Source organism: Petromyzon marinus, chromosome 4, assembly GCF_048934315.1.
Source record: "Petromyzon marinus isolate PM22_M1 ecotype Great Lakes invasive population chromosome 4, UKy_Petmar_22M1.pri1.0, whole genome shotgun sequence".
Taxonomy (NCBI): Eukaryota; Metazoa; Chordata; class Hyperoartia; order Petromyzontiformes; family Petromyzontidae; genus Petromyzon; species Petromyzon marinus.
The window spans coordinates 23,727,669-23,799,757 of record NC_133670.1 but is presented as its reverse complement, the minus strand read 5'-3'; the positions used below and the strand labels follow the sequence as shown (position 1 = coordinate 23,799,757).

General features: G+C 46.0%; 1 protein-coding gene across 3 annotated transcripts; it reads right to left on the bottom strand.

Annotated features, from left to right (window-relative positions):
- Nucleotides 1-13,576: 13,576 nt before the first annotated feature.
- On the bottom strand, nt 13,577-69,307 carry LOC116937863 (corticotropin-releasing factor receptor 2). 3 transcript variants are annotated; one of them, XM_032944989.2, is made up of 12 exons: nt 67,712-69,307; nt 59,915-60,002; nt 41,946-42,065; nt 40,662-40,747; nt 36,162-36,265; nt 35,197-35,314; nt 30,159-30,312; nt 29,143-29,203; nt 28,468-28,540; nt 27,363-27,448; nt 16,966-17,101; nt 13,577-15,859 (listed from the first exon to the last, which is right to left on the bottom strand). In XM_032944989.2, the coding sequence occupies exons 1-12, from the start codon at nt 67,739-67,741 to the stop codon at nt 15,677-15,679; spliced, it is 1,239 nt and encodes a 412-aa protein (XP_032800880.1). In that variant the 5' UTR covers nt 67,742-69,307; the 3' UTR covers nt 13,577-15,676. The 3 variants fall into 3 exon arrangements, with proteins under 3 accessions (XP_032800880.1, XP_032800873.1, XP_032800888.1); XM_032944982.2 differs by having other exon boundaries at nt 35,197-35,317; nt 67,712-69,306; XM_032944997.2 differs by lacking the exons at nt 59,915-60,002; nt 67,712-69,307 and having other exon boundaries at nt 35,197-35,317; nt 42,010-42,065.
- Nucleotides 69,308-72,089: the final 2,782 nt, after the last annotated feature.

Sequence of the window (72,089 nt, the reverse complement as noted above, 5' to 3'; positions counted from 1 at the left end):
GAATAAAAGCACCATTTAAAATATGAACGTGATCATTGATTATCTTCGTAGTGACAACGAGGAATGCCTTTCAAAAACGAACGCTCTATGACATACCTTGGCGACACTCACAATTTAAAATAAATAATTATCGCCGAAATAAATGTCACAATAACATGACACCGCATCGCCCTGTCTCTGAAAACCAAGAACACAGTGGTAGCTAAATAAGATTATTCCTTCCACTGATTGGCACCGTTTGCGATTTGTGAAAAATGGCTGCAGGCCACCCAGGAGTTGTCGGGTTATAAAGAGTGAGGGGATGAATTATCTAGGAGTCGGTGTGGGTTGTTAGGGAGACGAATAACAACAGCAACAAAAATCCCTGCTTCCACCATTCTGCCGTAGCCATAATGAGGAGGCTGTCAGGGCTGCCAAGGACAATTCATTGTAAAAAAAAAGTTAAAAAAATACCCTCCGCTATTTTCACTCTTGCCAGTGTGCATTGTTCAAATTCTGGCGATGGACGCGCACACATCATTAAACGGGAGAGTTTCACTCGAGTTGTGTTTTACAGTCGGAGTTACAAATGATTTCCACCAACACCTATTTAGTAAAGTTTTGCCCCTTGATGCGGGAAAGTATGGACGTGGCAGTGTCCTATTTGCTTAATGCTTTCCTTCACCTCCAACATCCTTTGCGCCGCGTCAACGTGTATCCGCATCTCTCGATGCTGAACAAGACAGCACGGACACGTGCGTCGTGGAGAAAATGCAGGCGGTGGTCTAGTGCGCTGCTCTCTTAAACCCGGCGCCGTGAGCTCGATCCCTGGACATGGTGGCGGTGAACATCAGCGGCGGAGTGATGCAAAATGTTGCCTGGTCCTGCCCTGCTACCCCTGCCCACTCCCTTCGTCCGGCAGTGGATTGACAAATGGCTGTGATGTATTCAGATTTTTTTTTACGTTGTACAAAAAAAATGCAGCCATAGACGTTGGGGGGGAAAAAATGCCTTAAGCCTCAAAGAAATGTGGCTGAGTTGATTGACAACAAAAAATATAACTTCTTCATTGCAGTACTGAAGAAATCCGTTTTACAGATATTGTTCGTTTAAAGAAGACACAGTCAATTTCTTATTAGACCCACAAAACTGGCTCTTGTCTTTGAGCCAGATGTTTTATCCGGGATCATTATTTTCCAAAGTTACGTTTTAAACGCGAGCACACAGATTTTTGGAGTCCAGGTAAAATGAAGATGTATGTCATGTAGTCCCACCACCAATCGGTACGCCACACGGTAAACATTCCCACACCACGCAAGGTGTTGTGTGTTCTCTGTACTTAAATAATAATCATAATACGTATACACGGTATTACGCGCGCCAACATTCTCCCTCACTCGAGAGGGAATGTAAATTATGTTATACCACACGACACAGTGGTGTGCAGTAAAGTCGGCGGCCTCACCGGAGACTAGGCCATGCAACTGAATAACATGGAACTAGCAGAGTGGCGGTGATGGAATCCGCCCACCATATTTTGTTGGTTGACGGTGGCCCGCGTCCCATCAGGTGTCAGCAAAGCACAGAAATATAAATCAACATGTGAAACAGAAATATAAATCAACATGTGAAACGGGATATATCTGAGCTCAGAAAAGGGACAGACACAGTGGGGATGAGACAGAGAGAGAAGTAACGGCGTGGAACAGAAGATGATGGAGGGTGATGTGAGTTGGGTAAAAGTCTAAATAGTAACAGGAATGTACTTTTTCTCAATAGATATATTTTACGTGCACATTTTTGCGAGTTGATAAATTATTACATTATCTATTTATGACGGTGGCTGGATCAGCTACGAAAATTGAAAATTGTGAAATATCTTGGATAAAGAATGTGAAATGTGGCAGTTGTATTCCACAACAATGCAGGGGGCCCACTGCCTAAAAAGTTTCCAAGTTCAAAGTCTCCACGACGTGGTTTAACGACCCATGCAAAACCTCACTGAGTCTCAGCTGTCTTATTCAGGATTCCCGCTACGTTGGCATGGAAAGAGTGTTTGGCTTCATGCGGAAGAATACAGGGGAACCCCGATAAAATCTCACACACAGCGAGACTCAAAGCTTCACACAAATAGATTCAAGAATCTATTATTCTGCTTGATTCAGAGGTGTCCAGGTATAAACTCTGCTTGTTGTCCAGAAGGTTAATGTTGCTTGTTGGTGTAAAATAGTTTTTTTTATTGAGTGGGGAACATGAGGTCTACACGTACAATGGATGTAGGATTTAAGCTCACCCCTTACGAACAAGGCCAGCTGTTTCGATTTAAAGCTTTCGTGACTGCAAGGATTCATCTTCTTGGTTCTTTCGGTGAAGTGACGTTGAATGAGAATAAAATAATAAAATAAAAATACAATAAGACGATAAAAAATTATCACGACGTTTCGGCCACAACACAAGTAGCCTTCTTCAGGTGAAAGAACAGATCTGTCGGGACGATAGTGCTTCAATGAGCGCTGCTAAGATTCGCAGCGTCTTTTAAGCTCGGTGAGAGGCGTGAAGACGCCTTGACAAAGGAGTTTACATATCAAAGCCGGAGAATTTAGCATTGAAATAGTTGAGGGATTAGCTTGTGACAGAAATAGATATGTTAAAGTCAAAGTTTACATATCAACAGAGGCATTTAGCACAAGGATGCTAAATGACTCCAAATACCCAACCATCATACAGTAAACCGATGTGAGAGGACCAATTAAACACTACATCAATATAATACATTTACTCAACATATTCCTCAATAAGCTGAGCCATTAATCACAAAGCAACTGGGTATACACTACACTATATAATGAAAACCATATAGTAAACCAATAAAAAACTAAAAAACGAAAAAATATAAACTACCTCAATGTTTTAAATTTTGAATTAAAGCTTTCGTGACTGCAGTAATTCATATTCTTAGTTTTTTCGGTAAAGTCACGTTGAAGGGAAACAACAAAATAATAATATATATATAAAACAATAAAAAATTCTCACGACGTTTCGACCATAACTCTATACACTCTCCAATCAGCTGAGCAACACAACAATACGTCGTTATATATCACAATGCCATATGGCGACAAATGGCGGTTTTCTTCCCCTCAGCACCAGCACCACGGACAGCGAACGAGCCCCGTTCAGACGGACGAGTCAATCCCTGCTCGGAACGGAGGAGGAAGGAGAGAAACAGCCCCAATGCGCTGTTATACTCCATGTTATAAACCATACCATTAACCGTGGTGTGAGAGGTATTAAGAGGCAATGTCAGCGAAAGAGCTGCGGTCTGATGGTCAACGTAAAATACAATTAATTAGGAACCGAAATGGTTTAAAACATCTTTCCAATGGTTACTAAGCCAGAATCCATCTTCTCGGTTGAAATTGTCTCTGTGGTTGTATATGTGGATGGCCTCATGAACGAATCTCTCATGGTAGCCGGTTGACTTGCAAAGAACCTCCGTCTTGGAGAAGTCGATGTCATGTGAACCCACTGAATTATAACAGTGATCTGCCACGGCAGAAGAGTTCGTCCTACCGTATTTTAAGTCTGCTTTATGTTCGCGGATGCGGTCCGAGATATGTCGTTTGGTTTCTCCAATGTAGTTGCTACCACAGAGGCACTTTAGTTTGTAAACGCCCGGGTACTGTATGTCTGGAACAGCATCTTTAACAGATGGAACCAGATCACGGATTTTATGTACTGTGTTGAATCGGACCTGGATCTTGTGTTTATTCAGGATTTTGGAGATCTTTTTAGTGACCCCTGCAATGTAGGGTAAGGTGATGGTTTTGAGTGGCTCCTCAAGGGGATCCTTCTTCATGACTGGAGTGATGGCTTTGCGGATTGTGTAGTCGGAGTAACCATTAGCCCTGAGAGCCTGGTGTACGTGTTTGAGTTCACTGGTAATGTGTTCCTGGTCGGAAATGCATTGGGCTCTATGGTATAGAGTCTTGATGAGGGAGTTATTCTGGGATGGATGGTGGTGGGAATCCGGTTTCAAGTAAGCATCTGTATGGGTAGCTTTTCTGCAGACAGAGTGGCTCATTGAACCATCAGGTCTCCTTTCAATTAAGACATCAAAAAAGGGTAGCTTGCCATTTTTTCGACCTCCATGGTAAATCTGATGGATGGGTGTATGGAATTAATGTGGTCGAGAAATTGGTCTAGAGCAGGCTGGCCATGTGGCCAGATGACAAAAGTGTCATCCACGTACCTCTTCCATAAGGTCGGGCATAGAGTGGCAGTCTGGATGGCGTCAGTTTCAAAATTTTCCATGAATACGTTGGCTACAACCGGAGAAAGGGGGGAGCGCATTGGGGTGCCCTCAGTCTGTTTGTAGAAAGTTACATTCCAGGTGAAGTAAGTGTTGGTTAAGCAATGTCTCACCATGGGGGGTACATCAGTATGTAGTCCTTGATGAACCAAGTCTTCAATGATTGCGATGGTGTCAGGTACCGGAACTTTGGTGAATAAGGACACCACATCAAAACTGACAAGCAGGTCGCCTGGGGACAGGGAAATGCCTTTGATTGTCGATACTAGGTGAGTAGAATTCAGTACTACAGAGGTGCTTTTTCCAGTGAAAGGTCGCAGTATATCAGCCAGAAAACGTGCCAGTTTATAGGTGGGGGAGTTGATAGTAGAGACGATGGGACGAAGGGGTGTATCTTCTTTGTGTATCTTTGGAAGGCCATATAATATTGGTGGTCTGGCAGCAGAGAGTTTCAAAGAGAACTGTTTGGTCTGATCAATTAATGCTGTTGAATCAGAGATTATTTTGTTCGTTTTGGTAACCAGGCTGTTGGTTCTTGAATTTTGTTGTTATATTCTGTTTTGTCCATGATGACAGTGGCATTGCCCTTGTCGGCTGAGAGGACGACAATATCATCTAGCTAGATCTAGCTTAGCTTATCTCGGAAAAAATCAGACTAACACACACCTAACTAGATCAGTTATACAAGATACTCTACAAATCACACTTAACATTGACAGCAACAATGTCTACATCGGATTGGGAATATGTAGACAATATTACTACCTCTTCGGCTGCCACTATGGCGACCAAATGTAAGGATAATTTGATTTGCAAATTTAATCGCCTCTCCAACAAAAAATCGGATCCACACACCAAAAAAATAGACATTAACAAAGTCGTAATTAATCGCAGTAACAGTTCCATTTCTGATGGCCTGAAATCCGTTTTAGCCAAGGGGCTAAACTTTGTTGTCACACCGAGACACATACAAGTTAATGATATCATTGCCCATGTCGACGTTGCACTCAAGGGCCTGGGTCACATCGCTGCAGACGTAGCAAGATCTGAAATCGCTGTAACCCTCAAAAACGCTAAGATGACACCTAGCAACATCAGCAAAGATGAACGCTTTGAATTATCTCAATTAAAAAAAGAGAGATGATATTGTCGTCCTCTCAGCTGACGAGGGCAATGCCACTGTCATCATGGACAAAACAGAATATAACAATAAAATTCAAGAACTACTCAACGATGGCAGCAATTCAAAAATAAAAAGAGATCCCACCAACAGCCTGGTTACCAAAACGAACAAAATCATCTCTGATTCAACAGCATTAATTGATCAGACCAAACAGTTCTCTTTGAAACCCTCTGCTGACAGACCACCAAGATTTTATGGCCTTCCAAAGATACACAAAGAAGATACACCCCTTCGTCCCATCGTCTCTACTATCAACTCCCCCACCTATAAACTGGCACGTTTTCTGGCTGATATACTGCGACCTTTCACTGGAAAAAACACCTCTGCGGTACTGAATTCTACTCACCTGGTATCGACAATCAAAGGCATTTCCCTGTCCCCAGGCGACCTGCTTGTCAGTTTTGATGTGGTGTCCTTATTCACCAAAGTTCCGGTACCTGACACCATCGCAATCATTGAAGACTTGGTTCATCAAGGACTGCATACTGATGTACCCCCCCCCCCCTGGTGAGACATTGCTTAACCAACACTTACTTCACCTGGAATGGAACTTTCTACAAACAGACTGAGGGCACCCCAATGCGCTCCTCCCTTTCTCCGGTTGTAGCCAACGTATTCATGGAAAATTTTGAAACTGACGCCATCCAGACTGCCACTCTATGCCCGACCTTATGGAAGAGGTACGTGGATGACACTTTTGTCATCTGGCCACATGGCCAGCCTGCTCTAGACCAATTTCTCGACCACATTAATTCCATACACCCATCCATCACATTTACCATGGAGGTCGAAAAAGATGGCAAGCTACCCTTTTTGGATGTCTATATTAAAAGGAGACCTGATGGTTCAATGAGCCACTCTGTCTACAGAAAAGCTACCCATACAGATGCTTACTTGAAACCGGATTCTCACCACCATCCATCCCAGAAGAACTCCCTCATCAAGACTCTATACCATAGAGCCCAATGCATTTCCGACCAGGAACACATTACCAGTGAACTCAAATACGTACACCAGGCTCTCAGGGCTAATGGTTACTCCGACTACACAATCTGTAAAGCCATCACTCCAGTCATGAAGAAGGATCCTCTTGAGGAGACACTCAAAACCATCACCTTACCCTACATTGCAGGGGTCACTAAAAAGATATCCAAAATCCTGAATAAACACAGGATCCAGGTCCAATTCAACACAGTACATAAAATCCGTGATCTGGTTCCATCTGTTAAAGATGCTATTCCAGACATACAGTACCCGGGCGTTTACAAACTAAAGTGCCTCTGTGGTAGCAACTACATTGGAGAAACCAAACGACATATCTCGGACCGCATCCGCGAACATAAAGCAGACTTAAAACACCGTAGCACGAACTCTTCTGCCATGGCAGATCACTTTTATAATTCAGTGGGTTCACATGACATCGACTTCTCCAAGACGGAGGTTCTTTGCAAGTCAACCGGCTACCATGAGAGATTCGTTCATGAGGCCATCCACATATACAAGCACAGAGACAATTTCAACCGAGAAGATGGATTCTGGCTTAGTAACCATTGGAAAGATGTTTTAAACCATTTCGGTTCCTAATTAATTGTATTTTACGGTGACCGTCAGACCGCAGCTCTTTCGCTGGCATTACCTCTTAGTACCTCTCACACCACGGTTAATGGTATGGTTTATAACATGGAGTATAACAGCGCATTTGGGCTGTCTCTCTCCTTCCTCCTCCGTTCCGAGCAGGGATTGACTCGTCCGTCTGAACGGGGCTCGTTCGCTGTCCATGGTGCTGCGCTGAGGGGAAGAAAACCGCCATTTGTCGCCATATGGCATTGTGATATATAACGACGTATTGTTGCGTTGCTCACCTGATTGAAGAATATATAGAGTTTATTGATAACATTGAGGTAGTTTATATATTTTTAGTTTTTTTGTTTTTTATTGGTTTATTATATGGTTTTCATTATATAGTGTAGTGTATACCCAGTTGCTTTGTGATTAATGGCTCAGCTTATTGAGGAATATATTGAGTACATTTATTATATTGATGTAGTGTTGACTTGGTCCTCTCACATCGGTTTACTGTATGATGGTTGGGTATTTGGAGTCCTTTAGCGTCCTTGTGCTAAATGCCTCTGTTGATATGTAAACTTTGACTTTAACATATCCATTTCTGTCACAAGCTAATCCCTAAACTATTTAAATGCTAAATTCTCCGGCTTTGATATGTAAACTCCTTTGTCAAGGCGTCTTCACGCCTCTCACCGAGCTTAAAAGACGCTGCGCATCTTAGCAGCGCTCATTGAAGCACTGTCGTCCCGACAGATCTGTTCTTTCACCTGAAGAAGACTACTTGTGTTGTGGCCGAAAGGTCGTGAGAATTTTTTATAGTCTTATTTTATTTTTATTATATTATTTTATTCTCATTCTACGTGACTTTACCGAAAGAACCAAGAAGAAGGCCAGCTGTGTTCATATCCCAAGTGTGCTTATATCAGAAGTATTCCTTTGCCTTCACCCAACCAGTTCAGTGTAAGGGTTGTGTTGCTTATATCAGAATTGTGATGATATGGTGTGCTCATGTTCAGCTGCCACTGTTTAGGATATAACTGTTGTTGCGATAACTATTTTAGTTGTCTGTGCATTTAGTTTTGGTGCAATTCCTTAACTTGTTTATTAATTTTAGATTTTGCTTGGTAGTGGCTTTATATGAGATTTGGTCCTTGTTGCGTATATGTTATTAATGTACGGCGTTACGGGATGCTGTTGCCACGGATGACGCTATATAAAATGAAAGTATTATTATTATTCTTTGGGTATTTCGGTGAAGTCACGTAGATAGGTTCAAAGAAAATAACAAAAAATAACCCAGAACTACGACGTTTCGATCGCAACACAAGCGTTCCTTATTTTATTTGAAGCTATCTACGTGACTTCACCGAAAGACCCAAAGAATATGAATTCCTGCAGTCACGAAAGCTTTAAGTCAAGAAAGTATTATTATTATTGATATAGTCCTGGCTTAGAGCCCACAATGACTTTCATCGAAAGGTGCATGCATCAGGAAAAACAGGTGATCGTGTTACGTAGTTGGTGGACAATGGAGAGGATGACTACTACGACCACTCCGTAGGTTTTTACAGTTGTGCTGTGGAACTTTGCCACGTGCTTTCGAGTTGTACCACGTGTGTTGTCTGGCACGATGTCAGACGTTTCGCTCCACGCACACAACAGACACCTGCAGGCAGCGAGAGGTGTGTTTGTGGACGACTGCGCGGGTGCTTGTGGGAGGGAGGTCAGGCTCGAGGAGCTGGAGAGAAATTGAGGGAGGAAAGTATCGCCGAACATTGAAACTGGACGGTTTCCAAGCGGAGATTATGGAGAAGCTTCCCCGTTGGAAACCATGCCTACAACACGCAATCAGTTATGTGGCGGATAAATGAACATTGTCTTGAGAGCTCGGGTTAAAAAAAAACTAATCCTATTTAAACATCAGTCATTGTCATTGCGAAGGCATAACAAGGGTGATTTTGTTTGGACATGAAATATAACCACCTACTTACCTGCAGATTATAGAGTGAGAAAGTTACGTGTAACAAGGTCATGACGATATTTAGAAAACGAGTAGGTGTCAGAAAGTGTTAGTTTGTCTACCATCAACTTAACCATGTTACCATTAGCAATATTAGTGAAATACCCTAAAATAACACCACACTGTTTTGACACAGACAAGATTCTAACAACCTTTAAAAAAGTGAAAGGTTGTTAGATTTTACCTTTTTTTCTCCCCAGAAAAATATTACCACGTCTCTTGCCTCTTTTTCAGCAAGGGGCAATGATTGGCATGTACATTCCAATTGAGTAATTTTTCAGCATTTCTTTTCACTTTTCCGCATTTGGACCGCGATGCCGGCACACGATGGCCTACTCTTGCGAATGACATCACGGGATCTTTAACATCCACTGTGAAGGAAACGAATTTTAACGGTTAGCACACCCGCAGTATTAATCAGGGCTGCCGCTGGAGAGGAACCGCGTCACAGCCGTATTTGTTGACCGTCGAATTTACTTAACATCGTAGAAACGTTTCGAAGGAAACACTTCTGAAAGGTTTTACAGTGGGGCCCATTGTATGTATGTTTAACTTCTTTCGCACCATACGTAGCCAACCTTGCTAACCTGAGGTGCTGATAAAGGACAACAAACTAAACACAACAAGCAGTTCTAAAGAAATGTGTGTTTCAATGTACACTTAAAAGTGCATAGCTCCAGTGGCTTCGTGATATCGGAAGGAAGAGCGTTCCAGACGGCCACAGAATCGCATCTGAAAGCGCAGTGACCGTCTTTGTTCGATGGCTGACCATTGGACAATTATAGACCACGGCAAATGCTCTCACCAGGCAATCGATGGTCTCGCACATTGCTCCACACAAGCCTGCGATGGGGAGTTCCTGATCGATCCTGTTGAAAGGCGTTTCGTGCCAGACTGAGCAAATAACGCAGACTGCGCCCCGAGATTGTCAGACATCAGAAGCTAAGCAGGTTCGAACCTGCACAGCGCTTCGAGGAGGCGGTGTCCGCCAAGCACAACAACGGGCGTTGTAGCCATTGTGGGCAGTAGAAGAGCGGTGCAGATATTTGAATTGTTATGTTGTGCTTTCCTCGCTGAAACAGTGTGGTGAAGTATGGTCAAATAGCTCTAATATTCCACAACCACCACGGTGTGGAGAGGCTCTCATCTAGCAGTCGATGTGCATGCTTATGCCAGCAGTCACTCAATATCAGTGCATTTAAATTCAAATGAATTACACAGAAGTTAGGTAGGATGCTAAAATATGTTCTTCTTAAGTCACAGTGTCTCTCGCGTTCATTGGCAGGCCCGAAGCAGTGGTATAAATTCCACATTTCGATGACAGAGGTCAGATTTTTTTGAACGGGCAACCACAGCACGTCCTTGTCATTTCAATGGTCTCAGAAAGATGATAGGCTGATTTGACACTTCACCGGGATGTGTGTTTAATGTTACAATGTTAATCGTTGCCGTGAAGTGAAATTCAATGTTCATTTATGTACCGCTCTGAGTGCGTTGAAAGTATGCTGATTTCAGAAACAAAGGTAGATGGAACTTGCCTTCAGCATTGTTGTTTTGAATAAGACTATCATGCTCAACTTTCTATGGACTTCCCATCATCTATAGCAGAGCTACTGATAATGATATGAACTCCCTGAATTGGTCGTGTGTTTATGGCCTCCCCATCTTGATTGCTGAATTATACATACTTTACATAACTATAACTCTTGTTTCTCTCACGCTCTCTCTCTCTCCCGCATGCCCTTTGTATTTCTTGTCAATCTCGCTGCTCCCCTGCCTCTGCCCGTCTCGCCACGCATGGTGAGCCGACTCGTCCGCCCTTCGCCCGGTGTCCTTAACTGTAAATATTGCGTGATAACGCCAACCGTCAATCTCCTGCTCATCAGCCCACACCGCCTGCCCTGCAAGCCTCAGCACTCCGGACAGGACCACAGAATCGCACGGTTTCGTTGTCCATTCATACGGCGGCAGAGTTCTACTGTGATGCATATGCGAAGCAGCACAGCGTTAACTGCGATACGTGCGAAGGGCACAGTTGTGATACATGAAGATCCACGGAAGCCTACCGACACACATACACTACTGCACATGTTAAAAAAAAATGTCAGTTCTGCACATAATACTCAAACATGAAGATTTAAAGGACCTTCCACGTCCAATTTACTGTGTATTCTATATATGTGCACAACGTATGACACGTGTGAAATGATACACACAGTTCCGCCACAAGAGACACGATGGGATTGTCGGTGTGCGCAATTGAAATCGATGCCTTCATACACCCACGCGCCCTGCTTTAGTTCCCCAGTGGCAACGAAGATATATATTTTTTTCTGGTGGCAACCCCTATCCCTGGGCTACAGCACGGAGCTCGCCCGACGCTCCGGGAGGGTCGGGGTTGTCGGATTCCAGCTGCTTAGGCAGATAACGAAGTGGTAGCGGACTCTGGCAAAGGCACGGCGCGCACGCAATTACAGGAGACATACGAGCGTGAGAAAGCCCGGGGTAATGAGGCCTCGTGTGAAATCTCCGTGGGGAGATGGCCTTGGAGACAGGTGCCAGTTGTGGTTGTGCCACCCGGCATTACAGGCAATCGGCCCAGATCACTCTATCTCGGTTGAAGCTAAAGCATTTTGACGTGGAATGGCTCGAGGCTGAGCAGTGTCAGCTTGGGGTGAGCAACAATGAGATTCGCGGGTACGGATCCCAGCCTCGCACTCAAGACAGGTATTTTCGATTTTAACAAGATTTGTGACATCAGCCCAATCATAATAACAGGCGCAACATATCAACTAGATGGTTAAATACATTTGGCTTTGGCCAGGCTCTGAGAGATAATCTTGCATTTATTAGTTTGTTTTTTGCACCACAGATGATGAAAGCTACCTTTACACAGTGGCCATGGTGTGAGTTGTTGTCGTTTGCAACACGATGCTGTATGTAGTTCTGTGGTGAATTTGCCAGGGTGGTTTCCTAATGTGAGGAGAATTGCCCATCACATGAATATTATTACGCCTCATTCCTTGACTGTAAAAACATGACTGAGACGTTCTGCAAGTGGTGATATTAAAAAAAACTGACATTTCTGTAAAGTATCAGATATAAAAATTAAATAACGATAACCATTCACCCCCTTATCGATTCGCTGAATTTGCCACAGGTGGCTATCCGATTCAAAAATATATTCTCTTCAACACTGGTGCATTGCAGCAACTCCAGTGGCTACAGGGTGTCATACAATCCAGTTACATATTCATTAACTTAACACGTAGCACCTTAAATTTTGATTTAAAGCTTTCGTGACTGCAGTAATTCATATTCTTAGTTTTTTCGGTAAAGTCACGTTGAAGAGAAACAACATTTTTTATTGTTTTATATATATTTTGTTATTTTGTTGTTTCTCTTCAACGTGACTTTACCGAAAAAACTAAGAATACGTAGCACCTTCTTTGGTTCTTTCGGTAAAGTCACGTAGAATGAGAATAAAATAATAAATTGATAAAATAAAATAACACAATAATATTCTCACGACGTAGCACCTGTCTCTTCGATCGATTTCCACAACCAACATTGTGAATCACCATTCCTTTTCTTTGGTTAGGTCACGTAATGATCTGACCACAGTTATGTCATCGAGACCCTCCACCACCTGACAGGAGCCCAACGAATGGGTGATCACGTGTGCAAGCGTGATGTGGCCTAACCCACAAATTAATAATGAACCATACACTTTTTTTACTATTTAATTCTAACACATTCCATTGTGTTTTCAGTCTCACTACATTTGCTTAAATGTATAAATTGCATATCATTTGCTTACAATGTAAATTATTCATTCTTATGGATGAGCAAAACAATCGCTTTTACTTGCTGAATCAATGAATAGTTCACACGTTCTAAAAAGTACCTACAGCCCATCCATGCATTATAATACAATAATTTTATGAGATTACTATTTATCTACAGAATAATAATGTACCATTTGTGATATACATGGGTAACATGTGTTTCACGATGGTCTATTGAGTATGTGCACATTAGCCATACCTACTTGCTTTTCGATCGTGTAACTCCTAACACGCACTTGTTCTTAACTGGTGCAAGTTATCTAGTTTCAGACATAACAGCAAATCGTAGTCTCTTTGCTCAGTAACCACAATGTGTTAAAATGGAGCAATATTGCTTGCTAACAACATTCAATGGTGTTAACAAGCCAGAAAAACTGGCTTACACCGTAACGAGATTCACTTCAACGCCGACTCAGAATTGCAATTAAATGGCAACTTTACCCCTCCTCCCCTCTCTCTCTCGCTCTCCCCCGAACCCGGTGTGGATGATTTTATTATTCATATCATTCGGTGACATTTAGATTTAACGCCAAAAAAAACAAAAGCGCGTGCTCCGTCTGCCAATGGCGAGGGTGGAGGTGGCGAGTGGGCGTGCATGAGAATCAGCGTGGAGGACAGTGACAGCAGTCTGCCGCTCGTTGGCGAAGGTGAGAATATTTGCACGAATGTTTGAGACGTAAAATAAACATTTATTTTTATTATTCCCGCGTTGGCTTTGACTGTCACGCGCATTGCTCAAACTACATTTCTGTCATGTAAACGAACCTTTATTCGTAAAAAGATAACATTGATGTGGGCACATCACGACACAGAGCCAATGACACTGAGACAACGTTACTCCTTGCGCCTATTTAATACACTCTAAACAACTTACAATAATATACTGCGGAATATCAACTACAGGTTTTGCTTTTCTCGTCATGAACGACCTCAGTAAAGCCCCCTCCCCTCCCCCGCTCCCGACATGGTTTGCCTTACATTGGCATGCGTGTCTATGCGTTGGACAGTTTACGATTGGTGGGTGAAAGTCAACGTGTTAAGATGGTCACTCGAATGCGGGTTTATATATTTGTTTTACTTACCACTGAAGCGGGTACCTGAATGCACAACGTTCACCTTCACCACACCGTGGATGAGCCTCTTTAAACCAATGCTCCGCTCGTTGGGTTGCAGCCAACGCCAACAATATCAAAGCTCCCATGTTTTTTTTTATTCATATCATAATAATGGTACATGTACAAGACATTACAACACTATACAATGAACATGACTGTACATCTCTTGTATAGCCACCTAACAATATAAATCATCTTAAGCTCGAGTTGAATAATAAATAAGCTGTTACAGTTACAATAGTTACACAAATTGTGGCAATACTATCTGGACCTTGTGTACGCCGTTTTTGTACGCTCTATCAATACGTGCGCTGCCGTGGAAAGAAAAGGAACGTGGGTTGACTCACGGCGTGTGTGTGTGTGTCTTTTTTTCCTCTTCCCATGGAATTATTTATGTATAGATAAGTTACAAATAACAACCAAGGAAATCAAAACAATATTGCGTTTAAAAAAGTACTAACCGAAAACATGTCAACACCTTCGTCACGAGACCTCCAGGCCTCTTGTCTCAGCTCTCTTTTCTTGTTTTGTTTTCCACGTGAAAAAAAATCAAGCGGCTTGAAACACGGCCAGCTACTCAAAGAGTCAACTTTGTTTGAACACCTCCATTTCTTCCTCCTCCTCCTCTCACCCTCGCGGATTCCTCGTGCCTCCTGCTCCGAACGCCGTGTGGAGCTTGGGTCCGTGCGCCTCTCTCTTCTCTTTTTTCAAGTAAACCAACGGGGCTCGACGATCCGCGCCCTTCCAAATCACCCCCCCCCCCTCCCCCCCCCCCCCCGGCGTCTTGAGTGGACTGTACACTCCACGGGGAAACAATTATTCTCCCCATCGCCGGCGCTCCTCCAGCCTCCATCCTCAATCCTCCACCAAATGCGGCGAGGCGGCACCGCAGCGGTAGTGTGTGCGTTTGGCGTGCGTGCCTACCGAGTGCGCGAGGTGGGTGTCAACCTTGCGTGAGCGTGCGGCGAGCTTGCGCCCCCGTAAGATTACTCAAATTTGTGCAACTGTTTTGTGATTGTGTGCGGGAGTTCTAGTGGTTGGCGCGTTACGGCGTCACGAACCCAGTGACCTGAGTTCGGTTCCCGCTCACGGCGAACACCGGTGATTGCGATTATCTGAACTGGTCCATGCCTCCCCTGATTCGACTCAATCTCAGATGAGTACCTGGTGCGGTGTATAAACATCGCCACTGGGGAGACAAAGGCGGTCGGGCACGGTGCTGGCCGCCCACCCCCTCGTGTGCCGTGCCACCCTTCATAGATGCTCACTAACAGCACTTGCCCTAACAGTCTATTATTGACTATATGCGGGATCTTTGTCTTTATATATAACTAGCCACTGACCAGGCATTCAAAACGACCAGATAGGGCATTCCCTGTCTTGGTATTGTTGTGTACCGTATCAGGGGTGGGTGTGTTGTTATATGTTTCGATGGTACAATGATGCTTGTCCGCCCGGGCGCGGACAAGGGTACACGCTCGTGTGTCCGGGCGTGCACAAGGCTACACGCGCGTGTCCATCCAGCTGCTCAAGTGGCTAATTTACAGTCATTACATTTTGGTGGTGGTAAAAAAAAAATACAATATGAAGTGTTTTGGCAGAGGTGGGGAGATGAATGGGAAGGGGCCAGGGCATATGTTGGCTGCGTTTCTCTCACACGGAGGTGGTGCGCTTGAAACTGTGGAAGCTGATACGGGTGGGCGACGTGGGGATGGACATGGCCCTCGTCACCCGCGCCCGGATCGCGTGGTTGTCCAGCCAGCGGTGCCACCGCTTGCGGATTGCAGAGCGCACCTCGCCGTTCAAGAAGCAGTAGAACACCGACACGAAGAAGCCCTGGGGACAGACAACAGCAAGCGCATGAGACGGACGTCGAGTCGCAGCGCCGCGTCCGCTCAACCGCCCCACGAGGGGAAACCACTGCACCACCGCAATCCAAAACCACATGGATGCGCCCGATCTCGTCGCATCTCAGAAGCTGAGAGGGGTTGAGCCTGGCTAATAAGTGGGTGGGAAGACTGCCTAGAAATGTTGCGTTTTTGTAGGTTTGGGCTACGATGTGGACAAGAGATGGCAGTGCAACTGTAGATTCCTGAGTGCATATGTGTGGAGCTCTGAGTGTTGTCTTGGTTGTGTGTGCGGGTTTTCTATTGGGTAGGCCAGCTTCTTTCCCGCATAGATTGATAGACTAAAATGTTACTTCGCTTTTAATATTTTTAGTGGCGAAGCAGAAACTTTGTTGTTCATCATACAACAGCGTCTTTAATGGTCACTTCATAACAGAGCCCACTTTGGAAATTCCCTGCAGAAATCACGGTCTGGCTGTCTCAACTATTCCACCCACTCTATGCAAATTGACTCGGTGTGAGACCGCCGATGGCTGGGCAATGCAGACAGCCGAGCCAATTTGAGCCACTGAACCTGTGCACAGTGGCTGTGGTGGGAGCGATCGGTATTGCCAGCAGACCACCCAGCTACCCCAATGTATAAATAATGCATGCAGCCAAGCACAATAATAAATACATTTGTACTATTGTTGTTGCTTCTCACAACAACAACAAAAAAAACCTGACTTCTCACCGCAGTGGCAGAAGAGTACTGGAATCGAGCATTTTCCAATCTTCCTTTCACTTTCTGTGACCTGGTTAAAACGATGACCACTGGATTTGATCACGCCGCTGTCTGTAGAATGGACAAGTGTGGATCCGTGTAATGTGGAGTCTTAGAGAAATACCAACCTTCACTCATATGCTCTTCTTACTCCCAGTTTATGCACAGGACTTCCCACAAAGTGGCATATTTTATCGACCCTGAAGAGATAATTGCCATAGTCAACCCGTGGCCAGAATATTAATTCATGACCCCCCAACAGAACCACCGAGCTGACTGCAATTGCCTCAAGTGGCACGGGCGCCGCGGGGCACACAGGAACGCACACCGACCTGGAAGGACATGAGGAAGGAGTTGACGTAGAGGAAGATGACCTGCGAAATCTCGTCCTCGCCTGGGTTCACGAAGAACAGCATGTAGGTGATGCCGAGCAGCGGCAGCAGCACCAGCGTGGCCTTCACGGCCTTCCTGCAGCGCAGCAGGGCAGAGGGCTAGAGGTTAGCCCCTTAGCGCCGGCGGACGAGGGAGAGGCTGCCCGAGTCTCAGCCTAACCCCCCCCACACCCCGCCACCCTCCAAACGCCCCTCGCCCTTGCAGCCCTTCTAAAGTCTTACAGCCAAGTGACAAAAAAAGCGTCGGTACAAAAGTGAGCATAATTAAGAGGTGAGTGCCACAGCCTTTTCTTGTATACACAGGGGGCGAGGGCTTGAGCAGAATACGCGATAAACACGAGCAGATCGTATCGCTCTGCTCAGCGGCGAAGGTTTTGTTTAACGTTGGCTGTGGTGCTGTGGCTCGCCCTCAGTTCTCGTATGACCCTTCCATTAACTCAGAGGTCACGCTGCAGGCTTGTCAGAGGTTAGAGGGAAGAGGACGCCGAGGAATACCAATCGATGCTTGTAGGCCCCGGACTGCAAGGTGATGGGAAGATGGCAGGACAGCTGTGTACTGAATCTCTCTGTGCGTAGCTTCGAGTGTCACCCCCCTTTGCTTGATGTGGGGTTTTCGTCAGGCACACCGCCATCCTCCCCGCCGCGCGCGAAACATTGTCGTTCATGGAACTGGCTCAACAGCAAAAAAACGCGGTGCCCTCTTCACCAAAAAAGTCGTGAGGCTCAGCAAGTCTTCCTTAGCTACATAAAGGGCATTATTACCATCGTTATTGGAGAGTGGGTGGCCACAGAGGTTGCAGAGGGCGGAGTGAGGGACAAAGGCGAGACGCAGCTGCAGAGTTGCGGAAATCACCGCCGGGTTGGAAGAGGACGTGCAGATGCAGGAGGGAGGGACAGAGCAAGAGAGTTGGCCATAGAGGCAGGGAAGAATGAGAAATTGCGAGTTAATGGGAATGCGTTTTCGGTGGCGTTCAGGTGAGGTATGGAGGTGGCAGGTCGTTTGTACGCGCGTGCGGAACGCGGCAAAAAAATGGGGGGGGGGGAGGGGAGGACAAAGAGAGATGGAGAGGGGGCGCGCGTATAATCCACTATCGATTCCTCCACGCGGCGTCCAATTCTATCAGAGAAAATATGCCGCCTTTTATCGGATAATGTGTTCATATATACAACCATTACGTATACATCCTGTATGTAATGGCGTGACATCGCGATGGTACGAACCATACTGGCAACAAGATAATGCATTGCAGTGGTGGCGGCCAGGCTATTTTTAAAAGAATAGAGAAAGAGAGAAACATCTCTGGGGCCTTTGGGCCAGCGCCAGCAGATACGGCGTTATCTTCTCAGCCGAGTCAAATGCAAAGACAAATATCCCCCCGTATAACCTTAACTGAATGTTGGGGCAAGTGCTGTTAGCGAGCAACGATGAAGGCCCACAAGGCACATGAGGGGGTGGGTGGCCAGCACCACGCCCGACCGCCTTTGTCTTCCCAGTGGTGATGTTTACTACACACCGCACCGGGTACCCATTTCAATCTCGGGGAGGCCCAGGACCGGTACAAATAATCGTCACCGGCATTGGCCGTAAGCGAGAATCAAACTCGGGTCGCACGGGTTCATAGCACAGCGTGCTAACTACGACGCCACCGCTCCCCAGACACATAGATACACGCACACACAAAAAGACAAAGATCCCCCATATAGCCCCAGGAGACTGTTGGGGCAAGTGCTATTTGCGAGCACACATGACGGGTTGGTGTGGGCACCACCACGCCCAGCCACTTTCCCGATGGTTACACATTGCACCAAGTGCTATTTTAGGCTGAGTTAACTTTGGGGAGGCCCAGGACAGATTCAAATTACACTGGCCGCTGATATATTTTGTATGATAGAGAATGGAGGGTGGGGCGAGTGGGAGATTTGCATGGGTCATGTAATGATATGCGAACCACTCTGTCACTATTAAACATCCACCATCCCTTCCCCTAACCAACACAAAGACAAATATCCCACATATACCCTCAACAGACTTTTAGGGAAAGTGCGACACCCACACACATATGGGCATTTTCAGTTTATATAGGTCGGTGTGGAGATCACAAGATTGTTTTTAACGCAATAACAAAATACCAATTATATATCTGCAGCAGGCTAAATTACTAATAAAACATACATTTATATCTGGATTGACGTGATATATTGTTTAAGGCGACTGCGAAATGCAGTTAAACATTTTTAATACACATGTATAACGTGTATTCCTTACTTTGCTGATAAATGCAACATATATGCTGCTTCCATAAAACTAGGATAACAAATATGAAACAAATTAAAAGATTAGAATATACCACGGAGCTTAACAGGGTTCCGTGTGTACTTATGCGGGAGGTTACTGACCCTGATAGCACTGAGTAGAAATAAATCCTTCAGTCTAGATAAAGATTCGGATTCTTTGGTGCTTCCCTCTGTTCTGAGCCCACATCCCAATCGCTTCCTCCTCCCGATTCCCTCGAGGTGTCCAACCCAACTCGAGCGTCCGCGAACAATTCCCGTCGCTCATCTCCGTGTTAAATATGCGGGTAAATTAATGAAATGACACAGATGGAATACGATCACCGGGTTGCTTTGTCACGACAAGAAGCCGCCCGGGGGATGTGAGAGCGAGCGAGCGAACGAGCGAGTCGTGCGCTTCTGGCACAGCAAGCCGATGTCAGAGCAGTCACCATCTGTACGCAGAGAAGTTAGTTTTCATTTTTAGGTCTGCCCTGTGGCAGGGAAACTTTGCCGAGACTGCAGAGGGGGTGAAAGTATAAAAAGAGTGAATTTCGATTTAAAGCTTTCGTGACTGCAGGGATTCATCTTCTTGGTTCTTTCTGTAAAGTCAGATCACTGTTATAATTCAGTGGGCTCACATAGTTTCATTTATTTGGTATAGCCCTGTGAGCCATTCGGCTCTTGAATCGGGTGCAACCGCAACAAACAAAAAAAACAAAAACATGAACAAGAAAAACATCTTAAAGTGACTTTGTGCGTGTGCAAACATAAAATCCAGGAAAAAAAACATCAAAATATACCTGAAATAGCACCGTACACCAACGCTGTGTGACATTGACTTCTCCAAGACGGAGGTTCTCTGCAAGCCATCTGGCTACCATGAGAGATTCGTTCATGAGGCCATCCACATATACAAACACAGAGAGAATTTCAACCGAGAAGATGGATTTTGGCTTAGTAACCATTGGAAAGACATTATAAACTATTTCGCTTCTTGATTGATTGTATTTTACGGTGACTTTCAGACCGCAGTCCATTCGCTGGCACTGCCTCTTAGTACCTTTCACACGACGGTCAATGGTATGGTTTATAGCATGTTGTATAATAAATAGTATAACAGTGTAATGTTTAACATAATTCATAGGGCAATATATGGTATCGTAATTGTATAGTGAATATAGAGCAGTGTGGTATACAGTAGGGTTGGTAGAATAATACATAGTGTAATATTCCAAGTCTAATATTTTATAGTCTAAAGTATAGGATAGTGTATAGTAACGCATTGTATAATTCAAGGGTGGGGTTTGTCTATGGCAGTGTATATTACGGTGTATAGTCGTGTAATTTAGAAAAAAGTTTAGTTGGAGGCATGTCAATATAATGCATAATGTTAGAGCTTAAATTGGGCTGTGTATACGATATTATACAATGTAGTTTAGATTGGAAGGTATAATATTGTTGTGTAAATAGTAGTCTAGTTTATAGCATTGTTGTAACGCAACACAGGACAGAGCAGCGCATCGTGGCTGTTTCTCCCCCCTCCTCCGTTCCGAGCATAGATGGACTCGTCCGTCTGAACAAAGCTCGTCGCTTTCCGTGGTGCTAACGTTGAAAAGAAAAAAAGAAACCGCCACTTTTTCCGACATAATTACATGCTAATCCCTCACACTAACATTATGCTAATCTCCCAGTTACATGCTAGTTTCTGACTTTAACATCCTGCTAATCCAACACATTAACACAGCTACTTCAATGCTAAAGTCTTCTGCTGATATGTAAACTCCTTCGTCAAGGTGCTCTGTTCCTCCCACCCAGCTTAAAAGACGCTGCCAAGCTTGGCAGTGTTCACTGAAGCGCTGTCTTCCCGAGTTCTGTGTCTTCACCTGAGGAAGGCTACTTGTGTTGTGGCCGAAACGTCGTGAGAATGTTTTTAATATGTTTTATTTTTATTATTTTATTTCCATTCTACGTGACTTTATAAAAAGAGTGGTTATCTGCGAGTCGGGTGATTCCCAGATAAAGATTTTAAAAAATCGGAGGGGAAAAAAAAAATTTTGGCAAATAAAAAATCGTGTGACAAGGTTTGTCCTAATCCGTATGTTTGATAGCACTGCACCCAGATACACCTTGGGGAGGGGTGAATCAATTCGGGCTTCAAAATGTGTTGCGTATAAGTAACGCTTTCATTATATAAATATTTAATGTGCCTAAATAGAAAATAGATAAATATAAATCCTCGGTCCGTCTCGTGTTGCCGACTCGTGGGGAAGCTCAACGCCTCTGCTCATCGGGATCCTGTGCCATCAACGCGAACTCTTTACGAATTCACCCCGAATATATGTCGGCAAAGAGAAAACATATTTACTATTTCACATTCTTGCCATATATAAAAATATGGTGTATGACATAAAACGGCCGTCTAAGCAAATCCAAGGCAGTGGTGGCGGGGAGACGGGGGCAGCTGCCCCTTTACCCCCCCCCCCCCCCCACACATACTGCCACCAAAGACAAAGATCCCCTGTATAGCCTTAACAGACTGTTGGAGAAAGTGCTGTTAGCGAGTAGCACCTATGAAGGCCGGCACAACAGACGAAGGGGTCGGTGGCCAGCACCATGCCTGACCGCCTTTGTCTCCCCAGTAACAATGTTTACACCACCCTACCAGGTACTCATTTGAGGCTGAGTCGACCTAGGGGAGGAGGCCCAGGACCGGTGAAAATAATCGTCACCGGCGTTGGCCATGAGTTGGAACTAAACTCGGGTTGCCCAGGGTTTGTGGCGCGACGCGCTGACCTCTACCCCCCCCCCCCCTTCTGTGGTATAAATCTCGGGCTTCTGCGAGATGAGGCCTTGTCCTCCGCCGTGTTTGCACAACAACGTTTGAAACACATGGACGGCCACCATCGACGTTTATATTTTCGTAAAGAGCCATTATAATGTTTCCTTCCATGCCTCATTAAAATTTAAAGCACCGTGCACTTTCATTTCAAAGTGCTCATATGAAAAAAAAACAGTTCCTTTAAACCAAAGGAAATATATATACGGCATGAACGTTTTAAAAAAGTTGTGCTAATTATAGGGAGATTAGTCTGAATGAGCAGCCACAGCTGCTGTGTTTGGCGGCGCGGCGGCGTTTCTGTCAGAATGGAATCTTGGCCTCCGAGCGGAATTCTGGGAATTGGAAAATCTGAGATATTTAAAGATACCGATCGTTAAATATTTTATTGCAAAGCACCTTAGACAGCATCTCTGGTGCCAATTCGTTTGCCAGGCTTCCCGGGAAGAGGAATTGTCCAGAGGTAATCCGTGATTAACAGGAGAAACACAGAGACTAATTACGAGACCTTTGCCGGTTATGAACTGCCGTCACACCCCACGATATGGTGAATTGTCATAGCTCTGGGTGATCATTCCCTCCAATAATCTATAAAAAAAAATACATTGCACTGCAAATGTAAAAAAGCCAATAAGTGGCTCCAGCGGTCACACAAACTCAGTCCATACAATGTACTCACATTGTCCATAATCCATTCTCACAAGCGCGATTCGCAGCACACTTCGCAAGCGGTATGAATACTTTGTCAGTGATACAACGTCCCTTTCCTACTGCTGCTCTGTTTTCAGCCATCTCCAACGCTCTTCCGAGAAGAGGAAGCTACCATAACTTTGTCACTTTCAAACGTAGATTGAAAACTAAATTGTTTGGAACAGCCTTTAACGCTTAATTAGTTTTGTTCTCCTTCACCCCCCCCCCCCCACCTCCAATTAGCACGGTTGGCTACGTACGGTGCAAAAGAGGTTCAACATACATACACCACGCATGCATGCTCACTGTGCAACAAGGCCACGCTGCTCTTGCGCGAGCACGGAACTCTGCTTGCTCTGGGCAAGGGCGGAGGTAGAAATACCGGCTCCACGAACATCGTTATGCACCCTAGACCGATCCCCATAGAATGCTGAGGCCGTAATCGTTCTCGCTCTGTCACAATGTAATGGGGTCATCATCACAAGCGAGGGCTGCAGAGGAATTCAATAACTTTTCTTTCGTTCCATTGCGGCTAAGTACTCGCACTTAACGGGGCTACATCCACACCGTGGTGTTTTTGTGTGTGTGCGCGTCATTTTAAACCTATGAAGGTGGCTGGAGGGGCCACAGTGAGCCCATGACAAGCGACATGTGCAACTCAAGAACGTGTATGAAGCTGAGGAGTCGATACTAATCGATGATTCGATGCATCGTTACACTCCAATAAAAGCCCTGGGTCATTGGACTCAGCAGCAGCAGCAGAGCAAAAAGCAGCGGGGTACAGAATATAAGAATGCAGCAGAGCAGATGGTGGGCAGTGCGCATCATCACAGAATGGGGAGAGCTAAAGTAAACACAATAAAACAAATGTTCTCATCAGGAATGCGAGTCCAATGTCATCATTTGAGTTTATGACCGATCATAAGCTGACTACTCTGCCACACGTAGCTTTTAGCTTGTTGCAAAGAAGAAAATGTGGACAGCTTTCAAGCATCCACGGTGTAAAACGCATCACGGAAGTCAGGAACAAAAAAATATCAGCTCCCAGCAGGGAAACAAGCTTCCGCATGCAAACGATATGATGCCTCATTTGACAACGGGGAAGGACTTCCAAGGGGTTGAGTAACAATAATTGACTCCCCTGCCCAAAAAAAGTCACTCCGATGACAGGGCCGCCTTGGAACCCGCCTTCACACAGCCCAAGTAACCATTCAGGGGCTTCCTCCCATGGCCCTAAGGACTCCTGTGGCTCATCCGCCTACAGATTTTAGGCTAATCTCTGTGTGCACTGGGTCATGAATAAAATCATGACTGGCTGTATATTTCTATCACGATGTCAAGATATTGTCGAATGCGACCAAGGTTTAAAATGTCATTCGTGTTAAAAGAGCTTTAATTTTGATACCACCTTAAAAGCTATGCCCACTCATGGGACAGCATGTAATTAATCGTCCAATGTTAAGCCACCTTACCTTTCAACGTCGTTGAAGTTACGAGGTACGGGGAATATTGTGTGGCCACTTGTGTTTTATTGCTTTAATATCGGTTGGGTGTGTGCGTATGTGATGCGTATCGCTCTTCGCCTTATACTTGAACTAGACCATCTGTTTATTTTGAGTAATACAGGAAAGTAAGGAATATTCAAACTAATCTAGGATTATTTGGCGAAAACATTTCAGCTCAGAGGTTTTTTTTTTTTGCATGTGTTAACACAGTTTAAAATTGTTGTATTTGTATGAAAGTGGTCGTTAACATAGCATAGGAAGCACATCGCTTCACTAATGGACCAGAGCCATTAGCGTTGAGGCCGCTGTTATTTGAATTCCTTACAAATAACTGCTTGAGGTTTTTTTTTGTAAAAGTGGCAATCGAAGTAGTTAAAAATGTATCTTTTCTAATTTGAACAATTTTATTTTTGTTTACAAAAGTTCTACTAACTTGGAATGAAGGAAAACATATATATATTTTTTTTACAGAATGGCCATCAGGAGATGATCGCACTTAACGAGTTTGGGAATTGCCCTGCCATAATGTGTCCACCGGTTTAATTGCGTACAACATATTTGGCTGACTGTTTCAAAGTGTCGCAAACGACTGTGGAACTCTGACATGAGAAGCAGCCGAGCGTGACGAATCCTACTTTCACCCTCGCGGCCACTGCCTCCTCACCCGTCTCCTCCTGAGATTCCCCCCTGATTCCCCGCAGAACGGCTACACTATATCGCCATCTGTTAAGGCAATTCATTCGGCAGAACGCTTAAAAGCTTGCGAATGCTCCTCTGGGAGCATCAGATAGGTCGACTCAGCCTCAAATGAGTACCTAGTGCTCATTTGGTGCAGCATGTAAACATCGCCACTGGGGAGACAAAGGCGGTTGGGGCGTGGTGCTGGCTACCCCCCCCCCCTCCCCGGCCTCATTCGGCAACTGATGATGGCCATTTGCCGGCAGAGTTCTGACTTTGCGTCTCCACCACAGCCTCCCCGCTGTGTTTTGTGTCGCGACGTTCGTTCCGTCGTTCGTTGGTCGGCACGGTGCTCGACATTTTGTTCCGTGTGCTGGATCCTCCTTCAGCGGGCGGAGAGAAACGTCGGACATCGCGCCGACCGACCCACGGCGCAACGTGAAAGCACATCGGAGGGCGACACAGCACGATGGTGGAAACCTGCTCAGCAGCATGATGGCTAAGACTCTTTCTCCGTGTCATTACCTTCATTGCTCCCTTATCCTCCCTTCACCTCTCTCGTGCTCTCGTGCTCTCTGTCACCTATTGTTGAATACATTCATGGCAGAGACGTGTTGCTGCCAATGACGTATGAACAATGATTATAAAATCAAAATCCCCACACAAGCAGCAGCATCCAAAGGCTGCACCGGGTGACAACAATCGAATCTGAAAATTATCAGAGGACATGGTTATAGCGCCGGCCAGAAATCCAACACACCGAAACACGTAACAACAACAAAAATCGCACAGCCATTTGCACATTATGCTTAAACCACCAGCAGCTCCTGAAGAAGTATATTGTGGTCCTGTGAAATCCCAAGCAATGAAAGTGCAAAGTACGCTGGAACAGAGATGTGAGGTGTCTAAACTTGAGTGGTATTATTTTACCATTTGGGACCTTTTGAAATGACCCCATTGATATGGGAGACAGGTTTTAAATAAATAAAAAATGCCCATTGCTCTACATCACCATGAATAAAATAGTTTACATTTTCAAAGCTTTCAAATACGGGCACATCTCAAGAGGCCGTACAAGGCAGCCCATAGAAACATAAACATTACATGCAGATTTTATATTTACGTGTTTTATATATTTTTCATAAAAACAAAACCACCCGTTGGGCAGATGGAGCGGCAGCAGCAGCAGCACGGGACGCTACACAGAGCCGTCTCAAGTACTGCCACCCCCACGCACAATTATCACTCTATCCGTGGTGTGCATTCAATGTCATGAAGCCACTGCCATGGGGTGAGGATATTAATCATTATTTGGATTAAAAGATGGAAATACAAGAAAACATTCTTTGGAAAGTACTGTAAAACGAGTGCACACGCAGAGGAGAGAAAGATGATCCTTTTTTCTACTGCCTCCCCTTACAGCACAGCCTGGAAGAGCCTCTTTCCGTTTATATTGCACACACACAGTGACCCATCCCCCCACCCTCTACACAACAAAAGACGGATTAACTCAGCTCCGCACCCCACTAAAGTCCCCTACATGCCCCCCCCCCCCAACTTAGCCTGTATTTAAGCGCTAGGTTCCCAGAGCCTCGCCACTTGGTGCAGCGATTTTGGCTGTGACTGGTCTCACCTGAAGACGGAAGCTTGCATTGCCTCCGAAACGTCGTGTTTTAATTGTTTCTTTTATTTTAATTTATTTTATCTACGTGACTTTACCGAATAAAAATAAAGAGTATGAATCCTTGCAGTCACGAAAGCTTCAAATCTAGAATTAAGGATGATCTTAATTTTGGACTTTAAGAGGGCAAATTAATCAATGGTGCAGATAACTAAGGGGAGAGAATTTCAACCAACAGTAGCAGCAGCAGCAGAAGAGAAGGAGCAACCCCCCGTAATTTGGAGGTTGATTTTGGGTTTGACCAAGTGGCTAAGGCTGCTCAGAGTAAAGTGAAGGGACCGGAGAGGAGAGTGAGATGAGAGGGGAAGAGGCAGGCTGGGGCAAGTCCAATTTAGGACCAAAAAAGCGGCGAGGGCGATCTTGTTGCTGATCTTAGATCAAACTGGGGACAAGTGAAAAGATTTGAACATTGAGAATTGGGGAAATGTGCCGAGCCGTGAGACGGAACATTTTTATCAGGGGAGATGACCACTTCTGATGTGAGACCTCAACCGTTGTATTTTTGTAATTTGCGAGCTTCTGCTGACTAATGGAGCTATTTGGTAAAAATTTTCCATTGTTTTTTTTTTATTAAAACTAGATATTTGTTGTTGTTATGGATCGAGAGTAGGGAAAACAAAAGAACTATCGCAAGTGGAAAGGACTTCATTTTGAAAAACGGGAAGTACATCACCTGTACTGGATGGTCTCCGAGGTTGTCGATGCTCGTAGTTTGGTCATCAAAATCGTCACGATGTTGAAGAGAAAAATGAAATTGATCTGTTGAGGGAAACAACAGAATTTAAAACGGTGTCAGAAGCTGGCTAAAGCAGTTGGTTCTTGCGTGTGCAACGGAACTCAGGCGGTGAATTCCGCGGCAATGGAAATTATAGCTTGGGACAGGAAACCCGATAGTCGCAAAATCTGACACGAGCATAAACGTTCTCACACATCGGGGTTGGTCCAATTCATAAGTGCCACTTAACTACCACATCCCAATGGTCTACATTGTCCTTGCAATTCCGTTCCTGCGGAGTGGCCCAAATATATTCAGTCCTATCTGTAGGCGGGTTGACGTGCCGTGAGAGAGGCGTTATTAAATCAGAAGTGAGATTGAGGCACGTGACGAGAGTGATTTTTGTCAGCAATGTTCGTGGATGATGAAAGCCATGTAACAATCGACCTCTCCCGTGATTCCATGCATTTTTTAGAATCGAGCTGACGATTAGAATCAAGAATTGCGTCTTATTTTGTTTGTTAAGTTTGTACTACACCTTATTGATATTGTTTTTCATCGGTCTAAAGTTACATGTAATAAATGGATTGTTACATCGCCCAGTAAGCGCCTCCTCTTTTTTGATCCACTGTCGATCAAGGCCTTTGCACACTGTGTTGTTCGTGCGAGTTATTTGACCGCACCTCACCAAATGGGCCGGTGCGGCATGGTGAAGTTAAACGAGGGAGGCAATAAACCGGCTCAGATGTCACTCACCAATGACGTTCGTCGATAATCGAACTGGCGTTGCTGGGTTGAGAGCAAGAAGCACTCACCACTGCGCTCACCACTCACGCATTTGGCTTCGAGTGTTGCCACTTTATTGCACACGTCATGCGTCGCAGCAATGGTTTGGTTCGAAAGCCACCGTATGGCTTCAGACATTACATTATTAATTGCGGGTGCAGCTCCTCCTATACAGCCAAGTAATGGGCCACTATTATGTGGCCGGCTCTACTCCGCATCAAGTGGCGATGCCATGGTCGGCGCTGGTCATCAAGTGGTTCGCGAGTGCTTCCCTCACCAGCAGCACGAGGATAATTGGCCCTTGGTAGATGTAGTCGATGTACTTCCCTGGCGTTTTCCCAAACCAGCACCTAGAGAAAGGGACGAAACAAAATAAGCCATTAAGGGAGAACTGGCAAATTATTTGTCGTGCCTCTCTCGTCATTAAATTGCCATCATTATTGGCATCATCAAGGCGAAATGGCACTCCAATGAAATGTAATTCTTGAAAGATGTGTCATAGGTCAGGTCTCTCAGAAAATCCGATGTATTTAACTCAATCCATGTGGTAATGGAGTTGCTGATAGTTTCAGAAGGGCTTAATTCAGCAAATGAAGTTGTAATATTTAAGCAATCTAACCCCAAAAAAAACCTCTATTATGGTCACGAAAGCCAATGTGTTAAACTGTAATATTATCGTCATCATAATCATCGTTAATTATTGCTTGCAACGCTTGCATCAGAGCAAGGTTTCAGAGTGCTCAAGTGATGAATGGAGCGGCTTGAAAAAATTGGCGGAGCGGTGCAGAAGGATGATGTTTTGTGTCATTAAACAGAGCGCGTTCAATGCGAAGCACGCATCACAGCCACGTGGACAAGGAGGCTTTGGCGAGACACAGCGCCGTGCATCAATCGTTGGCGCGAGCGGTGGCGCGACCCTTCCGATGCCGCACCGCGCAGATGAGCGACTCACTTTTCATCTTCGAAATGCAGCTTCACCATGGCCCAGATTATGATGATCGGCGCGGGTATAACTGAAAAATTATCATTAGTGGGGGCACAAAACACACAGTCGGTCCATTAGTCAAGCAGTGTTTTTTTAACCCCCCCCCCGCGCAAAAATACAAATTGAAGAAAGAAAAATAATGGCGTTTCGGATTCGTAACATATTACACACTTAATAGCCTTGGAAAAGGAGGCAAGGGGGAAACGATTTTACGAGCAAAACATTAATGAGTTTTCACAGTGACACATTTCGTTTATGAGTTGCAATTATGTAAACGTGAGGGCTTGAGATAGATGGGTTGTGCTGGATGGAATGTTCTGTCGAGTCCTGGGGCAATGGATGCAGTTCTGCCAAACCCAGAGCAAATTGGTGCTGTGTTGCGCCTACCCTTGTTAAACACCATCAAAATCTCATTAAAAGTGACACAATTCTCCAATGATACGTGCGTAACTGAGCATCTCATAATTTCTACTGCCAGAGATTTTCTCGTAAATATGCTCAGCACCTCCGATGAGCGTGGTTGGCTCTGTGCCGCGCAAAATAAGTTCAACACACACACACTGCTTAGCTTTCTGTGATCCGACAAGATAGGGCATATTCAGGGTGATTTGGTCGAATGTGTCAAGGGCATCCTGTACGCGGAAGTTATGAGTAGCAGCGTGTGCTTTGGCAGCTATTCTGAGGATGCACTACACGTGCTTCACTCATGCACCATCGTCACGCGAACCCCGGTCATTCTCGCAGCGGCAGCGGCTTCTGGCTCAGCCATCGAACAAAGACGATCACCGCTCTTCTTTTCGATACTAGGAAAGCCACTGGAGCTTTGTGTTTTTAGATGTACAATTAAAAACTAATTTATTTAGAACTGCTTTTTTGTATTTAGTTTCTTGTCCTTTCCCCGCACCTTGTAATTATCACAGTGGCTACGTATGTACATACTCCACGTGTCCCGTGCGGATATGCCAATCAACCCTCACACCCACCCCAGCCGATGCAGATGAAGATCCACTTGCGCAGCTTGTCGGTGGAGTAAGTCATGACTATGGCTGTGTGGAGGTAGCAGCCCTCGACAAACATCCAGAAGAAGTTGGTCACCTGGAAGTAGTTGAAGATGGTGATGATGATGCAGCACCAGGGCTGTGTACGCACACACACACACACACAAGCAAGTCATATGTAGGCCTATACATTCATGTCAGACATTATATTAATGAAGGACTTCTTTGATTTTTTTTATAATTTATTGTCTTTTTTTAAATGTTATTCCAACTGCGCTTCTGGAGTAATGCCACAAGGTGAAGTACCCTTTGGAACGCTTGCGGAAAAGTGTAACCCATTGTGCTGGAGAAGTGCCCACGTAAATATAACTCAGAGAACTGCTTTTGAGACGTCTCCAAGTGGCCTCTGTGATCCACACACCCTGCTTCAGCCAGAGATGTGTTTGTTGTGAGGGAGCCAGGCCAATGCTTTGGAATTATCAGAGCTGGAATTTAGGCCCATTGAGCGTAAAGTTACATGTATGTCGTGGGGTTGTTTTTGTTGCACATTCGCCGGCGATTGAGCCGAGACCATCAACTCGCTACACTCGAGAACCCACTTTCGTTGCGAGTGGCAGAAATGCAAATTGGAATCCAGGATCTTGCTCAGGCCAGCTTAGAGCTTTGACCCCTGAAGCACCGGACCACCCCTGATTACAATTTACTACGACTGTAAATGTTTATCTTAAACTACATGTGATCTGTGAAATACAGCTCAAATATAAATAGAGTGATTACCAAAGCGATGACACTCGGCCTCTATGCTATTATGCTTTATACATATGCCATTTTTTTCATGTAATAGTTTTTTTTTTAGCACTGTATGTATAATATTGAATACGTTTTACTGTTCAGTTCTTTGAGCGTGGGAAAAGCACAATATAAATCAAAAATGCATTATTATAATGTGTTAATTCAGTGTGTAAGTAAAAATAAAATGTAATTGGTAAATGACTGCATCGCATTATTACATATCAATGATGTCACCTGTGGCATATGGATGCTCATCACATACCATCGTGATCAGGCATCTGGTAAATTATACGACAGGAGCGTAAAAAATGTGATTACAAAAACACACTGATATGGCACGCCGCGCGTTAATACAACACCTCACCCTGCTGAAGTTACCCGGCTCCTTCCTTCCGTCCGTCGTCCTAACGCGCCAATACATTTCCATCCGTATCTCCGGAGCCGTTTCGACACATGAGCGATTTTACAAATGCAACCCAAACGCTCATTTTGCGCTCTAGCGGTGTTCGATGGCCGGCGGAGCACCGAAACCCTCACAGCGGCGCTTCTCGCTCCGCTGTGCTGGGTACGACCACGAGACCTGTGGGAGGGCTCGTATTGAAGCTGCGTTTAAACTAAAACATTGTTTTTTTATTTGACCAGGTAAGGCCCGCTGAGGTGTATTGCTATTTTTCTGAGTAGCGACCTGGCGCCTCCAATTAACACCACGGTTGTCTAGGTACAGTGCGAAAGAAGTTACACATATGTAGTGACATGGAATGTGTCACTTTGGCGCATCGCGCTGGTTGCTGGAACAGAGGGGGATCAGCAAGTGTAGTAGCCCTGTCTGCCAGCAGGTCATGAGCAAGCGAAAAGGGACGCGAGGCAAGGAGGACAGAGGGGACGTGTGGTCAAGCCCGGGAACCTTCTAGTGGGTTCTAGAAGGGGGGCGTGGCCGAAGGCGGAGCGAGGTCACGCGAGGTGGATAAAAGGGGGACCCCTAGCGAAGGTTCAGGGCTGTTGCTGGAGTGGAACCGTCTAGCTGTTGGAGTCTTCGTCACCGCCTCCACCTCGGCGTTCTAAGTCAGGCAGCCTGTTAGCTGTCCTCACCTTAATGCAGTTAACCCTTGTGCCTGTGAAGGCTGAAATAAATAGAGTGCCTCCTACAATTAGTGTCTCCGAGTGATTCACTGCACATGCATGCAAATGATAACTCAACGAAGTGGCTTATCACGTGGATATTTATAGCAGCCAAATACTCAAAATGCACGTTGTTTATAAATGTGGAGGGAAAAACCGAAGGTCACGGAGAAAAATCCAGGCGACCAGGTCGGTGTCAAACCCACGACCTCTTATATATCAGGCGAGGTAGTTAACATCTCCTAGTCACCGTGCGTTTGTGAAATATTTCACCGTTCAGAGCGGCCAGAGAGGGGAGGTGAGGGGCGGAGTAAACACTTTTGGAGTACCGTATTGTCTTTTAAATGTCCAATTCAACAAGCAACAAGCCCCCGCTTAAACCGCAAGTCAAGTTAATTAAAACATTTCCTTAAACACGTGGTGCCTTTCTGGCACAAATCTTCCACCCAAAGCACTGGCTATTGCTATTTATGTAGGTTCCAATTAGCACGTGGGTTTCATAACGTGTATTATGTGTCCGTGTCCATTGACAAGCATACAATGTAGGCGCGCCCATATTTCTCTCCACAGAGATTTGTTAGAATCGTCATGCGTTGGGAGTCGTGACTTTATTCAATCATCATTTTTTTTTATTTAACTCGTATCATCTCCTTTGTACTGCCTCTTGTTCATTTAGGTTCCATGTGTACAGTTTTTTTCACGACTGCATACAGAGCACATCAGCATAATTTGCATGTCATAAAAAAGCCTCGTATAACTGTCACTTACGGGCAACATTTGATGGATGTATCATGAGCCTAAGGATTGATTTGAAGGCAGGAGTCAATTCATGCATAAACCCAAGGGAAAACAGTGGCAACACGTGATAGATAGAGACAGAGTATGGCGAGCGATCGAACACAGACGGTCACCGCATCGCACTCTTTCAGATGCGCTTCTGCAGCCGTCTGGAACGCTCTTCCTTCCGATATTAGGAAACCACTGGAGCTAGACACGTTTACATCTTCTAGATTGACAAACTGATTTCTGTAGAACTGTTTTTCATGTTTAGTTTGTTGTCCCTCTACAACATCTCTGATTAGCACGGTTAGCTACATACGGTGCGAAAGAAGTTCAATGTACACATATATACTGTACAGGGTGTTCCCATCTAACAGGTTTCATGCCAATTTTAACTGTGCCTTTGGAGAGAGACAATGAGAACATTGATAGTGTGTACACTATCCATCATTCAGTGGAGTTTACTTCCCAGCATAATGTAAAAAACAAAAACCCAAATACGATCATTGGACTTTTGGCAGCATGTACGGACGTTATGCACGGGGTTACTGACGTAACATGTTCGCTCGATGGAGGTAGAAGTCAAACTAAGAGAAACGCATTCCTGCAATTTGGCTCATTATAAACGGGGTACCATTCTGGGCATGGTTCGTGATAACGACGACGTTGTGTACCATAAAGATAGCCCCCCACAATCAAGCTTTATATTCCGAAGTCGAGGACCTCTATTTATTCACGAACATTTTAAAACGTAAACAAGACATCGCTGCTTCGTCAACAGAGTAATGCAAAAATAGGTACGTTAAAGGGTGCTGTATACATTGAGATAATGTTGTTGTAGAATAAAAGTCCGATGCACAACAGGTACTTTTTTTTGTTAAAGAGATCTTGATCCGGCATGATATAACGGACAAAAAGCGGTGCTGTAAAATTCCCTGCTCATACGAAAAAAATATATTTTTTAATGATTTTTTTTAACTCGACTGGCGGAAACCGCATGCTTTCAGCTGTGGACTGAAACCACTTCCATTACAGCTGATTGTTGTTGTTTTCCTGAAAACGCCGTGAAAATAACATGCAAAATTTGTAACAAAAGCAATAATATATCGACGTGAATATGGACGGCTCATGTAACACTGCACAATAAGCAGCATCCTGTTGTCGTGGGCTTAATTGAGGCTTCAGGGGATTCTCGCACGCATGGCTATAATACCTGTAATCTAACCAAACTCCGTGTCATGGAGGGCATTGATCGAGCCCTCAATCCATGGAACGATTCATCAAGCGGTATAAATTCACCTCTACGCATACCCGGAGGCATGCAGCCACGTAACCTAACATTTAGAAGACCTGAACGCCAGTCGGGTGCTTTGTCATCAATGTCTCGGCAAAGTACAGACGCACCACCTCTGTGTTCAGATGCTTTACGAGCAAAGATATTTTTTATTTGTCTGACCAGACTGCTTTGGAAGCCAGGGTCGGGGATAACTGTGGTTCATGACTGGGTGAATGTCAGGATTTTACCGCTGAGTTGAGTTGGCTGCCTCGAGACACATGCAAGTTGAACGTAAATGCCACGCACGCTTACCCAGCCACGATCTCCACGAGTCACTGTAATTTCCATCGCTTGGTCTTCTGCACGCGTTCGTACCCCTGCGTGCAATGCCGCACAACCTCCTGTGGAAACTAAAGCGGCCCTAAACGATCCTAAATCCAATTCAATACCCGCTGGCTACAGACCCCTTACTTCCACGGACCGGTAAGCATGAAATTAAACGACCTGTAGCTCGGGTACCTGAGTTTCCTGAATCTAGTTATTATATCTTGGGGGAATGTCAACACACGTGGCTATGTATGTGTGCATCTGTGCTCGCTAAAAGCATTTGGCCCAACAGTCCATTACGGCTATACGGAGAATCTTTGTCCTGGTCTGTGTCTGTCTGTTTTGAGAGTGGGGCCGCAGCTGTTTGTGCACTGCAATGGGATTTCAGTGACCTGGCTTTGATTCGTAGTCAAGCTTAAAACCTTTAGCAATCATATTCTGAATCTGGCCTGATCCTCCGCCAAGTCAGCTCAGCCTTAGAACGAACTACAAACTGTAGCAATAATAATAGGGGTTTCCCCCTTTTTTCTGGCAACAAAACTGATACCTTTTTACAAGGATTCATGTCTGCATTAGCCGCCATACCTGCAGTCAAAATGCAAACAAAAAACACACTATGATAATATATGATGCATTGTCCTTGAAACTGATTGGTCCACACCAAGGGGACGGCTTTCTCTTGAGCCTCGACCCAATTGGTGCTCGACCAGATGACGGAGCAGTGCTCACCTCGTTGCGCTCCTGCGTGCTCAGGTCGATGAGCTGCAGCAGGAACCAGGTGGCGTTGCGCAGGATGAACGTGGTCATGAGGTTCCAGTGGATCGCGTTCCGGAGGCAGCGGATGCTCCTGCTCCACGCGCCAACATGCGCACGGGCCCACAGCATTAACTTCCGATGCAAACTTCGGGGGGTGGCGTCGCGAACGCCAGCGGCGAACGCCGGCAGCGGCGAACGCTGGCACGCTCTCTCTCTCTCTCTCGCGCGTGCGTGCGGCAAAACCGATCCGCACGGCCGCTCGTGTGGGCGGTGGCATCGTGCGACAAGCTGCTTGCGCCAACGTTGCTAGGGTTTGTGATGCGCAGGTGTGAATGTTCGGATTTTGTTTTCGCCCCGATTTTCATCTCCAGCGAAGCTCTCCAGAGCCCCCTCGAATAGATGACCTTCCACTAGCAGTGGCGTGAACAACCAATGGCAAGGCTGCACCATGTACCTTTAGCATCTTATTTTTTTGGTTTTTCAAATGTTGACATTGGCTTCGTGTCTAGAGATGAAGAAATGTGTTTTGAATTTGTAAGTCTTGCAGCGAGCAATGCACCACATTGTGTCAAGACCTGGCCCAGGTGATGTTACCAACGAGTTAATGTACTTCTGAAGTCCTTTCACTTAGTTTATCTATCCATATTAATGATGGGGTTTTTTTTCGTGCAGTTATTGGTGACCGGGCTGAGAACAGAACTCACTGCACCTGAGAACCCAGTTTAATTATAGGTGGCAGAAACTAGGATTCGGAATCTGAATTTTTATGAGAACTGTACCATTAATTATACCTGGAAGAGGTAGGCTTTCACCCACCTGACTTTCAATCTGCCGCCTCACTGCCAATTCTAGCTGCAGTACCAAAGCTACTGCTGGCACCGCATTGTCTTGCGTGATTTATATGAGATGGCTGATGGAGAACTTTGGTGTTGCCTTACCGGAGGCACCAGAAGATGGTGAAGGCCGTCATGAGTGCAAGAAGGGAGACACAGTGGCCCAAGTAGTTCACAACAAGCGCCACCTTGTAGTGTTGGCTGTTCCTCTGCACACATGGCCAAAAGCAACAGGGGGGGGGGGGGGAGTCAGTAGGGCCTTTAGAAAAAAGACGTATTGTCTTTTTTGTATAAAATTTATGCCGATTTTTATATCGGCATTCAAGCCAAGAAATGAAGAATCCGTACAGAACTCTCCCAGAGCAGCGGATCACTCTGTCTTAGAGAACGGCCTATGGAGGGAGATACCACAACACTGCTTGTGGAATGTTTCAAGTCATCTCTTGTCATTACTAGGGACAGCACTATCCAATCTACCATGCTATATGGAGATAATAATAAATTGTCACGTGACAGACGAATAATATTGTTGCTCTCAGATCTAAACATTAGCCAAAATTAAGAGCGAACCCAAAATTATTTTGTTGGGTTCCTTTTCTGTACTTGTGATACGTGCAGCACTGCTGGGAGGCCCAGGACCTGTGACCCACGATTGCGGAAGACAAAGTAACAGAGTGATCCACACTCAGACCAACAAAATACTCCATATATTCATCAATCACGCTGTGGTCTTAAAAGGAAAACATATATATAATAATACGTTATCCTTCTCACCATATACCACTGCAAATGCAGTATCACCTAATAACATGCTCGGATAAGTGTACCTTGATGCTCACATCAACAAAGACAGTCACTGCATTGTGCACCTTCCGATGCACTTCTACAGCTGTCGGCAACGCTCGTTCTTCTGATATTAGGAAGCCACTGGAGCTATGCACTTTTAAACCTCGACTGAATCCTCATTTCTTCAGCACAGTTTTTTGTGTTTAGTTTTTGTCCTTCCGCCGCAACTCCGATTAGCGCGGTTGGCTGCGAAATAGGTTCGACATACAAACATGTCCATTGGCAGTCCTCGGTAAAGCATGGAAATTACACATTCCTCTGCGGTGGAATTAAGGACGAGCACTTTTTACTTTCCCCGAAGTTGTTCTTGTGTTATTAATCCCAGAAGGATGATGGACCGAGTCATGAACTGCGCTTATGTCCTGCCGATTATGAGTTCGGCACTTTCCCACTGCACAGCGGCATTTTAAATAATTATCGTCATTAATTTTACTCCCCTCCGACCATAAGAGTGTGATTGTGACTTCATCTGTGGCACAGCGAAGCATAATACCCACAAGGTTAGAGTGCGCCTCCTAATAGAGCATGCCAAGGTTTCAACGGACTGTTAATCAAGGTGGCTAAATCATGAGACATCAGAGTTCCTCCCGTGTCAGGTGAGGTAGCTCTGTCCTCAGCACGGAGAGTTTTCCATGAGCATCGTGATCTTATCGCTGTGAAAGACGGGGACATGACCGGCACACAATCAGGAAGGGGGAAAACATTTTCAATTTGTGAAACGAAAACTCTGATAAAGTTTGGAGGACTTGGTTGGAAAGGTTTAGCCGTTATCAGTACCTGTGTCATCGTGTACGTCGCTAAGTCACTGCACTGGGATTGAGTGGATCAATTCACCCGTAACTGATAGTGATGGACATGGAAACCTCGGATAAGAATGCATCTGAGAAAACTCAACCTTGCCTATCACTGCGAACCTTCGAATCACTCTCCAGAAATGCCGGTCACAGGAGTAGAGTGCGAAGTGTGTCAGCTTCACTGTTTTCTCTTCCTGTTGATATTTGAAGTCAACCTTCGCTCAGTGTGAGGTTTCTCCTTCTCCTCTGCTGCCCCCAACAGTCGTGGACATCCACTCTTTTGCCATCTATGTGAATGACACCTTTCCCTTGATCGAGACATTCTTCTTTGTCATTGCCTATAACTGGCAGCGCTTCTTCTTACGTACATGTTGAATCAGGCAAGGTGCTATGCTCTCACCAAGGATATGCACAGTAACCCTTAGAAGATGTGTTCCGAAAATTGGACTGAATAAGTAAATTCATTAACCTAATGGAGACATGCAATCGCCTAAGTGCAAAAATCATCAATGACATAGTCATTAAAACAATCAGTGGGAATTCAAATAAAATAAAATTTTGAAGTCAACAAAAAAACGCTGCAAATTTGCCCAAGGAATGCGTAAGAGCAACACAAAAGTTACATGCAATACGTTTCCTGAGCAAAATATAATTTTTGTTGGGAAGGAAACAACTGGAAAATAACAGAGTATGAATATTCAGGGTTATTGCTGAAGGTGAATTGGGATCAAGATGATGAACTTTCGATGTGAAGTGAGGGTGTGCTGGAGTGCTTTGGAGATTTGAATGTCGTAGTACCTCAATTCAGCGCATATTTCCTGCTACGATGAATGGATTGGGGAAGCATTGACGCAGAAAAAGAAATTGGAATAAAAACTGTAATGTGCATGAAGAAGCGTGGAGGTGCGTGCTTGTAATGATGCTGAGAGGCAGAAAGACGAGCAAATGGATCAGAGAACGAACGCAAATGAGAGACACCGTGGGCTCGATCGTGAGACAAGTAATGGAGTGGCAGCCCAAAATGGGACAAACAAGAGCACGAATGTGGGGCGATGAGATTAGGTCACACGCGGGAGCCAGATGGATTGTTGCACCACAAGTACATGAGGGTTATGGACGATGCAGGGAGGCCTTAATCCAGCAGTGTGTAGATCATGGCCAGTTATGATGATGATGATGATTAATGAAATGCATGCCGTCTTCTTATTCACCATTATACACACGTGCCACTACTTCTGCAGCATCCTGAGATGCGATTGCATTTTGATCAATGCCCTGTAAATCCCATTTCTATTATATTATTTTAAATGCATTCATTTTTATTTTCTCATTTTTTCCAAGTTAGTGTCCCCCGTGTGTCTGTTATTAAAGCGACACAGTGCATAACTAGATGGGGGTCGAGCATGTGAGAGCTACGAGACCCCTGTGGCTATGAAATTCCACATCTCTTTGCGCTGCACTTGCTGTTTCAAATAGGCCCTATGCAAATGGACTCTATGCCGTGATTTCAATAGGTTGAGCCACATTAAAGTTGACACAAACAAAAAGTAATTAAGCATTTAGCTCAAGCTCACTCGTCAAACAACCTTGGTGCTTACTGTATGTCCGTTGAAATTTATTTTCTTGGAAAAGCACACATCTCGACTGCAAAACTTAACGCCACCGCAAATATTCTATGGCACAGGCTATGGCAGAACAGAATTTGAGTTGCGCGAGCTTAAGAAATATGTTAGCCACCCGCGCGTTGTGAATACCCAAACGAACTACGTGATTTTGAGGATATAGGCTCATGAAAACAGTGTTGGCCAAAACGTTTCCACATTGAGATATTGCCCACAATACGCAGACATTGGACATTATTTGGCTTCAAAGAGATGTGACGTTGTCTCCTGTCAAGCTTGACATTTTTCACTTGACAAGTTTGTCAGTATTGGTGCAATGCGATTTAGTGAAAACGGTGACAGGAAAACTATTCCCACGTATATCCGAGTTTGTAAACAATGTTAAACGATTACTTCAAAAAAATCTGAGAGGGTGTCCACTGGTGTGTCCAGGATCAGCTCCTGTGCAGGAGCTGATCGATTGTTGAGGACCAAGTTTAGTGACAGCTTGGGAAAGCCTTCATCCAGCAGTGGATTGAGCGTGGCTGATGATCATCATTGGTGAACGATACATCCCAGGATAGATTTAAACCCAACTCCTTCAAATGTATGTCTGCCTTCTTACTAACCCACTGCAGTAGCCAACGATGAAAGTGTCTCTGCACTTTTGAAGAGGCCTGAATTTCTGTCAGTGCTAAATGTGACTTCACCATTCCTCCCACAGATGGAAGGATACACGTGGATGACTATTCTCCACTGTCAGAGCAATCGCTCCGATCTCGTTGACGTGTAAGCAGATTGTTTCCCCGCTCTCCCTCGACCGCGGCTCTGGAGCACGTGGATGCCTGCAGTCGGCTGAAGGCGACACGAACTTCACGCGGCACGGCGGACCTTGCCGTTCGCTTGCCGCCTCGCTCGCGACAGCTTGGTGCCACGCCGCACAAGCCGTGAATCATCGCAGGCCCACCGAGGACCCAAGCTATTTTCGCTTTAAGACACACGCACCATCTGCGCTCGTATGTATGAACTTCTCCCGCACCATACGTAGCCAACCGTGCTAATCGAAGGTGCGGGGGGAAGGACAACAAACGAGAAGTCGCACCTCCTGCGAGGAGTTTTGGGCGATGCGACCGTTCACACTCCGAGGGCCCGGGGTAGCATCTCTCACCCAGCGGCGGGAGCGTCTCTCTCGCACAGCGTCCACAGCTTTAAGTAATTCACCAGGAACACCCCTGCGCGTCGTTTGTAAAAAAAAAGACTGAAACATTTCTGTTGTGTCTCTGTCGCTGATGTGAGCGTAGCCTCCGCTCGAGATGTGTATACGTGCAATATATTATATGTCGTACGCGTCGAGGTAAACTCACTTTGCTCAGGATGATTGCCTCACACAGCGAGTAGTTGGAGCGCCGTGCCCACGTGGCATCCGCCATGCACTCGCGGTACACGCTCTCTGTCACACAAACACAACGACCATTCTGTGGTTATCACGGCTTAATTTCTCACCCCATGTCGTAGGGAATGCAGCTAGGCTGGCATGGGTGAGTGATTGTCAGCGTAAAACACGAACTACTTGAATAGGTGGTGTGCCTATCTATAATAAGCATGTATTATTGTACCCTATATTGCCACCAGCATACCCACCACTGCAGTATAATGAGGCTAAACTAAGGATGGGTGAATGTGGAGTGTCAAGATAATCGCCGAAACAGCTCTGCCTGCTGTTCTGGCTGAAATCATGCACTGGTTGTCCCGTGGCAATGGCCAGGGCCTCTTGGGGGCACGCTCAGATACACCATCACGTCTTGCTGATAACATGTTAAGTTGAATACAGCTCAGGGCCGACATTGGTTGATCAACAAATGTGTGGAAGGCACTATTCTGGAAGGAGGCGCATCGCCCAACAGAGTTTAAAGTTTTATTTTTTGTGATGTGAAAAGGTCTCGTTACCTACACACTTAAAATGTCACAGTCATCTGCAATTTGCCAAATAATTTCAGTGTACAGTATTTTGCTTTCTTCCAATACACAGCACATGCAATACACTTGTACCCAATGAACAAGCTGCCTTGCTGGAAAATCCCTACAACCCTGTGTCAAAGGCTATTTGGAACTCTAATTGGTCAACGGACACAAAGGCAAATCGCGTCACCCCCGTATATAAATATTAGTGCTGGCATTCTTTCGCAGCATGAAGTATGTAGGCCCCCTTCCACACCTGCCTTCTGGAACACGCTGCGGCGTGAGTGACAGGCACCGCGTGGCATGGCAGCTCGGCGGAGAACGCACTCACACGCGCGGTGTGTGTACGTGCGCACGTACGCACACCGCGCGTGTGCGTGCATTAGCGTGTGTGCGCTGCGCCACGAACCGGGCGAACCGAGTTCGATTCCCGCTCGCGACCAACACCAATGACAGATGATCTGAACTGATCCTGGGCCTCCTCTAGATCGACTCAGCCTTCAATGAGTACCCAATGCGGTGTCTAATCACAGCCACTAGGGAGACAAAGGCGGCCGGGCGTGGTGCTGGCTACCTTTCCACTCGTGTGCCGTTGCCGGCCTTCGTAGGTGCTCGCTAGCAGCACTTGCCCCCCCAAAAAAAGAGTCTGTGAAGGCTATAGGGGGGATCTTTCTTTGTTGCGTGCGTACTGCTGGTGTCGTATTGCACGCCGTTGAACCGATCCGGGCAGGGTCTTATGACGACGCGACTCGCCTCGCTGCTGGGCCAGCACGTCCCGATCTCATCCCGGGTCGCATTGCAGAAGGGGCCTGCGTGCAGCACGGTAGGAGAGAGGTGGGCGGGGGGGGGAATCAACACATCATCCTCTCAGTCGATCGAGGCGGTTATCGGCGTGCATGCCGTTGCAAGGCACGCCGCGGTGGCGAGATGTTAACTCCATCGCCTCGTGTGCAGGAGGTCGTGGCATTCGTGCCCGACCATGACGCCTGCTGTATATTGGGAGATGGCGCGTCTCTCTCCTCGTGGTCGCGTGGATTTATCGCCGAGTCGTCTGGTTTTCCCCTCCACATTTAGCATCAACATTCGTTCAGAGTATTTGGCTGCTCTACATTTCCACGTGTTAAGTCACTTCGTTGAGCTATCATTTGTGATATGTCGCTTTTGACAAAGAGCTACATATCTCAGTGGGCATTACGTGGTAACATGAGAATGGTTTACTTTAGTTTAGCAATACCAAGCGGTTGTCCCGTGTGGACATTGTATGGTTTCGGTGGTGCTGCTGCTGCTGCTGGCCCATTGAAGGCTCTAAAGCAGAAATAATGTTTGAGAACGTTGCTTGACCACAGACATTGTACGCTGAACAAGCTACGTAACCTCATAATATCAGTAGCTGTGTTACAATCGTGACATTGATAGACTAATAACAATAACAAACATTGTCGCAGTGTTTTAAGAATTATGAGCTTTTTATGCTGATTAGGATCTGAACTCGAGCTGATTTTGGTGATTTATTTCACTGATTGAGGACCACTTGAACATGTTTGGACCCTAAGGTATCCCTTAATTTTCTTAAACCTACCAAACTCCCACTAACGCAGCAGAGTTAAGGAACACATTTTAAAGAGGAATGTTTCTTGATGAAAGGAGAAGAACATATCTCAACATTTGGCCTGGTTCGCTTCCTTCAAAGAAGACTGTGATTCAGCGGGAGAGAAATCATAACTGAATGTGTAAAGCAGGTACACATACACATGCATCTCAATAAACCACGCAATTTAAATCATATGCACATGAACATTATATATTTAAAAAAAATCCACTTGATACTTATATTTAAACTTATAATTATTTTATACTTACGTGACTTTACCGAAAGAACCAAAGAGTATGGATTCCTGCAGTCACAAAAGCTTCAAATCAAGATTGAACCGCCTCTACGGGGAGGGTTTTTCACGCATCTGTCATCAGACCAAGTAGAGCTCCCTAAAACCTTCGGCTGCTAGACCACCCAGATTTTATGGCCTTCCAGAAATCCACAAAGTAGGTCCGTCCTATCGTCTCCAACATTAACTCACCCACCTACAAACTGGCCACACCATTACAACATCTTGATGACGGACACTTGTGTTGCGTCCGAAACGTCGTGATTTATTTTATTTTATACCTACGTGACTTTACGGAAAAATGTTGCATGAAGGCCTCTCCGTGGTCCTTTTGGCTCTGGGGGTTGTTTGACCATACTTCACCACACTGGCAAGTGTGGGGTTAGTGAAAGTGCTGAGGTGGAGGGCGGTGGGGTGGTTGAACCCTTAACTGGATCAGAGATCGCTTGCCACTGATGTCAGACAGAGTGAAAATGTAACTTGGGTCGCCTGGCTCCTAACTCGGTGCGCTAACCAATCAATGTGCCCACCCACTACGCGGCAAAATAATAAAAGTGGCTAAACAAAACAAAACAAAATCCCCGTTCAGCATTTATTTTAAGTACAATAATTTACCGAATTGTTATTATAATCATTTTCCGCAGGAGTTGAAGGACACCGATTAGCGGCGCGAGGAAGTCACGAGGGCACGCCACGGTCCAAGCGTCACCGCCAGCGCCGCCGCTACCACCGCCACGCGAGCGACAGTGACGGGTCGACGATTGACCCCCGCGGTTTTATCTCTCTGATATTCGTTATTTGTTAAGATGACGGAATTTCACATCGATATACACACGGCGTGTTTACTTGTACATAATACGCCTTTCCGTAAAAGAGATGGAATTTACTATTTTTTTTTGCGATTACCACTAGCGGTATGTTTTTTTTTCATGAAACAATTGCATTTTCATTGAATTGAAGTTACACTTCAGTGTCTCTTTTTTAAACGGTCGACGTGTTGCCGTGTTATACTCCTCTCATCTCACGTGGTTGGCCTCATTTGACACCTTCAATACCGAAGAATTGCAGAGCCCGCTCGATTCATCGCTCGTACTATTTATTGTTCCACAAATTCACAATGTAACCATAATTGCCTGTTTCGCTGATTTCTGTACAATGCCTCGTTCGTTTGCAAGATATGAATTAATAAAAAAAGTATCTAAAAATATTGCTTTCACTTGCAGCTCATTCTGCTCCCGTTCTACAAGCGTCTTGATGCACCGATTGGCCTCCACAGAAAACGCGTGAACATTTCCTTTGCAAAAGGACTCATTGGTCTCTCATCAGCCTCTTACCTGCTCATGAAATAATGAGTTTAGTTAATTACCCCAATGGTATCTGCCCATCATGTTTACTCAACCGTCAGCACACGGACAAAGGCCCTGTCTGGCATACACGAGGGGGGCTAATTTGACCATTTTTGCTAAAGCATTCAATTTCAAGGCCATTTCGGCAAGATGAGCTCACCAGCTGCACTCTTCTGTCTCCTCAGTCCCCACGGCACTCAAATCAATTACGCTTAAATACAGCCACGCTGCCCTTATTGACCATATTTTCCACTTACCGAGCAGCCCATCGGCAACCGAAGGTGTTTCGGGTTATTTTTTAATCTCCAAAAAGCTTACCTACCCCTGTCCGTCAATCTGATTCTTCATTTGTGCACATGCCGAATACATTTATACCTTTTGAACCTCATGATGGTAAATACGACTAAACTTTGTGTGCCACCATTGCAAAACGGCGATAAAAGCAAACCGTCCTAAACATCAACGCTTCGAAAAATCTGCTTACAGGTTGCAAACAGCTGTAGATTCGAGCCGTGTGGAGTTCATACTTTACTGGACGTCTGTGTAAAACAGCGTCATAGCTCATCGGATTCTTCCAGTCGAAATAAAGATTATTATTATTCTGATAATTAAAAATGTGTAATGCACTCCCCTACACATCAATATTTTCAGACGTCTCGACTGCCGTCTGCATGCGCATGACATCAACTCTCAAAATCTTTAATTTTCGCACGTCTGATTAGCACGGTTGGCTATGTATGGCGCGAAAGAAGTTCAACATACAGTGAGGAAAAAAAGTATTTGATCCCCTGCTGATTTTGTACGTTTGCCCACTGACAAAGAAATGATCAGTCTATAATTTTAATGGTAGGTTTATTTGAACAGTGAGAGAGAATAACAACAACAAAATCCAGAAAAACGCATGTCAAAAATGTTATGAATTGATTTGCATTTTTATGAGGGAAATACGTATTTGACCCCCTCTCAATCAGAAAGATTTCTGGCTCCCAGGTGTCTTTTATACAGGTAACGAGCTGAGATTAGGAGCACACTCTTAAATGGAGTGCTCCTAATCTCAGCTTGTTACCTGTATAAAAGACACCTGTCCACAGAAGCAATCAATCAATCATATTCCAAACTCTCCACCATGGCCAAGACCAAAGAGCTCTCCAAGGATGTCAGGGACAAGATTGTAGACCTACACAAGGCTGGAATGGGCTACAAGACCATTGCCAAGCAGCTTGATGAGAAGGTGACAACAGTTGGTGCGATTATTCGCAAATGTAAGAAACACAAAAGAACTGTCAATCTCCCTCGGCCTGTGGCTCCATTCAAGATCTCACCTCGTGGAGTTGCAATGATCATGAGAACGGTGAGGAATCAGCCCATAACTACACAGGAGGATCTTGTCAATGATCTCAAGGCAGCTGGGACCATAGTCACCAAGAAAACAATTGGTAACACACTACGCCATGAAGGACTGAAATCCTGCAGCGCCCGCAAGGTCCCTCTGCTCAAGAAAGCACATATACATGCCCGTCTGAAGTTTGCCAATGAACATCTGAATGATTCAGAGGACAACTGGGTGAAAGTGTTGTGGTCAGGTGAGACCAAAATGGAGCTCTTTGGCATCAACTCAACTTGCCGTGTTTGGAGGAGGAATGCTGCCTATGACCCCAAGAACACCATCCCCACCGTCAAACATGGAGGTGGAAGAAACATTATGCTTTGGGGGTGTTTTTCTGCTAAGGGGCCAGGACAACTTCACCGCATCAAAGGGACGCTGGACGGGGCCATGTACCTTCCCTCAGCCAGGGCATTGAAAATGGGTCGTGGATGGGTATTCCAGCATGGCAATACACACGGCCAAGGCAACAAAGGAGTGGCTCAAGAAGAAGCACATTAACGTCCTTGAGTGGCCTAGCCAGTCTCCAGACCTTAATCCCATAGAAAATCTGTGGAGGGAGCTGAAGGTTCAAGTTGCCAAACGTCAGCCTCGAAACCTTAATGACTTGGAGAAGATCTGCAAAGAGGAGTGGGACAAAATCCCTCCTGAGATATGTGCAAACCTGGTGGCCAACTACAAGAAACGTCTGACCTCTGTGATTGCCAACAAGGGGTTTGCCACCAAGTACTATGTCATGTTTTGCAGAGGGGTCAAATACTTATTTCCCTCATTAAAATGCAAATCAATTTATAAAATTTTTGACATGCGTTTTTCTGGATTTTGTTGTTGTTATTCTGTCTCTCACTGTTCAAATAAACCTACCATTAAAATTATAGACTGATCATTTCTTTATCAGTGGGCAAACGTACAAAATCAGCAGGGGATCAAATACTTTTTTCCCTCACTGTACATCCACAATAATAGAGGTGTAATGGGTGAGATCGCGTAAATATACAAATGTGTCGTTAAACCCGCCACCACCCGACACATCCAATTAGTAAGGTTACTAGTAGAGCACACCGGTGTGTTGTACTAGTAACGAATTGCCATGTTCTGTTTACGTGACAAATCTTACTAATTGGCTGTGTCAGGTGGTGGCGGGTTTAACGTACACATTTATATATTTACACAATCAGTTTCAAGGACAATGCATATATTATCATAGTATGTTTTTTGTTTGCATTTTGACTGCAGGTATTGTGGTTAATGCAGACATGAATCCTCGTAAAAAGGTTTCAGTTTTGTTGCCAGAAAAAAGGGGAAACCCCTATTATTAGTCCATGTGATGCCTCTGGTTGTGTTTGTTAGCTGATCCATGTTTTGTCTCTCGGTGCAATATCAATAGTGCACCCGACCATGCTTCTCTGTACACATTGCAACTTTTATTTTTCAGCATTGAATGTTTTTGATATGCCTTCCACTTTGTATTGACGTTAGTTTCTGATCTTGATTGTAATGTTTTAATCTTTAGGGTAGTTCAAGGAGGATTTCACATACTATACTCTTTGGTTTGATTCGGTAAAGTCACGTAGGTAAAAAATAAAGCAACAAAAATCACGACGTTTCGGCCACAACACAAGTGGCCTTCATCAGGTGAAGGGACCGTGCTGTCACGAAGACAGCGTTGGAATTAAGAAAGCCAAGCCAGGTCACGTCCTTTAAGCTGTGTGGGAGGAAACCAAATGCTTTGACAAAGGAATTAGCATAAAGTGCTGATAGAACACTTAAAGTGCTAATAGAACACTTAACACGGGAGGGGGAGGGGAATTTGACAATGTAAACGTTGTTTTGAATTGGAATTAAGAAAGTCAAGCCAGGTCGCGTTCTTTAAGCTGTGTGGGAGGAAACCAAACGCTTTGACAAAGGAATTAGCATAAAGTGCTGATAGAACACTTAAAGTGCTGATAGAACACTTAACACGGGAGGTGTGGAGAGGGAGGGGAATTTGGCAATGCAAACGTTGTGAAAGTTTGGTATATCACTACTTGGATAAATATACTGTACCATTGAAAATTAGTTTCATGTTTGGTATGATTTAGCAGATCTTTCCAATGATTGCTAAATTTGAAACCATCTTCTCGGTTGAAATTGTGTCTGTGTTTGTAAATCTGAATTGCCTCGTGGACAAATCTCTGATGATAACCTGTGGGTTTGCAAAGGACCTTGGTATCGGAGAACACTATATCGTGATCACCCACAGCGTTGTAACAGTGATCATCTACGGCAGAAGAATTCGTTCTGCCGTGTTTCAAATCTGACTTGTGCTCGCGAATTCGGTCAGAGACATGTCGCTTCGTCTCCCCGATATAGCAATAACCACAAGTGACTTTACCGAAAGTACCAAAGAGTATGGATTCCTGCAATCACGAAAGCTTCAAATCAAGATTTCACATACTGCTTACAAATATTCCAAAATATTATTTTCATTCCGTTGGATCATATCTTCCTAGCCCCACAATGTTTGTGATGCAGCTCTGCCTCCTGCACTGATGAGGTCAACTTGTAAATGCTGACACTTATATAACTATTCTCCGTGTCAAATTCACCAAATCAATGGTTCAGCAATGCATTCCCGAGTGACATCGCTCATGACACATTTCTGGATTATAGAGGTTCTATTTTTGCCTCCTTCCGTTCCTTTTTCTTTAACGAGCATTCCTCAATTCACACGGGCACCGATAGCCTTGACAACCAGAACTCTTGCTTCCCAGGATGGTCAACTGGAGGTGGCCTAATAAAAGCGTTTTGTTCTTTTGTAAACGCTAGATTTTATTATCAATGGTATTTATTCTGAACACACACATGGAGGCCATTGATTGCCTCCTTAAACCGGCGCGCAAATATTATTCGGACATTCAATTGTATTCCGCGTTTCATCCTGGCTGCATGACAACCTCCGTACTTGTTTTTCGAGTGCATCTCAGTTGACCACCTGGGGTCATTACAAGCATCACAACGCAGGCCACCAACTCCACAGAAGGGAGGCCCCGCTCTCTTTCTGCTGCTGCTCCCCAGGGTCAGGATTCCTTGCCTCGTGACCTCCGGAATGCTGATTCCTTCCTTGTGTTTGAGTCTCTTCAGAAGACTAACTCGTGAGGCCGTGCATTCAGGGTCCCGAGTCCGCAATCCGTTCACTACCGTCCCATCATTTGATTTGTCCACTTATGGTGGTGATTTTACGAAAACTGTGTTTTATCTTTAAGCAAACCGAAAAATCGGCAGGAATTGATATACTTTTGCAATTTGAACTTATATAATAATGGGTTTTTCCCCTTTTTTTCTAGCAATAAAACAGGTGTTAAGATGTTAAAACACCAAACTGAAACCTTTTACAAGGAATCATGTCTGCATTTACCATAATGCTTGCAGTCAGAATGCAAAAAAAACATACTCTGATAATAAATGCATTGTCCTTGAAACTGATTGCTTCACACCAGAGACAGCTTTCTTTTGAGCCTCGTCTCAAACTTATATACTTATTGTGAGTGATTTGATTTTATTTCCTATACTTTGCACTCCCATCGTTGCTTTGTACTGTTTGTTGTTGTAACTTTCTGAGCCACCCCGACTGGACATCTGTGAAAAAGAGCTTCAGAGCTGATCGGATTTCTCCAGGATAAATAAGCATGCTAATTCTGAAGCAAATATTTGCGAATTGTCTGAGTTGCGGTGACATTTAAAACGTTACGTACGCAGAAATGGTATGGCTCGCTCGCCCATCCAGATCTACAATGGTGTGGTCTTCCTTGGAACGCTATGCACATGGAAACTCCCCGCTGTGTGAAGTTCTGCCTCGCAAACACTGAGAAGAGATGCATAGCACACAGCTAGGAGAGGAGCCTTCACTTTCACAATTAATACACTGTGGGCGACGAAAATACCTCTTGCACCTGCCGTGTGGACAAATCTCTGAATCCATAAGGTATGAATCTCTTAATACCCTCAAGCAATTTGCAGTTCTCATCTAAACAGTGAAGTTTTGTTGCGAATTGCCTTCTTTCAAGAGAAACTTGACTCTTTTTTTTCCAATTGATTTCCAAAGGCATGCATCAGCCACATATCTTTTGCGTTTCAATTATAAAAGCAAGCGTCATATTATTCTGCAGCAGACTTGGCCTTCGCCTTATACTGAAGATGACATCACCGCCGCTTAATAATGTAAAGGCTTACTTTTTTAAGGTTCAAAATCTTGAGACACTGTGTCCTTAGATGTTTCAATAAACCAAATCAGAAATAAGCTGTCACTACCGCCACCCGAATATGGCCCAGAGGGTATTCACGGTGACGTTGACTTTCATGAAGCAAAAAGGAGATTGCTCGCTCTTACCACTGTTCATCTCAGGTTAATTACCCACCGATAACTGGAAACTACAAAGCGGAACTTTTTTTATTTTACCAGGGAAGGCCCACTGTGATATATAGCTCTTTCTCAGAAGCAATCTGGCTATCACGAATTATATTTAAACGTAGTGGCTTATAGTGTGGACATTTATACTGTAGCAGCCAGATACTCGAAATGATTTTTTTTTACGTGGAGGGAATACAGCGAAGGACCCGGAGAAAAATCCACACGACCATGGGGAGAAACATGCAAACTCGAAATATACAGCAGCAGGCGTCAGGGTCGGGATCGAACCCACGACCTCCTGTATACCAGGCGAGCGATTTAACATATCCTAGCCACCGTGATGATGGTGAGAGAGAGAGAGACACGCAAACCTCAAATATACAACAGCAGGCGTCAGGGTCGGGATCGAACCCACGACCTCCTGCATACCAGGCGAGGGAGTTAACATCTCCTAGCCACAGTGGTGACTCTCGTCCATGCAGCAACTCGCCGAGTTCCCACTGTCTCCCACTTCAAATCTGCCGCTTCAAAGTCACTCGTGTGGCCGAAGCATCCAAAACGCAGCTCGCAGCAATCTCGACACTTGGATCGCACCTCCGATTAGCACGGTTGGCTACGTACGGTGCGAAAAAGGTTCAGTATACATACATATCGGCACTCACCACGCCGCCAGCAGTGGCTCATTTACTCTAACTGGCTTCTTCCCAACAGTGGCGTGTGTAATGTAGACATCACCTTACAAACATACTTATTTATCAACGGAAGTGATGTTATTCGGCAGACGCTTAAGCTATAACAATAAGCTATAATAACATGGTTATGTTTATTTACTTTACACGGTTTAAATAGAGAGGGGTGGGGTGGTGGTGATGATGACGATGGCATGGCTTCCATCGTCGACTGCTCATCAATCCCCTTGTGAAAGGAGGACAACCTTTCTCTTCTGTTGGTCCCATAGTCGAGAGCAAAATTTTGCCCAACTGTGCAAACTTCCCGCTATTCTCACAGTCCAGACCAAGGACCAATGTCTGTCCTATTTGTAACGAGTGAGAAGGTGATGGCACCGTGAATCCTATCCGTCTTCCTTTAGTGAGCTATGGTGGCCACTGCGGTGGATATAGTGCACACTGTTCTATGTCTGCCTGGCCTTAGCTTTGCCCACATTCAGAATGCAGTGATCGCTCTGTCGGGTATATACTGTATAGAAGAGCTTTTTTATGTAATCTGTGAGAGCGATGGCACACAACGGTGCATGCAATGCTCCCTTAAACACAGTGAGTATAATTCCTCGCTATTTGTGGCGATACCTGGACCGGTCCTGAACCCCCATTTTACCAGATAGGTGAAGTATGGTTAAAAATTTACATGTAAGACAGTGTGGGAAAAAAATATTTATCTAGCAGTGGATTATCAAAGAACTGATCATCATTATTACCATCTATTTCATCTAGAAAAAGTGTTATATTTTCACAGCAAATCAGCCCAAAATGTATTATATAACTGTCGATACCTAGACTACGTGCATAACGTACGGCACACAGTAATTGGATTTTCCCAAATTTCGTCATAACATCCACACGCATTCGAAACGAACCGCTGCCACGCGTTGTCACGACGAGCCATAATCGCGCTCGCAACTTGCCCACTTATCCTGAAGCATTTCAGATAACGACCCTTCTGTGACCTGTGGTTCTTTCAATTAACGAAAGTTATTCTCCACAAACGGCAATCTCCTTCGTGACCTGCAGCGATCGCAAATTAGCTCACACTTTGTGCCGATCATCTCTCATTTGCACAGATGGCAGCCAGCAGCAGCAGCAGCATCATCAGCAGCTCCCCCCCCACCACTCAAAATGTCACCCCCATGCCGTCCACGCTCTCGGCCATTGTGTCCACCCCCAGGTACTCGACACGCTGCGCCCAAGTTGTCACCGCTCAGCAGGGCACCTGCGAGGAGAGCTTTAATTTAATGCAGTGGTTCACATAACCTTTGCTCTCGCCTTGCACCTCTTTGGATCTAAATAGTTTTTTTAATGTATGTTAATAAATACGTAGGGTTTGATTAAACAAAGTAGTTGTACTTGCGCGCCCGTGCTTAATTTGTGTTTCGATTATTTTTTTTTACCTTCTAGAACAATCTGGCCGTGTCTCGCACCCACCGGGGGGTGCGTGCACCCCAGGTTAAAAAGATCCACTGATTTAATGGTACACAACCTCACATTGTTCTGCATTATTATATAGCTGCCTCTTCCAAGACGTCTTGACCAGCCTGGACGAGGAGGATAAAACACCGTCCGGGGTGGGGGGGGGTCTCCTCTTTGAGCGCCTTTTAGCGAAGGCTTTTCCGTCAAGTGAGTAAGTCATTGCAGGGCTGCACCTTTGATCTTTAAAAAAATAACACATTAAGCAATGCTCAACCAACCGGGCTACCAGGTGGATAGTAGAATCCTGTGCAGCAAGTACTGCATGTTGCTCACCTATTCACACGTTATTTTTGGGCATGATCTCCTCGTACGAATCTATTTTACCTGGGTGCTCAAGTGTTTTTCTTCTGACACACAATCATCTCAGTCCAGGATGGATAAATAAACGACTATTATTCTTACAACCAGTGCATCTTTCTTTTTTTTACAGATGACTCTAAAGGCAACCGAACCCTTTTGAAGAAACCAAACAGAGGGTCGCATCCATCTCGATAGCAACTGTCGACGCACTTATTGTGTATTTATTTCAACGCAATTCAGCCGAGCGAGGGACGTCTCGATGTGGCCTCGTTCGCGTCCATGCGCGAGTCAGCCCACCAGCCACCCAGCCAGACCTGCCGGACTGCCCGTCCACCATCCAGCCCGCCTGCCCGCCCACCAGCCAGTCAGCCAGACCGCCAGACTGCCCACCAGCCCCAGCCAACAGGGCGTGATCGATGTTCATCGATGAGCACGAACATTAATCAGAGCACGCGTATGCTCATCCGCTCTGGCGGCCTTGATAGGGATTTAATAAGTGGGAAGGCAGGTTCATGACACCGCGGGCACGGAGATGGTCATTACCGTAAACATATCAATGCACCTATCAGCGCCGAGGGATCGATGCCATTGATCGAATTGAAGTTTTGTGCCGGTGGTTGTGGATGGGATGCGGAGGAAGGTGAGCTCTGCCTGGCTTGGCCGATGAGAGAGAAAGGTAGGACGAGTCAGTCCTGCCGAACACCTGGCAACCGCAAACAAATGTAATGCCACCTCGCACGCGCTTCCTCCAGATATGAAACGTTTTTGTTTGTTTGTAACATTCGGGGAATCAAGGTGTTGAATCTCTTTAAAGCGCAGTGGCTGATTATAAAAGTGTCCTTCCTGCAAGTGAGGAAATCAAAACCAGCTCAACCAATTCAATATCGCTGTGAGAGATTGTCTCAGCTATGCACAAGAATAGTTAATGCCAAAAGCACCTCAAAGATAGATTACTGGTACTTAAATGTTAAATTGTGCCAGTGCTTGTTTTCAAGACTGCCTCAACCCATACCGCAATTATCCCGTGCTGACAATAATGCACGTTCAACATTTCTGGACAATATTTACAATAAACATGAATTTGTTCCTTAGCTAGCCTCAAAGCCCTCCCATCATTTATTTGACTTTTGCAGAGAATGACACGTGGCACTTGACGGCGAGCGTATGGAATGAATGTACTACGTTGAACTTCTCTCGCGCTGTACGTAGCCAACCATGTTGATCGGAGGAGCGGGGACAGGGAACAACAAACGAAACGACGAATGGAAAGCTAAACATTAAACCGGGCTGCTGGGTGGTGGAAACCTCCCCCACCACCCATTAAATCACCGCGCTCGTCTCGCGACGCTGGTCACGAGGATAATTTTCACCCCGGGAGACGACTCCCGCGCGCGGCATTTCCGCGCCGATGACCTGCACGTGAGCGGTTAGCGGTTGCACAGAAGTCGGAGCGGGAAAAAAGCACATCACGTTGTGGTGCCGTTGTGTGTAATTCGTGGCACATTAATGACCTCGATTACCACTCTCATTAGAGCTTCGGTGCTTAATATGTTGACGTGCCCAATTTAAGAATTAAGTGCCCTGTGTGCGTGCATTAATGGCCCATGTTGCGCGAATGATATTAGATTAACAATTACCGTTCGCATAACATTTTGGATCTCTAAGTAGTACTTTAAAATACGGTTAACGTGCGGGGTTTTCTTAATAAACACTTTCATGCCAAAATGAAATCACTTACAATATAGTATATAGTCATCATCATCAGCCACGATCAATCCACTGCTGGACGAAGGCCTTAACAAGCTGCCACCATATCTCAGTCTGGGAAATGCAACGATCTATCCACCATCTACACATTGACTGATTTCATCACTCCATCTCCACGGTTTCCGTGCTCCCTGCGATGTTTATGCTTTCTTTGACGACTCTAAAGAAGCTGGCTGCATGTCAACAAATGTATTGTCTCATTTGGCTACTGCACCCACCAACCCTTCTTAATATGAGTTAGCATTTAGCTCAGGGGTCCCCTATGAAATGGTAAACACGTAGAGCTCGGTTTTTACGGGTAACTATATCCTTAAGTAAATTCCCATAGGATAAGCCTGGGAACAAAGAGAGCCGAATTATCACTATTTATTCATGTTCATGTGGATTTACACAGCGACGACCAGAGTAAGTGGCCACAGCATATATTCCACAGAGCTCTGCTTGTCAACAAGTGGCTGGATTTCAAAAGGCATAGTGTCATTAACGTGAAACCGGATTCCGTAAGGCCAGGATCGTGATCATTAAATTGGATCTCATAGGAATAATTGTACCCTCTGTGACAGTGCAAAGGACACAACCCAACATGGCAAACCCGCTCCTGCCTTGTAGGTGCACGACCCAGGCTGCGTCGTCCCCTGGCCCTCCGACGCCAGTTTCAAGCTTCGTTGATCGAAAATAAAGTACTGGAAGTCACGACCAGGAGTGGTCTAGTGACATCACCGCGGGAGTCACTCACGCACGTTGAACCTTGCGAGCTCATAACTGCAGTGACGTCACTATTTTGAGTAATTTTGACTGATTTTAAAGTATTTTTTTCTTCTAGATTTGAAGTTTTCGTGACTGCAAGGATCTCAATGGTTCTTTCGGTAAAAAAAAATATATATAATTCGCGTCGGCAAGGGAATCATAGTAAAGTTAGGTGGGTATCTAAGTGAACAGCTAGTTTAACATATTTAGCCCAAATTATAATTAACGCTGTAATATTTGCATGTCACCAGATGGAAAACATTTCCATTGAGAACTCTGGCAGCTGGCAATGCAGCGCACTGTGTCAGAGAATGGTCCCACAAGATGATGATTATGATGATTAAATTCCTTTTTGAATTTCCTACAATCATCCGGGACACACCGCTCGAATTCCCTGCACATTTTTTTTGTTTTATTAGCCCAGCTGCAATAGAAACACAATTAACTTAAGGAACTCAATTTAACATTACGATCGTTGTGTTACAGTAGCTGGTGACTTAGCTGTCACCATTATGAAGTCTCTGCACGTGAGAACCTAGTCTAAACACGGCTGGTTGAAACCCATGTTTACACCAAGGAGTTAAGTGGTAGCAGCTCAGGGTTGATATGGCACCAGAGTCCTGAGCCACGCAGCGAGGAACGCCTCAAGACAGTTTTTTTTTTATCAGGAGGAGGGTCCCGCTACGTATTATGATATTTGGTCCATTCCATTATTGAGAGTTTGGCACGCGGGAGGAAAACCGAAGAACTCCCACGCATATGAAGGGGAATCGCACGCGTGCGAGCAATTAACACGCCAGGCTCGACCCAGGTAGATTCAGGAATCCATCGCTGTGCAGCCATCTCCCAGCCACCTCGCAGCCCAAGCCTACGGCACCTGCTATGCCCAGGTGATCTCCCATTCAAGCGATAAGCAAGTTCAACCATGCTGATACTTCTGAGATGGAAAAAAAAAACATTCAGCGCGACGTAATCTCAATTCAAGCCAAGTACACACCCCCATCCACCACATGCACAGGAATGTGGAAGTTACACGACAAGTCTCAGAGCCGTCAATCGAAGAAGAAAAAAGCGAGCACTGCCGAATGCGGTGTTTGATTCATTATCCATTACAAATTAGGCTCAGCCCCGGATTAACGTCACAGATAGCAGACCGCCAGAATTCAGGGCGATTTCGTCTCCGGATTCCACAATCCTGCACCAGCTGGGCGGGGGGAGGGGCAAGGGGAAGAGCGGCAACCCCCACGCTGACACCAGAGCTGGCCTGCCGATGCCCCCCACCCTCTCCCCGGCAGAGCCACATCCCGACCCTGGCGCCAGAACCCAGAGCCCAGGATGCCCCCCCCCCTCGCCCCGCCCGGCACGTGCAGGGCGAGCGATGGCACGGCAGAGCTTCAAAGCTCCCCCGTGAGACGGCACGATGTAAAACGCTCAACGTGACGACGATGATGATGAACTTACAGACGATGCCGGCTGTATTAGCAATGAGCAGGAATGTCCTTCTCGCTGCGTGTGCGTGTAACGAGTGGGAGGAGGTTAAAAATACATCGGCAAATTATAAAACCAAACTAACCATGGGATTTTTAAAGTCCCATCTTTATATGCTGATTATTAAAATAGTCAGCAAGCTTAATGGTTGTTGCTTAGAACTAAAAAAAGCGGTGTGTGGGAGGAGAGTGTGTGTGTGTGCTTTTAATATCCAACGTTTCACCTCCTCCTTCCAATATTTTGCACATATGTTCATATGTTTCCACGCGAGTATGCGTGCACGTATCTCGGTTGGGCATGTCCACCCCGAAGGATCCCAATTTTTCGCTTAAAGGACTCCAGGAAGCCAAGCAGGACTGAGCCTGATCAGTGCCTGAGTGGGAAAATATTTCAAGGACCAGGTGCTGCGGACGGAGATAACGGCCACTGCGACGCAGGTGTCACACTGAGCAAAGCATCCACTGGCATATGAGACGACGCCATGCGATGCAGCTCTTAGTCAATCCACTGCTGGATGAAGACTTCCACCTGTCCATGTCAGTAATGGTCGGCTGTTTGACCACACTTCACCACGCCGGTTAGTGTGGGCTGGTCGAGGGGGCGGTGGTGGTCATAATCGAAGCAATTCAGATATCGCTCGCCACTCACCGTGCATTAGCCGCTGCGTCGCAACCAAACCCACGCAATATTATAGAGAGAGTGTGTGTGTGTGAATCATTTGTGTTGCATGTCTGCCATTCATTCCACAAGTTACCTCCTGTGTTTACGCCGCACAAAATGCTTTCACTGTTCTACTTATACACCGAGGAGAGACTGTGGGTGAGTCGTGTGAAGGTGGGCAAGGAGTGGGCTGAGAAGAGGCTGCTTGCAGGGTGTTCGGGGGGATATGAGAGGACGGGATAACGGAGCACACTTTATGGGCAGGGAGACATCGAGCAAAGCGTGTGAGATCTTTCCACAGTTATAGCTTACATACGGTAGATAACGCGTTCGCATGAGAAAAGTGTTCAGCACTTGACCTCCCCAGGTCACGGCAGGATTTGCAGTGAGGCACTTTAAACTGCCAGTGTTGTAGTCCCTTATTTCATGGACACATTAAATGTCTGGTTTCACGTTTACATGGTTCTTGAAGTCAACCGCTAAGATTGTGGAGCGTGCGACGAGCCCCGATCACTAAGACCTGAGCGCACTGACAGCGGTGAGACACTTCAAGTGTCCCTCTGCCAACACGGCTGTCAGTCGATGTCTCTCTGCCGCTCACTTCTGAGTGTCATCTGTCAGTTAGAGTTTACAAAAATATTTTACTTCATATATATATAAAAAAAAGGAATATTTCTGAAGGTATTTCACAAATTTCGTTAAACGTCAAAAACCGTTGAAACCAAACGGAAGCAACTCTTACGGGAAGAAAAATATCATTTTGTCAAAAATAGCATTACCTCGCAACGAAATACCACAATACTTTATATCGTGTTTTTGTATCCATTTTGGCTCTGAGAAAAATTCAAACTCTGAAAGTTATAAAAGCAGGCACTTATAGTGGATGTTGCAATAACAACTTCCAGATCGTAAATTTTAATAACCCTGGATGTATTGGACTCTGTTTTGAAATCCAAAAGCCTGAAATCATATGCTTAACTTATTTTTCAAGTTAAAATGATGGTCATCACAAAAAGGTACATTTAAGGGCGAAATTTCACGTTAAAATGTGTTATTTTAATTCTTTCGGATGTGTTTTCAGTGGAAAACAGAAAAAAATAAAATATGAAACCTGTCATTCAGAAAAAAATAACCAAAAGGACAGCGAAAAAGCCATAAATAAAGGTGGATAACCTCATTTATTTTTTTCACAGGCTTACTTGAAAATAAATCTGTCAAGAGGCAATATTTGGCTTAGAAATTTAGTTTACGTATATAGACTTAGTGTGATGATGTCATCCAGTTACTTTCAAGTGGGGTTGGTGGATTAAATAGAGATGGAGCCATGCTCTTTGGTTTTTTCGTTCAAGTCACGTAGGTAAAAAATAAAATAACTGTAGAGTTATTTTGCTGTGCCTTTTTTTACACCTGATGAAGGAAGCTTGTGTTGCCTCCAAAACTTCGTGATTTAATTTAGTTGTTTTCATTTATTTTTATTTTCTTTTTTACCTACGTGACTTTTACCGAAAAAACCAAAGAGTATGAATCCTTGCAGTCACGAAAGCTTCAAATCTGAAGAGGGGTTGGAGCCAGTTTGAGACATCCACAAGCAGGGCAATGATGTCTCCTGGAAGAGACAGCACAGCCAACAGCGATTTGAACTGTCGTGCAGAATATGAATATCATTTTCCCATATGCTTGCTTTTCTCTGGAAATTTCAGTTTCCTTCCAATAACAAACATCCTTTTCAAAGCACTGGCCAAATATACCTAACCGAACCATCCTGGAAAAAAACAGGGTCTTGTGAACTTAATGAGACTTTTCTGTGCGCATGAAGAATGGTGCACCATGGATTACTTTGATGATAATAAGTCACGCGTGACCGTGTACAATCACTAACTCTAATGCGCGTTATTCAATAACAAAGCGTCCGATATCGAACCTTCATCGCTAAGCAACTCGGGTACAATCAATTGTGTTGATGGCACCAAACCGTACGTCACCGGCTCGCCCCTCGTAACACTCACTGCGCTGATGTCACGCATTGTGCACATTGCTAAGCGGGACGTTGGCATCACCCGCCCGACTCTTTGTCTCGGAAGCCTTACCGATCGCCGCCGAGACAGGGGCGTGAGCGAAACGATGTTCACGCGGAGCGAGCGAAACTCTTTGTCCGCGTCAACGCGAACGCAATGGCATGCCGGGTGCGGTCAACTTCGGTGTGTTACACGTGACTCGGAAAACTCCAGCGCCCAACGGGATCAAAGGAGAGAAGGAGAAAACGTGAAGCTTCGAAGGTGTTCGTGTTGTTGTTGTTGCGTGTGTCCGCCGAATGAAAAAACAAAACAAAATTAACGATGGAATAAATAGGCCAGCACAGCGGCAGCCAGAATATAATTTGTGATGCGCGGGTGTCCGTTGTTACTGTGGCGCGGGGAAGGGGTGTTGGGTGTGGAGGTGTAACAGAGTTGTGAGTCGTGAGGGCCGCTGTGACGGTGTGGACTCATTACCCGTGGCGTTGGTAGCGACGATGGTCGCCTCGCATCCCTGCTCGCTCAGGATCCTCGTGATGGAGCACCCCAACACGACGCACAGCGCCTGCCACGGCGGGCACAGCACACACGCAGGACGACCACGAGCAGAGTTCACCTCGCACGGCAAACACATCGTCAACATCGTGTGAGAAGTCGGTTCATAAACTGCTGCGTGAAGGTCTCCAAACGCCGCCAATCGCCATCTGTCACCATCCTGCCACCTACTAATCCACACAGGACACTGTGCACGGGCTCCGCCTGCTCGGTCACCGTCCCTCCTGGGCACGCGCCTGCCCACGGCCACTCAGTTGCCGTGCTCGTTTGGATGGGTGGGTCATTGACCTGTGAGTGTGCCTTCTCGAATCCACGCGTTCCTCTTTCTCTGTCGCTCAATGCGATTCCAAGCATGTCACCTCTCCGTGGTTCATTGCGCACTTTTAAACTCTCGTTCCATTTTTTGTGTTAATTGTCGTATTTACGAGCCATGTGCGGTGAGAAAGAAGTTCAACATACGTACAAACATACACAAGTCACGGCAGGTAGAGTCCACACCTATTGAAGCAAAGCAACGCACATCTCAGCACAATGCCTGCGTAGCACATTCAAATACAAAGAAGGCAGTTGTTGTTGTTGTTGTTGAGCACCTAACAAGGCCTGAATGGCACATGATGAGGTGGTGTCGTCAGCATTACGGCCAGCCACCTTTGTCTCCCCCACAAATCTGATGTTCACACACTGCACCAGGTACTCATTTAAAGGCAAGACAAGGCGTTGGCTGTGACTGGGAACTGAACGTAATTTAAGTATCTGGGTGTTCATAGCACATTGCACAAACCGTTTCCTCCCCACTACCCACGAGAAGAAAAACAAATACCCCCCTTACCTCCACCCCTCCCACCCCCCATATATCCTTGAACAGACTGTTGGGGCAAGTGCTGTTAGTGAGCACCGATGAAGGCCGGCACGGCACACGAGGGGAGTGGCTGACCACCACTGCGCCTGGCCGCCTTTGTCTCCACAATTGTGATGTGTACACACTGCATCAGGTAGACATTTTAAGGCTGAGTCGACCTAGGGGTGGCCCACCAGGACCACTTCAAATATCCGCCACTGTTATTGGCCGTGAGCGGGAATCGAACTGAAGTCGACAGGTTCGTAACGCAGCGTATGTATGTTCAACTTCTTTCACGCCGTACGTAGCCAACCATGCAATGCGCCGTATAGCCTGTAACAGACTGTAGGGACAAGTGCTGTTAGCGAGCACCTATAAAGGCCGACAGGGCACACGAGGGGGTGGGTGGCCAACACGACGACCGGCCGCCTTTGTCTCCCCAGTGGCGATGTTTACACATCGCACCACGGACCCATTTGAGGCTGAGTCGACCTAGAGGAGGCCCAGAACCGGTTCAGATAATCGTAACCGATTTTGGCCATGAGCAGGAATCGAACTCTGGTCGCCGGGTTCGTAGCGCAGCGTAGCGCTAACCGCCACACCACCGCTCCCCACAATTACACACACGCACGCACGCGCGTCGACCATGCCAAACAGCGCACGCGTGTGCGTGCATGAATAGCCACGCCACGGCCACCGACGGCAGTGATTAGCAATTAATTGTTGGGACTGAATATCCTCTGGAACATGGCATGCTTTCCCAAACCGCTGGCTCATTGTCGGACCCCTTTGTGGGCCACTTAGACCTGTTCGCGTGCATCCCTATTGACGCGCGGGCCACTCAGGGGCCCACGTCCTTAACGTTCGAGAACATCTTATCAAGATGCGGGTACTCTCACTTCCAACACGCCAGCATGCTGCTCGCCACTGAGCTTCCACTAGCGCGCGCGCGCGCACCAAGCACCCATTGCTTTATTCAGCAGATAAATATGGAAGGGTCTTCATCGGCAGCGGTGCGGAAGCGCACAAACGATCACGTCTAATGCATTTGTCATTAACACTGCCCCGACAACGGGTAGGTATATATATACATCAATTACGTGTATCACGTTGTGAGGCAGCATCGATGGTGAAATGTGACACGTTCCGTCGGTCTCCTTGACACTGAAGCCTGCGGTTGTCGCTGGCCGCCTTGGCACTTGTGTGCTGCGTGGACAGACGTGAAGGTTGGCCACGGTTGGCTACGTACGGTGCGAAAGAAGTTCAACACGCAGACGTACAAGAGTGGATTCGCACGTGATTCACATTCGTGGTGACCGTGCGTTCCTCAAAAGGATTGTAGCGTGGCCCCCAGGTGTGCCGAGCGGCAGAGTGGGCTGATGGCATTTCCCGAGCCAGCTCTGTTGTGACTGTGTTACACACGGCGATCCATTTGTTGATACCCCGCTGGTTTTAAAATGCCCCTCTTAACTTTCCTCTCAACCGGTGGTTGTATGCAGTGACAGCGATTGTTGTGTGTCTTAACATTTGTGGTTGATGTGTTGAAGGCTTTGAAATAAAATGTTGCTTCGCCTACCCTCTTAAGACCAATGTTCACCTATTCGATGTTGAATCACGTAACCAAACGTCTGAGGGTTATCTATAAAAGGATCACCCTATACATAGGATGTTGCAGATCACTTGGAATTGTAGAAATACTGCAAAGAATAATCATGAACAATGCACTCTGTTAATCCAGGGAAAACACTTTCGTGATAACATTGGTTATCACAGTTGCACGTTTATCAATGCACTTAATGCTCCTTTTTTCCCCAAGCGGGTTCTGCAGTGAGATATTTTGCCAATTCCATTGCTGGAGTGTTTTGGCTTCATGAGGTACCACCCGGAGACACCACACGCATACGAGCGGATAACACCGCAAAGCTGCGCATAGATGGGTCCACGAAAAATAAATAAATGAAACTTGCTGCGCTGCCATCTCCCGGCCAGGCCACCTCGCAGCCAAACGGGGTTGGGGTTTCACAAATCTCTGCGTGATCCCCTAAATAGTGTACTGGGTCAACGTGGAGGTGCCGCTGTGGTGGTGCTTGGAAAGCCAAGTGGAGCTCGCAAGAAGCCGCAAGCACCTCGTGAAAGAGCCGACGCAGAAGACCCCCTCCCCCCCTGGCTGCGATGTTCCACAACTCCGAACCGCATCTACCGCACAAACCGTGGCAGCAGCCGATACGAATAGCTGATGATGATGATGATCATCATCATCATGATGCACAAATGGAAAACGCTCTGGCATAGAACCACTCAATCAATGCCTGATTCACAAATACGAAGGTGACATCATTGCGTTGATTCCCTCTCCTCCTTTCTGACGCAATCGTTGTGGCTCAACCACCTCAATGCACTGAAAGGTGCAACGAATATCGAAAGGGTGTACATGGAAGCAATGTGCAGGGTGGGTGGCGAAGCGTGAGGCAAGGGACGTCAGAGTAAAGCACGGACGACGCTGTCAGTGACGTTCGTGCGGGTTGCGGCGACGCAAGTCGGGTGGTGGTGGCGGTGGTGTTGGCAATATAATGAATTGACGACGTTAAAAAGCGGGAGACATAAACCGTGGTATCGCCGTCCAATTGCAGTTGTTGTTGATGTTGAGTGCTCTTCTTCATCAACATCAACCATGCGAACAAGAAAGCGACAGGTGAATATTTATTGAGGGGGGGGGGTGGAGTGATGGGACGGGGTTGTGGGGGGTTCGTCGCGTAATAATTACAAGCTCCTTACGTTTAATACATCACTGGCACGTGCAATTAGCGCGTTCAGCGACGGGAGTGCCTCTCTCCCGCCACGTGCTCCGCTTGTTGTCGATTAAAGCTGAACGCCTCTGCAGAAGCTGATCTCTCTCTGGGGGTTACTGCTCAGCACGCCTGGCGGCTGTGTGAAAATCTGTGTGTGTGTTATATATATGTGTGTTATATATATGTATGTGTTATATGCCAGTGGGGAGTGGTGGTGTAGCGGTTCGCGCGCTGCGCTACGAACCGGGAAACCTGAGTTCGATTCCCGCTCACGACCAAACACCGGTGACGATTATCTGAACCGGTCCTAGATCTGCCTATTAGGTCCACTCAGCCTCAAACGAGTGACCGGAGTGGTGTGTAAACGTCAGCACTGGGGAGACAAAGGCGGCCGGGGAAAGACGGTTTCTAGCCCCACCACCCATACTAGTCGTATCTCAGCCTGTAATGGGAATCTCCTAGGTCGGCTCGACCTCAAATGAATGACTGTTGCTGTGGTGTGTGTGCACATCCGTTTATGGGGAGACAAAGACGGTCGGGATCTGATGATCACGAAACCTCTGCGTGTGTAATTTCTGCCTTAATAGGTGCTCGCTTAGTAACCACAATGCTCACTAGCCTATACGTTGCAGCTAAAATGTGTAGTTTGATTTATACTGGTATACTTTAAGACGTATTCTGTATTATACATTATTGTTTTGAAGCCTCATGCGTTGTATGCAGCACGGGTATATACCCCATACAGACACATACACCGTGCACAGCACAGCACGCGTGCCATTTTACAATGGCATGCGACTCCTTTTTGACAACAATTCAATGAGAAAAATATTGTAGATGTCAAGCCAATGTTGAGATGAAGGCCTCTCCACAAGGCGTGTTGGTTACGGGAGCTGTTTGACCATACTTCACCGCGCCTGTCCAGACGGCTTGATGAAGTGGAGGTGGGGGGAATCGTTTAAGATATCAACAGGACACTGATATTCTTCGTGACCAGGAATACAGTGCAGCCTAAGCCTCTTCTTTGTGTTCACAGTGCAGTGCAGTGCGCCAACCACTTCGCCACTGATCCCCGAAATACATAATTAGACAACCACTGTACATGATAAACGTGTAATACGTACGAACACACACACATTTACAATCACGAGAAAGCCTCTAGAACACGATGTCAGTCAAAAACTATGGATATTTTTTTTCTCTTATCGCTGCTGAATATTCACAATTGTTTCTGAGTTACCGTTTAAAAAATACACACACACACATCATCTACACTCTAAATGTTTCCCGAGACGGCCGGACGCATTTAAATGTTGTCTTACTATATATGTGTAAACTATTAATAGCAGTCCGATAAAGGCTAGCATATGATGGATGTGGAGCCAAGCCAAGGTAGGCGGTACTGGGAGCCAACACCACCCAACATTTCCACCAAGCAGGCTCACCCCATGCGCCAGCTATTGCCTTGGCGGCAGTTTGACCACAAGGCGGTCGAGTGATGTATGGATGAGCACGAGGTGCCCACCTGCTGCTTACTACTCCCCTAACCCAGTGTCGAATGGGAAGCTCTTGATTTCGGGGCAATATCCTTCCCGTTCTGTAAAGAGCGAATGATTGTCCTACGCGTACATTATTGGCGAATGTGTTTCGATTTTTTTTCTCTCTCTCTCTCTCTCCCTGTGCTTATGCACCACCAACAACGTTAGTGCCATCGCCCAAAATATAATTTCGTAGGTAGTCACAGTGTTAGAGCCGGTGGCCTAGCGCTTTACACGCTGCGCTTTGAACCTGGTTGTTTATGTTTTTGTTTACTACCCGAGTTCTGACCACGGTCAACATCAGCGGCGTCGCGATACCTGCACCACTTCATGGGCCCCATTTCCCTTCAACGTGGAAGTGCGGACTGTGAAACAACCGGCACAGCGTTTCGGAAGCCTTCAATCGTGACACGGTTTGACACAGGGATGTGAGTGCATGCGTATTCATTGCTGTAAGTCATACTTACGGTACTGCGCATAAGCAAATACAAAACTGCGTGTAAATGATACGTTCCAGACGCATACGCGTCGCAACTGGAATGGGTTAGAATGTTCTGGATGGGCTAGAAAGCTGACATTTGGCATCAATACAGTCGAGCGATTGCGTATAAACTAAACAAATGGAACAGCAAAATTGATCGAGTTTGCACGCCTCAAAATATTACTGCTCGGAAGTTGACTGGATTCACGGACACGGCAGGCTCAGCCAAACATTCTCCATCGCTTCACCTTAAGCCTTCTGCTGAACATGTAAACCTGTTCCATCGGCATCGTCATCGTCGGTGAACTCGCCTGCCGTGGGAGTTGGACGCAAAATCCGACGTGAGAGCTGGCATAGTCGGATCGCGGTTTCTAACACAACATCACAGCATATGCAGTCTAAACACTGCACTGTTTATGAAAATGATTCACAATTACGTTCAATTGCGTCATTATCCTTGGTACTCGAGGCAGCTCTATAAGACGAACCGGGGGGGGGGGGGGGGGTTGCACATTTACATCAAAAGTAATGATCAGAGGCAATGCAGTGCTTACCGCGGCATGCACCACGCATGATGCATGCGCACGTTAAGCGTATACACAACGCAGCACTGCGCTGTGAAGCCACCAGTCTAAGTTCGATACCAGGCCACGGCTAACGGTCGAGTCTCCTCCCCCCCCCCCCTTTCGCTATGGTGAAACATCAACGATAAAAAGAGAATCCCGTGACTGACGCCATGGCGTGCGGAGGGCTGCGAGCAGGCAGGAGACTCACAAAGGGCGCTCTGGGTTATTGTTGTTACGATTTCTCGTAGAGAGCCCACTTCTCCGCACCAGATAATAAGAGACAGCCGCCTTTGTCATTATTCTCGCAATCATGTACTCGGACCACTAAAAAGAACAATAATAAGATAATGCTTTTTTAATATTCGATGTTGATTTTATTTTACATTCTGGCGGAAAGAACTACATTAACAGAAGCACAAATTGAAGAGTTTACAGCACATTTAAGTGAACCGTGTCAGTCTTCAACATTCCTTACTCCCATCTCCTGTTGCGCGTCGCTATATATACTGTAGGACGAATCTTCCTAACTTCTTCCGCTCTTTCACTTCAATTCAATGTGTAGTGTCTGTTAGGCGGAGAATCGTCCCGTGCAGCCCCATCTAGTGTCGGTGTGGCAAGGACCCGCAGAAGCCACAAACAACAACAACAACAGAGTTGCCGTTGGGGTGGCGGTGAGGAGCCCAGCCAGCAGCCAGCCAATACAACTCGAGAGGTTGGTGAAGATTGATAGAGAGACAAAACACACACACGGAGACACACAGTGTCTCTGCGTGTCTCCGTGTCTGTGTTTGGTCTCTCAAAACACACACACACGGAGACACACAGTGTCTCTGCGTGTCTCCGTGTCTGTGTTTGGTCTCTCTCTCTAAAATTTAGTTCTACCTGATGACGGTTGCTTGTGTTGCAATCGAAACGTCGTATTATATTATTTACTTAATTTTTTTTCTACGTGACTTTACCGAAAGAACCAAAGAGTAATTCCTGCAGTCACGAAATCTTCAAATCAAGGTTGATGAAGTTTAACAACAGTGTGATTTTGGTTTCTAACTCGCGATTGTGCGGCGCGCTGCCGACTCAGGGAGCTACGGGGCATAAGTCTCGCCCGAGCTGCGCCCTACCGCCCCACCAGGCCCCCAATGCTCTTCGGTTATCCGCGCTGAACCCGTCCATGGGAACACCAAACGCCTCTCGCCGCTGCGCACGTTCAATGCGTAACGCGCGCTCTCCGTTTAACGTGCGGCAACACGGGACCAAACGCATCCCGTTGCAACGCAAACGGAGCGTCTGTTTCGCCGTTGCCGGGGCATTATTCCGAGTACTGCAGTATCATCATCAGCAGCAGCAGCAGCAGCAGCAATAACAGTTGTTAACGATAACAGATCGGTAGACGGACAGCGTTGCATACACCGCGATACATGCACGTGGAGTTGTACCCCCGACGACTTCAACGTCGCGTGCGTGAAAGCTGACGCACGTGCGCACGCGAGGAGAACGCTCACTCACTCACCTCGGCCACCAGTACTCCCCGTCTGCCCATTGTAGCCCGCGCGTGTTCGGTGCACGCTCTTGCCTCGACGAGACAAACAAGCAAAAAAATGCACGACGAATTCGTCCGGGCCCGTGCAGCTCCTTGCGCGGGAGGTCGCTACGGGCTCCTCGGCTCTTCCCTCGTGATGACGACGTCGGTGCCGCTGCGGATATTTGTCGGATTATCTCAAGTACTTCTTCAATCGGTGCGGGCTTGCTCTCTCTCTCTCGCACGCACGCACGCACGCGTCGAGGTGGAGAAGATGGCGATGAGATTCTGGTTCGCGTGAGCCGAAACCAGGACAATAACTCGAGTGTTAAGAGTTCGATAACAGCAGCGGCTGTTATCTGCACAGGAACCACCTTAATCGCACAACCGCCACCCACGGCCCCGACTCCTCCGCTCACTTCGCCTCTCGCGCACCTGAACGGGCCTGGTGCAATCAGCGCCGACCACCCATCTACCCCCCCCCCCCCTTACTCGTTACCTATCGCGACGTCTTCGAGACGGAACGACCTCGACGTAGAGTCACGGAGAAACTGCTGAAAGCGAAACCGATGTGCTGGTCATCTATGCGGGGGCGTTGCTGCTGCTGCTGCTGCTACTACTGGTGGAGTGATAGCGCCTTTTCAGTGACTCGCAGTGAGTCCGCGTATTTAACTCGTTGTCTACCTGTGAACTCAAGCTGTTGTACGCACGCGTGTGCGCGTTTTATGAACTTCAACGCGCTGCGTCAAATACACAAATAAAATTAGCATCAGCGCTGTGTACTGGGATAGTTATCGCGCATCGCACAACTAAGCGCGCTGCTCTCTTGGCACGGCAAGCGCGCGCACGCGCGTACACGCACGGTGAGCTAATTGAGAGCGACGCAAATGATTTGCACGAACGTGTGCGACGAGTTGCCTTGGCGAGTCTCGACTGAGCTGAGCGCGCACTCCCGGATTGGCAAGTGGAGCGCGACTGCGCATTCAGTCCACGTGGCTTTGCTGTAGCTATCGACCCCCGTTCACCTTCCGAGCGCGCACTGCCACTCGCAGCCAGCGAGGCCACTGCCGATCATGGCACGGCGCAGAGCGCGCCAGATGCATCTGAAATGCGCAAAGACGCGCAGGCCCATCGCTATTTATAAACCACGGCCGGCTGGTCTTCCCCTGGAACTCACGCGGGGGCCTCTATCAGCGCGGTTGTCTCTCCTACAGTCGCTTAATTGGATTATGCAAACGTATAGGAGAAGCGAGCTATATGGTGCGGACCCATATGCTGTGCCAACTATAACTTCACGCTGAAGGGTAAAAGCAGATTTGATTCGTCGACCGGGACAAGTATTGGCGCGTCGCCTCGCACCTAATGCTCAACTCCTATCGCACGTAGGTAGGCTATTATTAACCACAACATAGGTTCGCTTATATTCCTGACCTATAAGACACCTCGCAAAACCGCACGCTGGTCACAGACTCTTTACGAGCGCGGAGTGACCCAGCACGGACACCGGCGGCTCGGCTACACCGTGGTAACTGAGCGATTTACATGCGCGGTCACACACACACACAAACACCGCGTGCACGAGGGGGCAATGTGGAACCCTGGGAGTGGGACACACCGCCCACCCCACCAACCAACCCACCCCGCCCTACTGCCTTCCCCCCTCCATCCCTCACTCACTCCCTCCTCCGGCGACCTCTGCCGCGATCACAGCTGCAGCTTTGAAAAATCTCCGCGCAGAGATTCCTTCTGATCCACGCGAATGCGCGCGATGTTCCGCACGCGGGGTGTGTCCCGACCCGGCTGGAGGTACGCACGTGACACTTTGCAGCCACCAGCTGCCAGTGTCGTATAAAATCACACGAGTGATTCTCAAACTCCAGTGCCAGTTTACCAATCATCAGCTGAGTGCAACGTCTGGTGGGTTAAATTGCACGCGAATGGAACAAGAAGGGGGTAAACTTGACGGGGCACATCGTGTGGGGTCGCGAGGACTGGAGTGCGGGTGTCATTGCGCTAAATAATCACCGGCGACAACGATGGGCCAGGTATTGCCTGCGGCAGTTCAATGTTGCCATCTGCATTTGATCATTTTCGAAGCGGCGTCCGACATTCAAAATCCCACTGTTTCTCATCAAATGAGCATTAGCGTGGTGCTCATCTCCTTTGGGGGGCACGAGTTATTGGTGGATTTTCACATGACGATGATGGGGGCCAGTCTGCCCAAGTGAATACTTGGTGTGATATTTTATCAAATTAGGAATTTGTCAATTTTACAATGCAATGCCATGTATTGTAATTGTTACAGGTTGTGCCACTAAAACAGTGGCGGCGTAGCTATCGAGTGTGCAGGCGGTGCAACTGCCACCGGGACCCTTGAGCCAGAGGGGACCCAGGCGCCGGGTTACGATAGAGCGAGCAGCATTGCATAGGGAGTGGCCCCATTCATTCCTTGCACCACACCACGCGACACTGCTCTAAACCTACGACGGACAGCTCTTGCAAACGTTGCTGTTGAAATTTTTAAATGAACTGATTGGCAAGCGCGTTGGCGTCATGACCTCAGCAGAGTGCTAATTAACTTTTTCAGAAGAAGGGTGGATGATAAATGTGACTCCATGCATTAACCCCAGGTTCCAAGCCCACTACATAATGAAATACAAAGCTGTAACATCTCATTTTGCGCTGTTGTAGAACTATATTAAATAAATAAATAGATGCATCAATAAATAAGGACACACATTTGTCTCCGCATCAATGCGAACTATGTTTCGGTCCATTAGCCTACAGACCTGCATTAATGTTAAACACCAGCATGCGATTAAGGAGGCTAACTGAGGACCAGGGTTGACCGGTGTTGCACTGGAGCCATCCACATGGTTAATGACATCCAGAAATGACATCTACAAATTACATATACGTACAAATGACATCTACAAATGACATCAAGCAATACGGGCACTGTTGGTCACCACGTGTTATAAAGCCAGGTCAGTTTTGAAAAAGGTGACTTCGAATTTGAACTTATTCTCACTTTTATAAAAACTGTATCGATCAACCTGGCAGCACATTATCAGCACCCCTGTCACTCTGCTAATGAGACTGAGAAGGTCGAAACCAGTCCAAGATTCTGTCCACGTAATCAAATTATGATGTTTAACACAGATTTTTGAAGACCCATAGATTAATTGACTGAAAAAAATATTTTTCGATTTAAAGCTTTCGTGACGGCAAGGATTCATCTTCTTTGGTTCTTTCGGTAAAGTCACGTAGAATGAGAATACAATAATAAATTGATAAAATAAAATAACACAATAATATTCTCACGACGTTTCGGCCACAACACAAGCGGCCTTCATCAGGTGAAGGGACGGGACTGTCTGGAGGACAGCGCTGGAGTGAAAAAGCCACGCTCAGATCGCGACCTTTATGCTGTGTGAGAAGAAACAAAGCGCCTTGACAAAGGAATTAGCATTGAATTTAGCATTGAAATGGCTGAGTGATTAGCTTGTGACTGGTCACACAAATGGATATGTTAAAATTAAAGCATACACATCCGCAGAGGCACCCCTTGACAAAGGAATTAGCATAGAATTTAGCATTGAAATAGCTAAGTTAAAGCATACACATCCGCAGAGGCACCCCTTGACAAAGGAATTAGCATAGAATTTAGCATTGAAATAGCTGAGTGATTAGCTTGTAACTGGTCACAGAAATAGCTATGTTAAAGTCAGAGCATACACATTCACAGAGGCACCTAGTACAAATCAAACAGGAGAATTTAGCATTGAAATAACTAGGCGAATTTAGCATTGAAATTACTGAGTGATTAGCTTGTGACTGGTCACAGAAATGGCTATGTTGAAGTCAAGGCCTACACATCTGAGCTATTCACAGTAACTGGGTATACACTACAATATATAATGAATACTATATAGTGAACCAATAAAAAACAATAAAAAACTAAAATATAAATTACCTCAATGTTATCAATAAACTCTATATATTCTCCAATCAGCTAAGCTACCAACAATAAGTCGTTGTATATCACAATGCTATATGGCGAAAAAATGGGTGGATTCTTACCCTCAACTTTAGCACCACGGATAGCTACGAGCCCCGTTCAGACGGACGAGTTCATCTATGGTCGGAACAGAGGAGGGGGAGAGAGACAGCTGCGAGGCGCTGTTATACTCCATGTTGTAAACCATACCATTCACCGTGGTGTGAGAGGTATTAAGAGTCAATGACAGCAAAAGAGCTGCGGTCTGAAGGTCATCGTAAAATACAATTAATTAAGAACGGAAACGTTCATGAGGCCATTCACATATACAAGCACAGAGACAATTTCAACCGAGAAGATGGATTCTGG

What these genes read in the sequence shown, in the direction of transcription:
- LOC116937863 (XM_032944982.2), bottom strand. Translation starts at nt 67,741, where the DNA reads ATGGGCAGACGGGGAGTACTGGTGGCCGAG. An exon ending in CGTCGCTACCAACGCCACGG is followed by an intron (nt 42,066 to 59,914) that starts GTAATGAGTCCA and finishes TGCTGCACGCAG; the next exon opens with GCCCCTTCTGCAATGCGACC. An exon ending in GCACGCAGGAGCGCAACGAG is followed by an intron (nt 30,313 to 35,196) that starts GTGAGCACTGCT and finishes GTGCGTACACAG; the next exon opens with CCCTGGTGCTGCATCATCAT.